Genomic DNA, 72,089 nt, shown 5'->3' with positions numbered 1-72,089 from the left:
TACAACAGAGTGACAGAGAGATGGAGCAGGCTAGGAGGAGGATGACATGGTTACAACAGAGTGACAGAGATGGAGCAGGCTAGGAGGAGGATGACATGGTTACAACAGAGTGACAGAGAGATGGAGCAGGCTAGGAGGAGGATGACATGGTTACAACAGAGTGACAGAGGAGAGATGGAGCAGGCTAGGAGGAGGATGACATGGTTACAACAGAGTGACAGAGGAGAGATGGAGCAGGCTAGGAGGAGGATGACATGGTTACAACAGAGTGACAGAGATGGAGCAGGCTAGGAGGAGGATGACATGGTTACAACAGAGTGACAGAGGAGAGATGGAGCAGGCTAGGAGGAGGATGACATGGTTACAACAGAGTGACAGAGGAGAGATGGAGCAGGCTAGGAGGAGGATGACATGGTTACAACAGAGTGACAGAGGAGAGATGGAGCAGGCTAGGAGGAGGATGACATGGTTACAACAGAGTGACAGAGGAGAGATGGAGCAGGCTAGGAGGAGGATGACATGGTTACAACAGAGTGACAGAGGAGAGATGGAGCAGGCTAGGAGGAGGATGACATGGTTACAACAGAGTGACAGAGGAGAGATGGAGCAGGCTAGGAGGAGGATGACATGGTTACAACAGAGTGACAGAGATGGAGCAGGCTAGGAGGAGGATGACATGGTTACAACAGAGTGACAGAGATGGAGCAGGCTAGGAGGAGGATGACATGGTTACAACAGAGTGACAGAGATGGAGCAGGCTAGGAGGAGGATGACATGGTTACAACAGAGTGACAGAGGAGAGATGGAGCAGGCTAGGAGGAGGATGACATGGTTACAACAGCCTGACAGAGGAGAGATGGAGCAGGCTAGGAGGAGGATGACATGGTTACAACAGAGTGACAGAGGAGAGATGGAGCAGGCTAGGAGGAGGATGACATGGTTACAACAGAGTGACAGAGGAGAGATGGAGCAGGCTAGGAGGAGGATGACATGGTTACAACAGAGTGACAGAGGAGAGATGGAGCAGGCTAGGAGGAGGATGACATGGTTACAACAGAGTGACAGAGGAGAGATGGAGCAGGCTAGGAGGAGGATGACATGGTTACAACAGAGTGACAGAGATGGAGCAGGCTAGGAGGAGGATGACATGGTTACAACAGAGTGACAGAGGAGAGATGGAGCAGGCTAGGAGGAGGATGACATGGTTACAACAGCCTGACAGAGGAGAGATGGAGCAGGCTAGGAGGAGGATGACATGGTTACAACAGAGTGACAGAGATGGAGCAGGCTAGGAGGAGGATGACATGGTTACAACAGAGTGACAGAGATGGAGCAGGCTAGGAGGAGGATGACATGGTTACAACAGCGTGACAGAGGAGAGATGGAGCAGGCTAGGAGGAGGATGACATGGTTACAACAGCGTGACAGAGGAGAGATGGAGCAGGCTAGGAGGAGGATGACATGGTTACAACAGAGTGACAGAGGAGAGATGGAGCAGGCTAGGAGGAGGTTGACATGGTTACAACAGCCTGACAGAGGAGAGATGGAGCAGGCTAGGAGGAGGATGACATGGTTACAACAGCGTGACAGAGGAGAGATGGAGCAGGCTAGGAGGAGGATGACATGGTTACAACAGAGTGACAGAGGAGAGATGGAGCAGGCTAGGAGGAGGATGACATGGTTACAACAGAGTGACAGAGGAGAGATGGAGCAGGCTAGGAGGAGGATGACATGGTTACAACAGAGTGACAGAGGAGAGATGGAAGCAGGCTAGGAGGAGGATGACATGGTTACAACAGAGTGACAGAGATGGAGCAGGCTAGGAGGAGGATGACATGGTTACAACAGAGTGACAGAGGAGAGATGGAGCAGGCTAGGAGGAGGATGACATGGTTACAACAGAGTGACAGAGGAGAGATGGAGCAGGCTATGAGGAGGATGACATGGTTACAACAGAGTGACAGAGGAGAGATGGAGCAGGCTAGGAGGAGGATGACATGGTTACAACAGCCTGACAGAGGAGAGATGGAGCAGGCTAGGAGGAGGATGACATGGTTACAACAGAGTGACAGAGGAGAGATGGAGCAGGCTAGGAGGAGGATGACATGGTTACAACAGAGTGACAGAGGAGAGATGGAGCAGGCTAGGAGGAGGATGACATGGTTACAACAGAGTGACAGAGGAGAGATGGAGCAGGCTAGGAGGAGGATGACATGGTTACAACAGAGTGACAGAGATGGAGCAGGCTAGGAGGAGGATGACATGGTTACAACAGCCTGACAGAGATGGAGCAGGCTAGGAGGAGGATGACATGGTTACAACAGAGTGACAGAGGAGAGATGGAGCAGGCTAGGAGGAGGATGACATGGTTACAACAGAGTGACAGAGGAGAGATGGAGCAGGCTAGGAGGAGGATGACATGGTTACAACAGCCTGACAGAGGAGAGATGGAGCAGGCTAGGAGGAGGATGACATGGTTACAACAGAGTGACAGAGGAGAGATGGAGCAGGCTAGGAGGAGGATGACATGGTTACAACAGAGTGACAGAGGAGAGATGGAGCAGGCTAGGAGGAGGATGACATGGTTACAACAGAGTGACAGAGGAGAGATGGAGCAGGCTAGGAGGAGGATGACATGGTTACAACAGAGTGACAGAGGAGAGATGGAGCAGGCTAGGAGGAGGATGACATGGTTACAACAGAGTGACAGAGGAGAGATGGAGCAGGCTAGGAGGAGGATGACATGGTTACAACAGAGTGACAGAGGAGAGATGGAGCAGGCTAGGAGGAGGATGACATGGTTACAACAGAGTGACAGAGGAGAGATGGAGCAGGCTAGGAGGAGGATGACATGGTTACAACAGAGTGACAGAGGAGAGATGGAGCAGGCTAGGAGGAGGATGACATGGTTACAACAGAGTGACAGAGGAGAGATGGAGCAGGCTAGGAGGAGGATGACATGGTTACAACAGAGTGACAGAGATGGAGCAGGCTAGGAGGAGGATGACATGGTTACAACAGAGTGACAGAGGAGAGATGGAGCAGGCTAGGAGGAGGATGACATGGTTACAACAGCCTGACAGAGGAGAGATGGAGCAGGCTAGGAGGAGGATGACATGGTTACAACAGAGTGACAGAGGAGAGATGGAGCAGGCTAGGAGGAGGATGACATGGTTACAACAGAGTGACAGAGATGGAGCAGGCTAGGAGGAGGATGACATGGTTACAACAGAGTGACAGAGATGGAGCAGGCTAGGAGGGGGATGACATGGTTACAACAGAGTGACAGAGGAGAGATGGAGCAGGCTAGGAGGAGGATGACATGGTTAAGGAAGCGTGACAGAGGAGAGATGGAGCAGGCTAGGAGGAGGATGACATGGTTACAACAGAGTGACAGAGGAGAGATGGAGCAGGCTAGGAGGAGGATGACATGGTTACAACAGAGTGACAGAGGAGAGATGGAGCAGGCTAGGAGGAGGATGACATGGTTACAACAGAGTGACAGAGGAGAGATGGAGCAGGCTAGGAGGAGGATGACATGGTTACAACAGAGTGACAGAGGAGAGATGGAGCAGGCTAGGAGGAGGATGACATGGTTACAACAGAGTGACAGAGGAGAGATGGAGCAGGCTAGGAGGAGGATGACATGGTTACAACAGAGTGACAGAGGAGAGATGGAGCAGGCTAGGAGGAGGATGACATGGTTACAACAGAGTGACAGAGGAGAGATGGAGCAGGCTAGGAGGAGGATGACATGGTTACAACAGAGTGACAGAGGAGAGATGGAGCAGGCTAGGAGGAGGATGACATGGTTACAACAGAGTGACAGAGGAGAGATGGAGCAGGCTAGGAGGAGGATGACATGGTTACAACAGAGTGACAGAGGAGAGATGGAGCAGGCTAGGAGGAGGATGACATGGTTACAACAGAGTGACAGAGGAGAGATGGAGCAGGCTAGGAGGAGGATGACATGGTTACAACAGAGTGACAGAGGAGAGATGGAGCAGGCTAGGAGGAGGATGACATGGTTACAACAGAGTGACAGAGGAGAGATGGAGCAGGCTAGGAGGAGGATGACATGGTTACAACAGAGTGACAGAGGAGAGATGGAGCAGGCTAGGAGGAGGATGACATGGTTACAACAGAGTGACAGAGGAGAGATGGAGCAGGCTAGGAGGAGGATGACATGGTTACAACAGAGTGACAGAGGAGAGATGGAGCAGGCTAGGAGGAGGATGACATGGTTACAACAGAGTGACAGAGGAGAGATGGAGCAGGCTAGGAGGAGGATGACATGGTTACAACAGAGTGACAGAGGAGAGATGGAGCAGGCTAGGAGGAGGATGACATGGTTACAACAGAGTGACAGAGGAGAGATGGAGCAGGCTAGGAGGAGGATGACATGGTTACAACAGAGTGACAGAGGAGAGATGGAGCAGGCTAGGAGGAGGATGACATGGTTACAACAGAGTGACAGAGGAGAGATGGAGCAGGCTAGGAGGAGGATGACATGGTTACAACAGAGTGACAGAGGAGAGATGGAGCAGGCTAGGAGGAGGATGACATGGTTACAACAGAGTGACAGAGGAGAGATGGAGCAGGCTAGGAGGAGGATGACATGGTTACAACAGAGTGACAGAGGAGAGATGGAGCAGGCTAGGAGGAGGATGACACGGTTACAACAGAGTGACAGAGATGGAGCAGGCTAGGAGGGGGATGACATGGTTACAACAGAGTGACAGAGGAGAGATGGAGCAGGCTAGGAGGAGGATGACATGGTTACAACAGAGTGACAGAGATGGAGCAGGCTAGGAGGGGGATGACATGGTTACAACAGAGTGACAGAGATGGAGCAGGCTAGGAGGAGGATTACATGGTTACAACAGAGTGACAGAGGAGAGATGGAGCAGGCTAGGAGGAGGATGACATGGTTACAACAGAGTGACAGAGATGGAGCAGGCTAGGAGGAAGATGACATGGTTACAACAGAGTGACAGAGGAGAGATGGAGCAGGCTAGGAGGAGGATGACATGGTTACAACAGAGTGACAGAGGAGAGATGGAGCAGGCTAGGAGGAGGATGACACGGTTACAACAGAGTGACAGAGATGGAGCAGGCTAGGAGGGGGATGACATGGTTACAACAGAGTGACAGAGATGGAGCAGGCTAGGAGGGGGATGACATGGTTACAACAGAGTGACAGAGATGGAGCAGGCTAGGAGGAGGATGACATGGTTACAACAGAGTGACAGAGATGGAGCAGGCTAGGAGGAGGATGACATGGTTAAGGCAGAGTGACAGAGGAGAGATGGAGCAGGCTAGGAGGAGGATGACATGGTTACAACAGAGTGACAGAGGAGAGATGGAGCAGGCTAGGAGGAGGATGACATGGTTACAACAGAGTGACAGAGATGGAGCAGGCTAGGAGGAGGATGACATGGTTACAACAGAGTGATAGAGGAGAGATGGAGCAGGCTAGGAGGAGGATGACATGGTTACAACAGAGTGACAGAGGAGAGATGGAGCAGGCTAGGAGGAGGATGACATGGTTACAACAGAGTGACAGAGGAGAGATGGAGCAGGCTAGGAGGAGGATGACATGGTTACAACAGCCTGACAGAGGAGAGATGGAGCAGGCTAGGAGGGGGATGACATGGTTACAAGGGAGGGAGGGAGGGAGGGAGGGAGGGAGGGAGGGAGGGAGGGAGAGAGGGTGTGTGAGAGAGAGAGAGAGAGAGGAGAGAGAGAGAGAGGGTGTGTGAGAGAGAGAGAGAGAGAGAGGAGAGAGAGAGAGAGAGAGGGTGTGTGAGAGAGAGAGAGAGAGAGACCAGCGAGACACCCTCCAAGACCTGCAGGACCCCCCCGTGGACCTACACATAGAGGACCCACGCCAAGAGGACTTACATCCAGACCACAGCACCCCCAGACACATCCACACCCCCACCCCAACCAATCAACACCCCCCCACATCAACCATGCCCACACCCCATTTAGGCCCCCTCAGATCAGACCTATGCCACTCCTGCCCACCCCATGCACCCCACCCCCGCAAAGAGGGCATCAACATGGAAGTCACACATACGCCCAGGTAGTGAGCGGGCAAACAGGCCCAACCCTCACTCTTACACTCGCCCAAGCCAACGGCATGTACCAGATGCTCAGCAGGCTCTGCTCACACTTACTGGCCTGAGGCCAAACCACACGGCCAACAACATTGGACACTTTATGGAACAAAAAGCCTTCACTATATCATCCTGGAATATCCAAGGCCTGAGGTCATCTGCCTTTGGCCTAAAGAGCAGGAACCCGGACTTCACCAAAGAAATCGGTAATGCAGACATTGTCATCCTGCAAGAAACATGGTATAGCGGAGACGGACCCACTGGTTGCCCTCTAGGTTACAGAGAGCTGGTAGTCCCATCCACCAAACTACCAGATGTGAAACAGGGAAGGGACTCAGGGGGAATGCTAATTTGGTATAGAGCAGACCTAACTCACTCCATTAAATTAATCAAAACAGGAACATTTTACATTTGGCTAGAAATTCAAAAGGAAATTATCTTAACAGAGAAAAATGTCCTCCTGTGTGCTACCTATATCCCCCCACTAGAATCCCCATACTTTAATAAAGACAGCTTCTCCATCCTGGAGGGGGAAATCAATCATTTCCAGGCCCAGGGACATGTATTAGTCTGTGGCGACCTAAATGCCAGAACTGGACAAGAACCTGACACCCTCAGCACACAGGGGGACAAACACCTGCCTGCAGGTGACAGCATTCCCTCCCCCATATGCCCCCCTAGGCACAACTATGACAACATAACCAACAAAAACGGGTCACAACTCCTGCAGCTCTGTCGCACGCTGGGTATGTACATAGTCAATGGTAGGCTTCGAGGGGACTCCTATGGTAGGTTCACCTATAGCTCATCTCTTGGCAGTAGCACTGTAGACTACTTTATCACTGACCTCAACCCAGAGTCTCTCAGAGCGTTCACAGTCAGCCCACTGACACCCCTATCAGACCACAGCAAAATCACAGTCTACTTGAACAGAGCAATACTCAATCATGAGGCATCAAAGCCAAAGGAACTGAGTAACATTAAGAAATGCTATAGATGGAAAGAATGCAGTTTGGAAACCTACCAAAAAACAATTAGGCAACAGCAAATTCAATCCCTTTTAGACAACTTCCTGGGTAAAATGTTCCACTGCAATAGTGAAGGTGTAAACTTGGCAGTAGAAAATCTTAACAGTATATTTGACCTCTCAGCTTCCCTATCAAATCTAAAAATCTCAAATAGAAAACCGAAGAAAATTAACAACAATGACAAATGGTTTGATAAAGAATGCAAAAATCTAAGAAATAAATTGAGAAACCTGTCCAACCAAAAACATAGAGACCCGGAAAACCTGAGTCTACGCCTTCACTATGGTGAATCACTAAAACAATACAGAAATACACTACGGAAAAAGAAGGAACAGCACGTCAGAAATCAGCTCAATGTAATTGAAGACTCCATAGACTCTAACCAATTCTGGGAAAATTGGAAATGTCATGTTTTGTCTTTTGATTATCATGTCTTGTCCCTGTGCTTCCCTTCCATTTGTCTCCCTCTGCTGGTCTTAGTAGGTTCTTTCCCTCTCTCTTCCCCTCCCTCTCTTCCTCTCTCGCTCTCTCTCTATCGTTCCGTTCCTGCTCCCAGCTGTTCCTCATTCTCCTAACTACCTCATTTAATCTTTCACACCTGTCCCCTATTTTGCCCTCTGATTAGAGTTCCTATTTCTCCCTCTGTTTTCCGCTTCTGTCCTTGTCGGATCTTTGTTTGATGTTTGCTGTTCCGTGTCCTGGTTCCGCCCTGTCGTGTTTTTGCCTTCATCAGATGCTGCGTGTGAGCAGGCGTCCTGGTTCCGCCCCGTCGTGTTTTTGCCTTCATCAGATGCTGCGTGTGAGCAGGTGTCATCTAAGATATATCCAGGAGTACCGTTTTGTTTAAGTTTGGAATAAAGACTCTGTTTTTGTTAAGTCGCTTTTGGGTCCTCATTCATCTGCATAACAGAAAGATCCGAACCTTCTGTTATGCAGATGAATGAGGACCCAAAAGCGACTTAACAAAAACAGAGTCTTTATTCCAAACTTAAACAAAACGGTACTCCTGGATATATCTTAGATGACACCTGCTCACACGCAGCATCTGATGAAGGCAAAAACACGACGGGGCGGAACCAGGACGCCTGCTCACACGCAGCATCTGATGAAGGCAAAAACACGACAGGGCGGAACCAGGACACGGAACAGCAAACATCAAACAAAGATCCGACAAGGACAGAAGCGGAAAACAGAGGGAGAAATAGGAACTCTAATCAGAGGGCAAAATAGGGGACAGGTGTGAAAGATTAAATGAGGTAGTTAGGAGAATGAGGAACAGCTGGGAGCAGGAACGGAACGATAGAGAGAGAGCGAGAGAGGAAGAGAGGGAGGGGAAGAGAGAGGGAAAGAACCTACTAAGACCAGCAGAGGGAGACAAATGGAAGGGAAGCACAGGGACAAGACATGATAATCAAAAGACAAAACATGACAGGAAAACACTAAACAAACAACAACACGAAGAATTATCTATCCAAAATGGAGATGTATGGGTAAACCACTTCTCCAATCTTTTTGGCTCTATAACAAAGAATAAAGAGCAAAAACATATACATGATCAAATACAAATCCTAGAATCAACTATTAAAGACTACCAGAACCCACTGGATTCTCCAATTACCTTGAATGAGTTACAGGACAAAATAAAAACCCTCCAACCCAAAAAGGCCTGTGGTGTTGATGGTATCCTTAATGAAATGATCAAATATACAGACAACAAATTCCAATTGGCTATACTAAAACTCTTTAACATCGTCCTTAGCTCTGGCATCTTCCCCAATATTTGGAACCAAGGACTGATCACCCCAATCCACAAAAGTGGAGACAAATTTGACCCCAATAACTACCGTGGAATATGCGTCAACAGTAACCTTGGTAAAATACTCTGCATTATCATTAACAGCAGACTCGTACATTTCCTCAATGAACACAATGTACTGAGCAAATGTCAAATTGGCTTTTTACCAAATTACCGTACAACAGACCATGTATTCACCCTACACACCCTAATTGAGAACCAAACAAAGCAAAACAAAGGCAAAGTCTTCTCATGCTTTGTTGATTTCAAAAAAGCCTTCGACTCAATTTGGCATGAGGGTCTGCTATACAAATTGATGGAAAGTGGTGTTGGGGGTAAAACATACGACATTATAAAATCCATGTACACAAACAACAAGTGTGCGGTTAAAATTGGCAAAAAACACACACATTTCTTCACACAGGGTCGTGGGGTGAGACAGGGATGCAGCTTAAGCCCCACCCTCTTCAACATATATATCAACGAATTGGCGCGGGCACTAGAACAGTCTGCAGCACCCGGTCTCACCCTACTAGAATCCGAAGTCAAATGTCTACTGTTTGCTGATGATCTGGTGCTTCTGTCACCAACCAAGGAGGGCCTACAGCAGCACCTAGATCTTCTGCACAGATTCTGTCAGACCTGGGCCCTGACAGTAAATCTCAGTAAGACCAAAATAATGGTGTTCCAAAAAAGGTCCAGTCGCCAGGACCACAAATTCCATCTAGACACCGTTGCCCTAGAGCACACAAAAAACTATACATACCTCGGCCTAAACATCAGCACCACAGGTAACTTCCACAAAGCTGTGAACGATCTGAGAGACAAGGCAAGAAGGGCCTTCTATGCCATCAAAAGGAACATAAATTTCAACATACCAATTAGGATCTGGCTAAAAATACTTGAATCAGTCATAGAGCCCATTGCCCTTTATGGTTGTGAGGTCTGGGGTCCGCTCACCAACCAAGATTTCACAAAATGGGACAAACACCAAATTGAGACTCTGCATGCAGAATTCTGCAAAAATATCCTCTGTGTACAACGTAGAACACCAAATAATGCATGCAGAGCAGAATTAGGCCGATACCCACTAATTATCAAAATCCAGAAAAGAGCCGTTAAATTCTACAACCACCTAAAAGGAAGCGATTCCCAAACCTTCCATAACAAAGCCATCACCTACAGAGAGATGAACCTGGAGAAGAGTCCCCTAAGCAAGCTGGTCCTAGGGCTCTGTTCACAAACACACCCCACAGAGCCCCAGGACAACAGCACAATTAGACCCAACCAAATCATGAGAAAACAAAAAGATAATTACTTGACACATTGGAAAGAATTAACAAAAAAACAGAGCAAACTAGAATGCTATTTGGCCCTAAACAGAGAGTACACAGTGGCAGAATACCTGACCACTGTGACTGACCCAAACTTAAGGAAAGCTTTGACTATGTACAGACTCAGTGAGCATAGCCTTGCTATTGAGAAAGGCCGCCGTAGGCAGACATGGCTCTCAAGAGAAGACAGGCTATGTGCACACTGCCCACAAAATGAGGTGGAAACTGAGCTGCACTTCCTAACCTCCTGCCCAATGTATGACCATATTAGAGAGACATATTTCCCTCAGATTACACAGATCCACAAAGAATTTGAAAACAAATCCAATTTTGATAAACTCCCATATCTACTGGGAGAAATTCCACAGTGTGCCATCACAGCAGCAAGATTTGTGACCTGTTGCCACAAGAAAAGGGCAACCAGTGAAGAACAAACAGCATTGTAAATACAACCCATATTTATGCTTATTTATTTTAACTTGTGTGCTTTAACCATTTGTACATTGTTACAACACTGTGTATATATAATATAACATTTGTCTTTATTGTTTTGAAACTTCTGTATGTGTAATGTTTACTGTTAATTTGTATTGTTTATTTCACTTTTGTATAATATCTACCTCACTTGCTTTGGCAATGTTAACACATGTTTCCCATGCCAATAAAGCCCCTTGAATTGAATTGAATTGAATTGAGAGAGAGAGAGAGAGAGAGAGAGAGAGAGAGAGAGAGAGAGAGAGAGAGAGAGAGAGAGAGAGAGAGAGAGAGAGAACAAAGAAGTGAAGAAAATAACAGCCCAGAGAACCAGGGGCAATGAGAGCCTTGGATGACGATGCATGTTGGCCTTCATGCAACTATAAAAAGCAGTATTAGAAGGTAACGTGAACTCATCTGAAATATTTCAGAGGAACACAGATGACACAATGTATGATTGTGTGGGTTTTATAATGAGTAGATACATATTATCCTGATGTTCTGATGCTGTGACAAAGTATGAAGTAGTAACACATTATTTACCTGAATCATCCCCTATACACCCATTATTTACCTGAATCATCCCCTGTACACCCATTATTTACCTGAATCATCCTCTAAACACCCATTATTTACCTGAATCATCCCCTATACACCCATTATTTACCTGAATCATCCCCTATACACCCATTATTTACCTGAATCATCCCCTATACACCCATAATTTACCTGAATCATCCCCTATACACCTATAATTTACCTGAATCATCCCATATACACCCATTATTTACCTGAATCCTCCCCTATACACCCATTATTTACCTGAATCATCCCCAATACACCCATTATTTACCTGAATCATCCCCTATACACCCATTATTTACCTGAATCATCCCCTATACACCCATTATTTACCTGAATCGTCCCCAATACACCCATTATTTACCTGAATCATCCCCTATACACCCATAATTTACCTGAATCATCCCATATACACCCATTATTTACCTGAATCATCCCATATACACCCATTATTTACCTGAATCATCCCCTGTACACCCATTATTTACCTGAATCATCCCCTGTACACCCATTATTTACCTGAATCATCCTCTAAACACCCATTATTTACCTGAATCGTCCCCTATACACCCATTATTTACCTGAATCATCCCCTATACACCCATTATTTACCTGAATCATCCCCTATACACCCATAATTTACCTGAATCATCCCCTATACACCTATAATTTACCTGAATCATCCCATATACACCCATTATTTACCTGAATCATCCCCAATACACCCATTATTTACCTGAATCATCCCATATACACCCATTATTTACCTGAATCATCCCCTGTACACCCATTATTTACCTGAATCATCCTCTAAACACCCATTATTTACCTGAATCATCCCCTATACACCCATTATTTACCTGAATCATCCCCTATACACCCATAATTTACCTGAATCATCCCCTATACACCTATAATTTACCTGAATCATCCCATATACACCCATTATTTACCTGAATCCTCCCCTATACACCCATTATTTACCTGAATCATCCCCAATACACCCATTATTTACCTGAATCATCCCATATACACCCATTATTTACCTGAATCATCCCCTGTACACCCATTATTTACCTGAATCATCCCCTATACACCCATTATTTACCTGAATCATCCCCTATACACCCATTATTTACCTGAATCCTCCCCTATACACCTATAATTTACCTGAATCATCCCCTATACACCCATTATTTACCTGAATCATCCTCTATACACCCATTATTTACCTGAATCCTCCCCTATACACCCATTATTTACCTGAATCATCCCCTATACACCCATTATTTACCTGAATCATCCCCTATATACCCATTATTTACCTGAATCCTCCCCTGTACACCTATTATTTACCTGAATCCTCCCCTATACACCCATTATTTACCTGAATCATCCTCTATACACCCATTATTTACCTGAATCATCCTCTATACACCCATTATTTACCTGAATCATCCCCTATACACCTATAATTTACCTGAATCATCCCCTATACACCCATTATTTACCTGAATCATCCTCTATACACCCATTATTTACCTGAATCCTCCCCTATACACCCATTATTTACCTGAATCATCCCCTATACACCCATTATTTACCTGAATCATCCCCTATATACCCATTATTTACCTGAATCATCCCCTGTACACCTATTATTTACCTGAATCCTCCCCTATACACCCATTATTTACCTGAATCATCCTCTATACACCCATTATTTACCTGAATCATCCCCTATACACCTATAATTTACCTGAATCATCCCCTATACACCCATTATTTACCTGAATCCTCCCCTATACACCCATTATTTACCTGAATCATCCCCTATACACCCATTATTTACCTGAATCCTCCCCTATACACCCATTATTTACCTGAATCATCCCCTATACACCCATTATTTACCTGAATCCTCCCCTATACACCCATTATTTACCTGAATCCTCCCCTATACACCCATTATTTACCTGAATCCTCCCCTATACACCTATAATTTACCTGAATCATCCCCTATACACCCATTATTTACCTGCAGTTACATTGATGAATGGTTTGCACCTGAACACACACTACATATGAATGCATGTAAATCACTCCGTTATAGTGGGGAAGCCTGACAGAAACATATTTTAGCCAAAAGGAACTGTGGGTAACTAAAGGCTTGGAAGTCTCACCTGTAAAGTCAAAACGTTGCATTATTGGGTGCAGGAATAAAGCACTGCGGAACATTCCGTATGCAGGCCTCCGATTCCTACTTAGCAAAAAATAATGTTTAGAACAAGTGTTACAGGTCATGTTGTGTAATTACACCAAATCTGAATAGTTCCCATGCCTGATATTGTTGTACATTCTTTTTTGTTGTTTTCAGTGCCCTTTTCAATGTCGAACACTTCCTTCTCCCTCATAAACATCCCCTACTACTCTAATAGTGTGTAATTGCAATTTGGGGAACCCCCCCCCTCGAGCATCCCTATCAGGAATCAAGGTAAGACCCAAGTGCAGACTGTGTGAAGTAACAATGTTTATTGTAACAACAGGGACAGGCGAACGACAGGTCAAGGCAGGCAGGGGTTGATAATCCAGAGCAGAGGCCAAGGTACAGGACGGCAGGCAGCCTCAGGGTCAGGGACGGGCAGAGTGGTCAGGCGGGCGGGTACAGGGGGCGGGTACAGGATCAGGACGGGCAGAGTGGTCAGGAGGGCGGGTACAGGGGGTGGGTACAGGGTCAGGACGGGCAGAGTGGTCAGGAGGGCGGGTACAGGGGGCGGGTACAGGGTCAGGACGGGCAGAGTGGTCAGGAGGGCGGGTACAGGGTCAGGACGGGCAGAGTGGTCAGGAGGGCGGGTACAGGGGGTGGGTACAGGGTCAGGACAGGTAAGGGTCAAAAACCAGGAGGACGAGAAAAGAGAGGCTGGGAAAAGAAGACAGGAGCTGACAGGACGAACGCTGGTAAGCTTGACAAACAAGACAAACTGGCAACAGTCAAACAGAGAACACAGGTATAAGTACACAGGGGATAATGTGGAAGTTGGGCGACACCTGGAGGGGGTGGAAACAAGCACAAAGACAGGTGAATCAGATCAGGGGGTGACAATCCCACTGGTTCCTGCATGAAGACCCCCCTCAAGCCATGTTAATGCTTGTGACGCTTTTGATATTCTGCAGTTCCCCTGATTGTCCATGCCAGAGGTTTTCAAATGTTTTATAGTCCCGTACCCCGTCAAACAATCAACCTCCAGCTGTACCCCATCTAGCACCAGGGTCAGTGTACTCTCAAATGTTGTTTTTCACCGTCATTATCAGCCTGCCACACGATACGATACATTTATTAAACATAATGAGTGTGAGTTTTTGTCACAACCCGGCTCATGGGAAGTGACAAAGAGCTCTTATAGGACCAGGGCACAAATAATAATTTAATAATAATCACTAATTTTGCTCTTTATTTAGCCATCGTACATATAAAACCTTATTTGTTCATCAAATATTGTGAATATGTTATGCTGGGTGAATGAGGACCCAAAAGCGACGTAATAGAAACAGAGTCTTTATTCCAGTCATAAACAAACAATGATTCTCCTGGAAATTATCAAAGGAAAATCCAACTCAGGAAACTGAAATCCTCTCGTCAGTAGAGAGGAATGACTGGAGACGCGACCACAGACTGCAGGTCGCTTCAGGAAGGCACAGGCCGTAGCTGACATAGACACCTGCACACACGCGGCATCTGACGAAGGCAAAAACACGACAGGGCGGAACAAGAACACAGCACAGCAAACATCAAACAAGAATCCGACAAAGACAGAAGCGGAAAACAGAGGGAGAAATAGGGACTCTAATCAGAGGGCAAAATAGGGGACAGGTGTGAAAGAGTAATGAAGTAGTTAGGAAAATGAGGAACAGCTGGGAGCAGGAACGGAACGATAGAGAGAGAGAGCGAGAGAGGGAGAGAGGGAAAAAACCTAATAAGACCAGCAGAGGGAAACGAATAGAAGGGAAGCACAGGGACAAGACATGATAATAAATGACAAAACATGACAGTACCCCCCCACTCACCGAGCGCCTCCTGGCGCACTCGAGGAGGAACCCTGGCGGCAACGGAGGAAATCATCAATCAACGAACGGTCCAGCACGTCCCGAGATGGAACCCAACTCCTCTCCTCAGGACCGTAACCCTCCCAATCCACTAAGTACTGGTGACCACGTCCCCGAGAACGCATGTCCATGATCTTCCGTACCTTGTAAATAGGTGCGCCCTCGACAAGGACGGGGGGGGGGGAGGAAAGACGAACGGGGGCGCGAAGAAAAGGCTTGATACAGGAGACATGGAAAACAGGGTGGACGCGACGAAGATGTCGCGGAAGAAGCAGTCGCACAGCGACAGGATTGACGACCTGAGAGACACGGAACGGACCAATGAACCGCGGAGTCAACTTGCGAGAAGCTGTCGTAAGGGGAAGGTTACGAGTGGAAAGCCACACTCTCTGACCGCGACAATACCTAGGACTCCTTATCCTACGTTTATTGGCGGCTCTCACAGTCTGCGCCCTGTAACGGCAAAGTGCAGACCTGACCCTCCTCCAGGTGCGCTCACAACGTTGGACAAAAGCCTGAGCGGAGGGAACGCTGGACTCGGCGAGCTGGGACGAGAACAGAGGAGGCTGGTACCCAAGACTACTCTGAAACGGAGATAGCCCGGTAGCAGACGAAGGAAGCGAGTTGTGAGCGTACTCAGCCCAGGGGAGCTGTTCTGCCCAAGACGCAGGGTTTCGAAACGAAAGGCTGCGTAATATGCGACCAATCGACTGATTGGCCCTTTCTGCTTGACCGTTAGATTGGGGATGAAACCCGGAAGAGAGACTGACGGAAGCACCGATCAAACGACAGAACTCCCTCCAAAACTGTGACGTGAATTGCGGACCTCTGTCTGAAACGGCGTCTAACGGGAGGCCATGAATTCTGAACACATTCTCAATGATGATCTGTGCCGTCTCCTTAGCGGAAGGAAGCTTAGCGAGGGGAATGAAATGTGCCGCCTTAGAGAACCTATCGATAACCGTAAGAATCACAGTCTTCCCCGCAGACGAAGGCAGACCGGTAATAAAGTCTAAGGCGATGTGAGACCATGGTCGAGAAGGAATGGGAAGCGGTCTGAGACGACCGGCAGGAGGAGAGTTACCTGACTTAGTCTGCGCGCAGTCCGAACAAGCAGCCACGAAACGGCGCGTGTCACGCTCCTGAGTAGGCCACCAAAACCGCTGGCGAATAGAAGCAAGCGTACCCCGAACGCCGGGGTGGCCAGCTAACTTGGCAGAGTGAGCCCACTGAAGAACAGCCAGACGAGTAGAGACAGGAACGAACAGAAGGTTACTAGGACAAGCGCGCGGCGACGCAGTGTGAGTGAGTGCTTGCTTTACCTGTCTCTCAATTCCCCAGACAGTCAACCCGACAACACGCCCTTCAGGGAGAATCCCCTCGGGGTCGGTAGAAACCACAGAAGAACTAAAGAGACGGGATAAGGCATCAGGCTTGGTGTTCTTATTTCCCGGGCGATAGGAAATCACGAACTCGAAACGAGCGAAAAACAACGCCCAACGAGCTTGACGTGCATTAAGTCGTTTGGCAGAACGGATGTACTCAAGGTTCTTATGGTCAGTCCAAACGACAAAAGGGACGGTCGCCCCCTCCAACCACTGTCGCCATTCGCCTATAGCTAAGCGGATGGCGAGCAGTTCGCGGTTACCCACATCATAGTTGCGTTCCGATGGCGACAGGCGATGAGAAAAGTAAGCGCAAGGATGGACCTTATCGTCAGAATGGAAGCGCTGGGACAGAATGGCTCCCACGCCCACCTCTGAAGCGTCAACCTCGACAATGAATTGTTTAGTGACGTCAGGAGTAACAAGGATAGGGACGGATGTAAAACGCTTCTTGAGGAGATCAAAAGCTCCCTGGGCGGAACCGGACCACTTAAAGCAAGTCTTGACAGAAGTCAGAGCTGTGAGAGGGGCAGCCACTTGACCGAAATTACGAATGAAACGCCGATAGAAATTAGCGAAACCGAGAAAGCGCTGCAACTCGACACGTGACTTAGGAACGGGCCAATCGCTGACAGCCTGGACCTTAGCGGGATCCATCTGAATGCCTTCAGCGGAAATAACAGAACCGAGAAATGTGACAGAGGAGACATGAAAGGCGCACTTCTCAGCCTTCACGTAGAGACAATTCTCTAAAAGGCGCTGGAGTACACGTCGAACGTGCTGAACATGAATCTCGAGTGACGGTGAAAAAATCAGGATATCGTCAAGGTAAACGAAAACAAAGATGTTCAGCATGTCTCTCAGTACATCATTAACTAATGCCTGAAAGACAGCTGGAGCATTAGCGAGACCGAACGGCAGAACCCGGTATTCGAAATGCCCTAACGGAGTGTTAAACGCTGTCTTCCACTCGTCCCCCTCTCTGATGCGTACGAGATGGTAAGCGTTACGAAGGTCCAACTTAGTAAAGAAACTGGCTCCCTGCAAAATCTCGAAGGCTGACGACATAAGGGGAAGCGGATAACGATTCTTAACCGTTATGTCATTCAGCCCTCGATAATCCACGCAGGGGCGCAGAGTACCGTCCTTCTTCTTAACAAAGAAAAACCCCGCTCCGGCGGGAGAGGAAGAAGGCACCACGGTACCGGCGTCGAGAGAAACAGACAGATAATCCTCGAGAGCCTTACGTTCGGGAGCCGACAGAGAGTAAAGTCTACCCCGAGGGGGAGTGGTCCCCGGAAGGAGATCAATACAACAATCATACGACCGGTGAGGAGGAAGGGAGCTGGCTCTGGACCGACTGAAGACCGTGCGCAGATCATGATATTCCTCCGGCACTCCTGTCAAATCACCAGGTTCCTCCTGAGTAGAGGGGACAGAAGAAACAGGAGGGATAGCAGACATTAAACACTTCACATGACAAGAAACGTTCCAGGATAGGATTGAATTACTAGACCAATTAATAGAAGGATTATGACATACTAGCCAGGGATGACCCAAAACAACAGGTGTAAAAGGTGAACGAAAAATCAAAAAGGAAATGGTCTCACTGTGGTTACCAGATACTGTGAGGGTTAAAGGTAGTGTTTCACATCTGATACTGGGGAGAAGACTACCATCTAAGGCGAACATGGGTGTGGGCTTCCCTAACTGTCTGAGAGGAATGTCATGTTTCCGAGCCCATGCTTCGTCCATAAAACAACCCTCAGCCCCAGAGTCTATCAAGGCACTGCAGGAAGCAGCCGAACCGGTCCAGCGTAGATGGACCGACAAGGTAGTACAGGATCTTGATGGAGAGACTTGAGTAGTAGCGCTCACCAGTAGCCCTCCGCTTACTGATGAGCTCTGGCCTTTTACTGGACATGACATGACAAAATGTCCAGCAGAACCGCAATAGAGGCAAAGGCGGTTGGTGATTCTCCGTTCCTTCTCCTTAGTCGAGATGCGAATACCTCCCAGCTGCATGGGCTCAGTCTCTGAGCCGGGGGGAGGAGATGGTTGAGATGCGGAGAGGGGAAACACCGTTAACGCGAGCTCTCTTCCACGAGCTCGGTGACGAAGATCTACCCGTCGTTCTATACGGATGGCGAGTGCAATCAAAGAGTCCACGCTGGAAGGAACCTCCCGGGAGAGAATCTCATCCTTAACCTCAGCGTGGAGTCCCTCCAGAAAACGAGCGAGCAACGCCGGCTCGTTCCAGTCACTGGAGGCAGCAAGAGTGCGAAACTCTATAGAGTAATCCGTTATGGATCGATCACCTTGACATAGGGAAGCCAGGGCCCTGGAAGCCTCCTTCCCAAAAACTGAACGATCAAAAACCCGTATCATCTCCTCTTTAAAGTTCAGATAATCGTTAGAACACTCAGCCCTTGCCTCCCAGATAGCTGTGCCCCACTCCCGAGCCCGACCAGTAAGGAGTGATATGACGTAAGCGATCCGAGCTCTCTCTCTTGAGTACGTGTTGGGCTGGAGAGAGAACACAATATCACACTGGGTGAGAAAGGAGCGACACTCAGTGGGCTGCCCAGAGTAACATGGTGGGTTATTAACCCTAGGTTCCGGAGACTCGGAAGACCAGGAAGTATCTGGTGGCACGAGACGAAGACTCTGAAACTGTCCAGAGAGATCGGAGACCTGAGCGGCCAGGGTTTCAACGGCATGACGAGCAGCAAACAATTCCTGCTCGTGTCTGCCGAGCATTGCTCCCTGGAACTCGACGGCAGTGTTGCGAGAATCCGTAGTCGCTGGGTCCATTCTTGGTCGGATTCTTCTGTTATGCAGAGTGAATGAGGACCCAAAAGCGACGTAATAGAAACAGAGTCTTTATTCCAGTCATAAACAAACAATGATTCTCCTGGAAATTATCAAAGGAAAATCCAACTCAGGAAACTGAAATCCTCTCGTCAGTAGAGAGGAATGACTGGAGACGCGACCACAGACTGCAGGTCGCTTCAGGAAGGCACAGGCCGTAGCTGACATAGACACCTGCACACACGCGGCATCTGACGAAGGCAAAAACACGACAGGGCGGAACAAGAACACAGCACAGCAAACATCAAACAAGAATCCGACAAAGACAGAAGCGGAAAACAGAGGGAGAAATAGGGACTCTAATCAGAGGGCAAAATAGGGGACAGGTGTGAAAGAGTAATGAAGTAGTTAGGAAAATGAGGAACAGCTGGGAGCAGGAACGGAACGATAGAGAGAGAGAGCGAGAGAGGGAGAGAGGGAAAAAACCTAATAAGACCAGCAGAGGGAAACGAATAGAAGGGAAGCACAGGGACAAGACATGATAATAAATGACAAAACATGACAGAATAACTCACCACAGGTTAATGAGAAGGGTGTGTCTGAAAGGATGCACATAACTCTGCAGTGTTGGGTTGTATTGGAGAGAGTTTCAGTCTTAAATCATTTTCCACACACCGTCTGTGCCTGTATTTAGTTTTCATGCTAGTGAGGGCCGAGAATCCACTCTCACATAGGTACGTGGTTGCAAAGGGCATTAGTGTCTTAACAGCACAATTTGCCAAGGCAAGAAACTCTGAGCGCAGTCCTATCCAGAAATCTGGCAGTGGCTTCTGATTAAATTACATTTTCACAGAACCGCTTGTTGCAATTTCGATGAGGCTCTCTTGTTCAGATATCGGTAAGTGGACTGGAGGCAGGGCATGAAAGGGATAACGAATCCAGTTGTTTGTGTCGTCCGTTTCAGGAAAGTACCTGTGTAATTGCGCACCCAACTCACTCAGGTGCTTCGCTATATCACATTTGACATTGTCCGTAAGCTTGAGTTCAATTTGCACAAAAATAAATCATACAATGATGGGAAGACCTGTGTGTTGTCCTTGTTAATGCAGACAGAGAAGAGCTCCAACTTCTTAATCATAGCCTCAATTTTGTCCCACACATTGAATATAGTTGCGGAGAGTCCCTGTAATCCTAGATTCAGATCATTCAGGTGAGAAAAAACGGACATGCTTCTACACCTGCATTGCTTGCTGTTTGGGGTTTCAGGCTGGGTTTCTGTATAGCACTTTGAGATATCAGCTGATGTAAAAAGGGCTTTATAAATACATTTGATTTGATTGATTGACATATACCAGGAGCTGTGCCAGGCCCGCCACGTCTGGTGACTCATCCAGCTGTAACGCATATAATTCACTGGCTTGTATGCAAAGCAGTAATTGTTTCAAAAGATCTCCTGCCATGTCACTGATGCGTCATGAAACAGTGTTGTTTGATGAAGGCATTGTCTGTATAGTTTTTGGGGGCCTTTTCCCCCAGCATTGTCTGCGGCAGCAGGAAGAATTAAGTCCTCCACAATAGTATGGGGCTTGCCTGTCCTAGCCACTCGGTAGCTCACCATATAAGACACTTCTAGCCCCTTCTTATTAATGGTATCTGTTGCTTTTATACATGTCTTACTACTCGAAAGACGTCTTTATTCTCACTCAAAAAACTCCCGTGGCTTATCTTTCAAATTGTCATGTTTCGTTTCTAAATCTCTGCACAAGAGTGAAGGTTTCCCGCGAGAGAGTAACAGTTAATGTGATTGGATGTTAATAATTTGACTAGGCTACCTGTATTTGACATTGTGTTGTTATTTCGCTGAACACTAGATGGTATAATTTTATTTTTGGCAGTGAAACGAGGCTACCCAGGTAAGAACAAAAACTCACCCTAATGTATCGCCCCGTTGGAAAATATAAATGTACTGTTTGAAAATATATTTTTTTATTTAATTTTTTAAAATGTGAATCACATTTTTATTTGATGTACTCCTGACGGAATTACGCGTACCCCAGTTTAAGAATACCTGGAGTGGAGGATCCATGGTCCTGCCCCTCTGACCTCCTCCGCCAATTAGTTTCAAGCAGGAGGCAAAGCATTGAAGAATGAAGGACGTGAGGAATCAAGAATTTGCTGGTAATGTTTCAGACAGAGTCATAGCCAGAGTCATAGCTAGAGTCATAGCCAGAGTCATAGCTAGAGTCATAGCCAGAGCCAGTCAGAGCTAGAGTCAGAGCTAGAGTCAGAGTCATAGCCAGAGCCAGTCAGAGCTAGAGTCAGAGCTAGAGTCAGAGTCATAGCCAGAGTCATAGCCAGAGTCATAGCTAGAGTCAGAGTCATAGCTAGAGTCATAGCTAGAGTCATAGCTAGAGTCAGAGTCATAGCTAGAGTCAGAGCTAGAGTCATAGCCAGAGTCAGAGCTAGAGTCATAGCCAGAGTCAGAGCTAGAGTCATAGCCAGAGTCATAGGCAGAGTCAGAGTCATAGCTAGAGTCAGAGCTAGAGTCATAGCCAGAGTCATAGCCAGAGTCATAGCCAGAGTCAGAGCTAGAGTCATAGCCAGAGTCAGAGCTAGAGTCAGAGTCAGAGCTAGAGTCAGAGTCATAGCCAGAGTCATAGCCAGAGTCATAGCCAGAGTCATAGCCATAGCTAGAGTCAGAGCTAGAGTCATAGCCAGAGTCATAGCCAGAGTCAGAGCCAGAGTCAGAGCTAGAGTCAGAGTCATAGCCAGAGTCATAGCCAGAGTCATAGCCAGAGTCATAGCCATAGCTAGAGTCAGAACTAGAGTCATAGCCAGAGTCATAGCCAGAGTCAGAGCTAGAGTCATAGCCAGAGTCATAGCCAGAGTCATAGCCAGAGTCATAGCCAGAGTCAGAGTCAGAGCCAGAGTCAGAGCTAGAGTCAGAGCTAGAGTCATCACAACTTTTCTTTTCCTTGAGCCCTAATCTGTTTCATCTTTTTTTCGTTTAGTCTGTTGTCTTGTGTTTTCCTTTATACACTTGTAAAGAGACTTTGAGTCCTTGAAAACCGCTATTTAAATATAATGTATTATTATTAGACAACAGTCATGACTCACGGTTGTCATTGAAGTAGCCCTGCAGGTATCCCAGAATCCTCTCTACCTCCTTCTCTGTAGCTTCCTGGTGAGACTCCTCCATCCTCCTCAACTGGAACAGACAATAACATCAAATATTTATTAATTTATTTAAGTTAGACTAACTTTAATTAATTAATTAATATTTGATGTTATTGTCTGTATAAATATAAAAATATTTTTTAAAGAGAAATACACAGTAGAGCTTTCCCCATTGTGACAGAAATATTAAACACATACAGTGTGTCAAGTCAAAAGTTTGGACACACCTACTCAAGGGTTTTTCAATCATTTTACTATTTTCTACATTGTAGAATAATAGTGAAGACATCAAAACAATGAAATAACACATATGGAATCATGTAGTAACCAAAAAAGTGTTAAACAAATCTAAATATATTTTAGATTATAGATTCTTCAAAGTAGCCACCCTTTGCCTTGATGAAAGCTTTGCACACTCTTGGCATTCTCTCAACCAGCTTCACCTGGAATGCTTTTCCAACATTCTTGAAGGACTTCCCACATATACTGAGTACTTGTTGGCTGCTTTTCCTTCATTATGCGGTCCAACTCATCCGAAACCATCTCAATTGGGTTGAGGTCGGGTGATTGTGGATGCCAGGTCATCTGATGCAGCACTCCATCACACTCCTCCTTGGTCAAATAGCCCTTACACAGCCTAGAGGTGTGTTGAGTCATTGTCCTGTTGAAAAACAAGTGATCGTCCCACTAAGCTCAAACCAGATGGGATGGCGTATCACTGCAGAATGCTGTGGTAGCCATGCTGGTTAAGTGTACCTTGAATTCTAAATAAATCACAGACAGTGTCACCAGCAAAGCACCCCCACACTATCACACCTCCTCCTCCATGCTTCACGGTGGGAACTACTCATGCAGAGATCATCCGTTCACCTAATCTGCGTCTCACAAAGGCACGGCGGTTGGAATCAAAAATCTCAAATTTGGACTCATCAGACCAAAGGACAGATTTCCACCGGTCAAATGTCTATTTCTCGTGTTTCTTGGCCCAAACAAGTCTCTTCTTATTATTGGTGTCCTTTAGTAGTGGTTCCTTTGCAGCAATTCAAGCAGTCTCCTCTGAACAGTTGATGTTGAGATGTCTGTTACTTGAATCTGAGGTGCAGTTAACTAATGATTGAACTCTGTTAAGAATTTATTTGGACTGCATTCGATTAAGGCAGCCCCCCGCACCTTTCTGATTCAAAGGGGTTGGGTTAAATGCGGAAGACACATTTCAATTGAATACATTCAGTTGGACAACTACCTAGGTATCCCCCTTTTCCCTCTTTCCCCCCAATCTGAGGTGCAGTTAACTCTAATGACCTTATCCTCTGCAGCAGAGGTAACTCTGGGTCTTCCTTTCCTGTGGGCGGTCCTCATGAGAGCCAGTTTCATCATAGCGCTTGATGGTTTTTGCGACTGCACTTGAAGAAAAATGAAAAGTTCTTGAAATATTCCGGATTGACTGACGTTCATGTCTTAAAGTAATGATGGACTGTCGTTTCTCTTTGCTTATTTGAGCTGTTCTTGCCATAATATGGACTTGGTCTTTTACCAAATAGGGCTATCTTCTGTATCTTCCCCCACCTTGTCACAACACAACTGATTGTCTCAAACGCATTAAAAAGGAAAGAAATTTCACAAATGAATTTTTAACAAGGCACACCTGTTAATTGAAATACATTCCAGGTGACTACCTCATGAAACTGGTTGAGAGAATGCCAAGCGTGTGCAAAGCTGTCATCAAGGCAAAGGGTAGCTACTTTTAAAGAATCTCAAATATAAAATATATTTTAATTTGTTTAACACTTTTATGGTTACTACATGATTCCATATGTGTTATTTCATAGTTTTGATGTCTTCACTATTACTCTACAATGTAGAAAATAGTAAAAATAAAGAAAAACCCTTGAATGAGTAGGTGTATCCTAACTTTTGACTGGTACTCTACATCCAGGCTGATCGCTGATCTCCTTATCAAAGCAGAGCAACTTTATGTAAAACAGAGAAGGGTCGAGCCAAGCCAAGCCAAACTGTACTGGGCTGGCCTGATCATCAACTAGAATTGCTAGAACTTAAGGATTTTGTGCACTGGCCAGCCAGGCTAGTAGACCCCAGGTCTAATATCAGTGCTATGAGACATTTTCTACTAGCTCGGTCTGAACGGTACTAGCCTCAGGCTAGCGGGCTAGCTTAATTTCTATCCCTGGAACCGTGCTTGAAAAGACAATGTGACAGGAGAATACAGGTTGGGGTCAAACAACAGGATGAAAAAGGGGTGACTCCTACAGTACAGTCAGGTTGGGGTCAGTGTTAAAGCGGAGCCCTGAGTGGGTATGATCCTCTTGGCTTCCTTGCTGGGAACTTTCCTCTGTCTCTCTACCCTCTGGCGAGGTGGAGGCAGCTCAGCCAGGAACGATCCCATCCTGGTAGAGAGACACACAGGGACAGTCAGAGACTTTTACACACTAAACTAAATATAAACGCAACATGTAAAGTGTTGGTCCCATGTTTCAAGAGCTGAAATAAAAGATCCCAGGAATTTTCCATCCTGCACAACAAGCTTATTTATCTCAACTTTTGTGCACAAATTTGTTTACATCCCTGTTTGTGAGCATTTCTCCTTTGACAAGATAATCCATCCACCTGACAGGTGTGGCATATCAACAAGCTGATTAAACAGCATGATCATTACACAGGTTCACCTTGTGCTGGGAACAATAAAAGGCCACTCTAAAATGTGCAGTTTTGTCACACAACACAATGCCACAGATGTGTCAAGTTTTGAGGGAGAGTGCAATGGCAAGCTGACTGCAGGAATGTCCACCAGAGCTGTTTCCAGAGAATTGAATGTTCATTTCTCTACCATAAACCACCTCCAAAATCGTTTTAGAGAATTTGCAATTAAGTCCAACTGTATGGCATCGTGTGGGCGAGCGGTTTGCGGATGTCAACGTTGTGAACAGAGTGCCCCATGGTGGGGGTGGGGTTATGGTATGGGCAGGCACAACGAACACAATTGCATTTTATAGATGTCAATTTGAATGCACAAAAAATACAGTGAAGAAATACTGAGGCCCATTTTTTTAAGGTATCTGTGACCAACAGATGCATATCTGTATTCCCAATCGTGAAATCCATAGATCAGGGCCTAGTGAATTTCTTTCAATTCACAGATTTCCTGTAACTGAACTGTAAGTAAAATCAAGGAAATTGTTGCATATGTTGCATTCATATTTTTGTTCAGTACACATTTTCATGTGCGTATATTTGGTGACCTTTGCCCCAAGCGTCCCAAAGACTTGGAGGATGAAGTGAGGTGGAGGATGATGTCTGTGTTCGACTACATTGCAAACAGACTGTACAGAATCCCTGATCTAATGTTACAAATCTCCCTGCATCTCAAATAACAACTCCTTATTTAATATTCTGGGCCTCGCCTTGCTCCAACTGATCCCCTCAAACACGCCGACTCACATGAAGTGGAAGGAAGGAGCAGTCCTGAAGCAGCGTTGAGCTCTATTAGCCACGCGTCCTGGGGGAGGTAGCCACCACCATCCTCCTCCTCCTCATCTTCATCCTCCAGGCGATTCAAACCCATGAACGACAACTGGGTGGACCAATAAGAACACAAAGGATAAAGAGTTAGCAATCTGACAAACGTTAGCCTTCACCACCTCCCACAATCCTCTCCTTCCCCTCCTCCTTCTCCTTCCCCACCTCCCTACCTCCTTCTCCTTCCCCACCTCCTTCTCCTTCCCTACCTTCCTCTCCTTCCCCACCTCCCTCTCCTTCCCCACCTCCCTCTCCTTCCCTACCTTCCTCTCCTTCTCCTTCCCCACCTCCCCATTCTCCTTCCCCTCTTCCCTACCTCCCTCTCCTCCTCTACCTCCACTTCCTCCCAGTCCCATCCTCCTCAACATACTTACCAGGTGTTCAGCGAAGGCTGAGGGATCGAAGGCTGAGCCATGGGGTTGAAGGAAATGTCCGTAGAGCTCCAAAACAGCATTGTGTCGAAGGTACAGATCTGGGGAAGGGTACCAAAACATTTCTGCAGCATTGAAGGTTCCCAAGAACACAGTGGCCTCCATCATCATTAAATGGAAGAAGTTTGGAACTGCCAAACTGTGCAATCGTGGGAGAAGGGCCTTGGTCAGGGAGGTGACTCACAAATATTAGTGTCATACCCAAGAAGACTCTAGGCTGTAATTGCTGACAATGGTGCTTCAACGAAGTACTGAGTAAAGGGTCTGAATACTTATATAAATGCGATATATCAGTTGTATTTTTAATACATTAGCAAAAATTTCTAAACCTGTTTCTACTTTGTCATTATTGATGACGTTGGTAACAATTAACTCCATTTTTAATACGGCTGTAATGTAACAAAATGTTGATAAGTCAAGGGGTCCAAATACTTTTGAATGCACTGAAGATCATGTATTTTCAGGTAGAGATGCCTTGTGAAGCAACAGCTGCTCTTTATATCCCATTATGATCGCGGTTTCTTCCGTATTTTATTTAACTAGGCAAGTCAGTTAATAAGAACAAATTCTTATTTACAACGACGGGCTACACCGGCCAAACCGTAACCAGGACAACGCTGGGCCAATAGTGCGCGTAAAAGAAAGAATGGACAAGTAGATGCGCAATGCATTGTGGTCATTGACGTTAATTACCACGTTTTACGCGCTAAACTATGTACACTATTGGCCTGTTGGAAACTGCAACTCCCTAATACATCGCACAGTACAAGCTGGATCAGATTTATCTCTATAGAACTGTGCGCATTGAGTTTACACAACAAACTATTTTTGTTGTCGGTCAAATAGTTGTTTTAAAAAACGAAAAATATCCGACATTTCGGTTAATCGATCAGCACTAGGAAATCCTGGTATCCATAAAATCCAGCTGAAGCAACATCAGTTTACTTCCTGGTATTGGGGAAAAATAGCTGGAACGGGACACCGATCCACCTCTTTGGGTGGCAAACACGACAAATGGTTGTATGTATGCACAATTATTCTAATGCAAACAGTGAACTTAGTCTTGCTGTTTTCCAATTGTCCAATTTTTTCTTTAGCTACACATTCCAGCTAACTTGATGTCAACGTCACTGAGCTAGCTAACGCACAGACAAAAGTTATGGCAATGACAAGTCCCTTCAAATAATTTATTTTCTGGCTACACAATTCATATATTCGATTTCTGTTCAACTTCATATTAAAATGCACATCGCTAACTCCTCACAGGAGAGCCTTGTTGACAGTCCTCAAATCAAACAGAAACGAACGTAACTAGGTGAAGAAACCTGTGTGAAGCTTGACACAATAGTGGAATTTGCTGCTCGCCTTCAAAATAAAAGTATCCGATTTGAAACTGATACAAATAGTGGAATAGTGCCATATTTGGACTAGATAATACTAAACATGGTTGGAATGTTACATAAAATAAATACAGTAATTCATTAATTTGACAAACTGTACAATAAAAAAACGTTGAAATCCCAGTGTGGATATACAAGACTGCATAATTGCGTTGGTGGCATACATACAGTATGCACTGTACAGCCTTAACTATGGAGTGAATACCCATGAAAGGACCTTTCGATTACTGGACCAACACTCTAACCACTAGGCTACCTGTCTCTAACCACTAGGCTACCTGTCTCTAACCACTAGGCTACCTGCTCTAACCACTAGGCTACCTGTCTCTAACCACTAGGCTACCTGCTCTAACCACTAGGCTACCTGCTCTAACCACTAGGCTACCTGTCTCTAACCACTAGGCTACCTGTCTCTAACCACTAGGCTACCTGTCTCTAACCACTAGGCTACCTGTCTCTAACCACTAGGCTACCTGTCTCTAACCACTAGGCTAACTGTCTCTAACCATGAGGCTACCTGCTCTAACCACTAGGCTACCTGTCTCTAACCACTAGGCTACCTGCTCTAACCACTAGGCTAACTGTCTCTAACCACAAGGCTACCTGCTCTAACCACTAGGCTACCTGTCTCTAACCACTAGGCTACCTGTCTCTAACCACTAGGCTACCTGCTCTAACCACTAGGCTACCTGCTCTAACCACTAGGCTACCTGTCTCTAACCACTAGGCTACCTGTCTCTAACCACTAGGCTACCTGTCTCTAACCACTAGGCTACCTGTCTCTAACCACTAGGCTACCTGTCTCTAACCACTAGGCTACCTGTCTCTAACCACTAGGCTACCTGCCTCTAACCACTAGGCTACCTGTCTCTAACCACTAGGCTACCTGTCTCTAACCACTAGGCTACCTGTCTCTAACCACTAGGCTACCTGTCTCTAATCACTAGGCTACCTGTCTCTAACCACTAGGCTACCTGTCTCTAACCACTAGGCTACCTGCCTCTAACCACTAGGCTACCTGCCTCTAACCACTAGGCTACCTGCCTCTAACCACTAGGCTACCTGCCTCTAACCACGAGGCTACCTGCTCTAACCACTAGGCTACCTGTCTCTAACCACTAGGCTACCTGTCTCTAACCACTAGGCTACCTGTCTCTAACCACTAGGCTACCTGTCTCTAACCACTAGGATACCTGCTCTAACCACTAGGCTACCTCCTCTAACCACTAGGCTACCTGTCTCTAACCACTAGGCTACCTGTCTCTAACCACTAGGCTACCTGTCTCTAACCACTAGGCTACCTGCTCTAACCACTAGGCTACCTGCTCTAACCACTAGGCTACCTGTCTCTAACCACTAGGCTACCTGTCTCTAACCACTAGGCTACCTGTCTCTAACCACTAGGCTACCTGTCTCTAACCACTAGGCTGGAGTGTGCACACATGACATGTGATCTCGGCCTACTCAGTGACACCCACAGAACACGACTATGTAGAGTTTACACCAATATATTAGCATCATAGCTCTTATTACAGGAGACCACTGTGATAACCCCATTTGTATGGGTGCACACTCTATAGGTAAGGCTGTACACAGTCCCATATGAATGTTCAAAATGCATACGAGACTAACTGGGGGGGGGGGGGTGATTTACCACATTCAAAAGTAATAATAAATGAAGGCTAACAGGTAATTTTACCTGATCTAACTAAGAATATCTTCAAATAGCCTTTATAAGTGTATTTAGACCACATTGATAAAAGGACAGGATATCTTGTGGTTCACTGAGCAGTGTCATGTACAGTATGTTAGATAACTGTAGAGAGAGTGAGGAGAGGTATGGCCATTCACTTCTTGTGAATGTCGCTTTGGGTTCATTTACCTACAAAAGGGATTGAACCCACATGGAGGCATGCTGGGTATTTTAATAACAATCATTAGATACACATTTCACATGGAATGTCAAGTCAACATAACGTAGTAATATTTTGCCCAAATAATATACTTTTAACCCAATAAGTGCTGTGATAAATGTGATTTTCTTTCCATGTGAAATGACTTTCTTTTGTAGTTGTTTATACTACAATGTTCTATCTGTTCATGTTACTTAGTTAATTGTTCATTATTACTTAGGCATTGTTCATGATTAACAGTGTCTTTGAAGTCAAAATGTGACCATTTTTGGTCATGTAGAAAGAAACAGAGAGGTGTAATGGGTTTCGCTTACTTCATACTTCAACGTTTTAAATGTTTTTACTGCGTCAGGAACAGCGTACACAGATGTTTCGGGTTTACGGCCTTCTTCACGGTGTAGGTACAATTTACTTTAATTCAAAACAGCATTTATAAACAACTACAGATGAGCAGCAGGTGCTTCTAATCAGGGTTGTCACTGACAACACGTGTGTGTGAACTGTTCATATACTGTATGGAAAAAAGTACCTGATTTAAATAAAAACTATTTTATGAAACCATTGACTAAGACTGTTGAATCCCTGATAGTCAAAACAGCAAATGTCTTGTTTCTTCATAGACTGGCTGCTTTGTGATGTTCAACATGTCTCCATGTTCTCAGAAAAGGGGGACATTGGCGATTCTGAATAGATAAGACCTGACAAAATACTAACTCTACATCCTGGGGTTTACCCAATCTGGGGTTTACTGTCATCACCACAGCAGCTAGATAACTGTGTTCTACATCCTGGGTATTACTGTCATCACCACAGCAGTTAGATAACTGTGTTCTACATCCTGGGTATTACTGTCATCACCACAGCAGTTAGATAACTGTGTTCTACATCCTGGGTATTACTGTCATCACCACAGCAGTTAGATAACTGTGTTCTACATCCTGGGTATTACTGTCATCACCACAGCAGCTAGATAACTGTGTTCTACATCCTGGGTATTACTGTCATCACCACAGCAGTTAGATAACTGTGTTCTACATCCTGGGGTTTACCCAGCACCTCCTCCAGTATTACTGTCATCACCACAGCAGCTAGATAACTGTGTTCTACATCCTGGGTATTACTGTCATCACCACAGCAGCTAGATAACTGTGTTCTACATCCTGGGGTTTACCCAGCACCTCCTCCAGTATTACTGTCATCCCCACAGCAGCTAGATAACTGTGTTCTACATCCTGGGTATTACTGTCATCACCACAGCAGCTAGATAACTGTGTTCTACATCCTGGGTATTACTGTCATCACCACAGCAGTTAGATAACTGTGTTCTACATCCTGGGTATTACTGTCATCACCACAGCAGCTAGATAACTGTGTTCTACATCCTGGGTATTACTGTCATCACCACAGCAGCTAGATAACTGTGTTCTACATCCTGGGTATTACTGTCATCCCCACAGCAGCTAGATAACTGTGTTCTACATCCTGGGTATTACTGTCATCACCACAGCAGTTAGATAACTGTGTTCTACATCCTGGGTATTACTGTCATCACCACAGCAGTTAGATAACTGTGTTCTACATCCTGGGTATTACTGTCATCACCACAGCAGTTAGATAACTGTGTTCTACATCCTGGGTATTACTGTCATCACCACAGCAGCTAGATAACTGTGTTCTACATCCTGGGTATTACTGTCATCACCACAGCAGCTAGATAACTGTGTTCTACATCCTGGGTATTACTGTCATCACCACAGCAGCTAGATAACTGTGTTCTACATCCTGGGTATTACTATCATCACCACAGCAGTTAGATAACTGTGTTCTACATCCTGGGTATTACTGTCATCACCACAGCAGTTAGATAACTGTGTTCTACATCCTGGGGTTTACCCAGCACCTCCTCCAGTATTACTGTCATCCCCACAGCAGCTAGATAACTGTGTTCTACATCCTGGGGTTTACCCAGCACCTCCTCCAGTATTACTGTCATCACCACAGCAGCTAGATAACTGTGTTCTACATCCTGGGGTTTACCCAGCACCTCCTCCAGTATTACTGTCATCACCACAGCAGTTAGATAACTGTGTTCTACATCCTGGGTATTACTGTCATCACCACAGCAGCTAGATAACTGTGTTCTACATCCTGGGGTTTACCCAGCACCTCCCCCAGTATTACTGTCATCACCACAGCAGTTAGATAACTGTGTTCTACATCCTGGGTATTACTGTCATCACCACAGCAGCTAGATAACTGTGTTCTACATCCTGGGTATTACTGTCATCACCACAGCAGCTAGATAACTGTGTTCTACATCCTGGGTATTACTGACATCACCACAGCAGTTAGATAACTGTGTTCTACATCCTGGGGTTTACCCAGCACCTCCTCCAGTATTACTGTCATCACCACAGCAGCTAGATAACTGTGTTCTACATCCTGGGGTTTACCCAGCACCTCCTCCAGTATTACTGTCATCACCACAGCAGCTAGATAACTGTGTTCTACATCCTGGGTATTACTGTCATCACCACAGCAGTTAGATAACTGTGTTCTACATCCTGGGGTTTACCCAGCACCTCCTCCAGTATTACTGTCATCACCACAGCAGCTAGATAACTGTGTTCTACATCCTGGGTATTACTGTCATCACCACAGCAGCTAGATAACTGTGTTCTACATCCTGGGTATTACTGTCATCACCACAGCAGTTAGATAACTGTGTTCTACATCCTGGGGTTTACCCAGCACCTCCTCCAGTATTACTGTCATCACCACAGCAGCTAGATAACTGTGTTCTACATCCTGGGTATTACTGTCATCACCACAGCAGTTAGATAACTGTGTTCTACATCCTGGGGTTTACCCAGCACCTCCTCCAGTATTACTGTCATCACCACAGCAGCTAGATAACTGTGTTCTACATCCTGGGGTTTACCCAGCACCTCCCCCAGTATTACTGTCATCACCACAGCAGTTAGATAACTGTGTTCTACATCCTGGGTATTACTGTCATCACCACAGCAGCTAGATAACTGTGTTCTACATCCTGGGTATTACTGTCATCACCACAGCAGCTAGATAACTGTGTTCTACATCCTGGGTATTACTGACATCACCACAGCAGTTAGATAACTGTGTTCTACATCCTGGGGTTTACCCAGCACCTCCTCCAGTATTACTGTCATCACCACAGCAGCTAGATAACTGTGTTCTACATCCTGGGGTTTACCCAGCACCTCCTCCAGTATTACTGTCATCACCACAGCAGCTAGATAACTGTGTTCTACATCCTGGGGTTTACCCAGCACCTCCTCCAGTATTACTGTCATCACCACAGCAGATAGATAACTGTGTTCTACATCCTGGGGTTTACCCAGCACCTCCTCCAGTATTACTGTCATCACCACAGCAGCTAGATAACTGTGTTCTACATCCTGGGTATTACTGTCATCACCACAGCAGCTAGATAACTGTGTTCTACATCCTGGGGTTTACCCAGCACCTCCCCCAGTATTACTGTCATCACCACAGCAGTTAGATAACTGTGTTCTACATCCTGGGTATTACTGTCATCACCACAGCAGCTAGATAACTGTGTTCTACATCCTGGGTATTACTGTCATCACCACAGCAGTTAGATAACTGTGTTCTACATCCTGGGGTTTACCCAGCACCTCCTCCAGTATTACTGTCATCACCACAGCAGCTAGATAACTGTGTTCTACATCCTGGGTATTACTGTCATCACCACAGCAGTTAGATAACTGTGTTCTACATCCTGGGGTTTACCCAGCACCTCCTCCAGTATTACTGTCATCCCCACAGCAGCTAGATAACTGTGTTCTACATCCTGGGGTTTACCCAGCACCTCCTCCAGTATTACTGTCATCACCACAGCAGCTAGATAACTGTGTTCTACATCCTGGGTATTACTGTCATCACCACAGCAGTTAGATAACTGTGTTCTACATCCTGGGTATTACTGTCATCACCACAGCAGCTAGATAACTGTGTTCTACATCCTGGGTATTACTGACATCACCACAGCAGCTAGATAACTGTGTTCTACATCCTGGGTATTACTGTCATCACCACAGCAGCTAGATAACTGTGTTCAACATCCTGGGGTTTACCCAGCACCTCCTCCAGTATTACTATCATCACCACAGCAGTTAGATAACTGTGTTCTACATCCTGGGTATTACTGTCATCACCACAGCAGCTAGATAACTGTGTTCTACATCCTGGGTATTACTGTCATCACCACAGCAGCTAGATAACTGTGTTCTACATCCTGGGGTTTACCCAGCACCCCCTCCAGTATTACTGTCATCACCACAGCAGTTAGATAACTGTGTTCTACATCCTGGGGTTTACCCAGCACCTCCTCCAGTATTACTGTCATCACCACAGCAGCTAGATAACTGTGTTCTACATCCTGGGGTTTACCCAGCACCTCCTCCAGTATTACTGTCATCACCACAGCAGTTAGATAACTGTGTTCTACATCCTGGGTATTACTGTCATCACCACAGCAGCTAGATAACTGTGTTCTACATCCTGGGTATTACTATCATCACCACAGCAGTTAGATAACTGTGTTCTACATCCTGGGTATTACTGTCATCACCACAGCAGTTAGATAACTGTGTTCAACATCCTGGGTATTACTGTCATCACCACAGCAGCTAGATAACTGTGTTCTACATCCTGGGTATTACTATCATCACCACAGCAGTTAGATAACTGTGTTCTACATCCTGGGTATTACTGTCATCACCACAGCAGTTAGATAACTGTGTTCTACATCCTGGGTATTACTGTCATCACCACAGCAGCTAGATAACTGTGTTCTACATCCTGGGGTTTACCCAGCACCTCCTCCAGTATTACTGTCATCACCACAGCAGCTAGATAACTGTTCTACATCCTGGGTATTACTGTCATCACCACAGCAGCTAGATAACTGTGTTCTACATCCTGGGTATTACTGTCATCACCACAGCAGCTAGATAACTGTGTTCTACATCCTGGGTATTACTGTCATCACCACAGCAGCTAGATAACTGTGTTCTACATCCTGGGTATTACTGTCATCACCACAGCAGTTAGATAACTGTGTTCTACATCCTGGGTATTACTGTCATCACCACAGCAGTTAGATAACTGTGTTCTACATCCTGGGTATTACTGTCATCACCACAGCAGCTAGATAACTGTGTTCTACATCCTGGGGTTTACCCAGCACCTCCTCCAGTATTACTGTCATCACCACAGCAGATAGATAACTGTGTTCTACATCCTGGGGTTTACCCAGCACCTCCTCCAGTATTACTGTCATCACCACAGCAGCTAGATAACTGTGTTCTACATCCTGGGGTTTACCCAGCACCTCCTCCAGTATTACTGTCATCGCCACAGCAGATAGATAACTGTGTTCTACATCCTGGGTATTACTGTCATCACCACAGCAGCTAGATAACTGTGTTCAACATCCTGGGGTTTACCCAGCACCTCCTCCAGTATTACTGTCATCACCACAGCAGCTAGATAACTGTGTTCAACATCCTGGGTATTACTGTCATCACCACAGCAGCTAGATAACTGTGTTCAACATCCTGGGTATTACTGTCATCACCACAGCAGCTAGATAACTGTGTTCTACATCCTGGGTATTACTGTCATCACCACAGCAGCTAGATAACTGTGTTCTACATCCTGGGGTTTACCCAGCACCTCCTCCAGTATTACTGTCATCACCACAGCAGTTAGATAACTGTGTTCTACATCCTGGGTATTACTGTCATCACCACAGCAGTTAGATAACTGTGTTCTACATCCTGGGGTTTACCCAGCACCTCCTCCAGTATTACTGTCATCACCACAGCAGTTAGATAACTGTGTTCTACATCCTGGGGTTTACCCAGCACCTCCTCCAGTATTACTGTCATCACCACAGCAGCTAGATGTCACGTTCCTGACCTGTTTTCTGTTGTTTGGTATGTGTTTATTGGTCAGGGCGTGAGTTTTGGGTGGGCAGTCTATGTTTTCTGTTTCTATGTTGGTTTTGGGTTGCCTGGTATGGCTCTCAATTAGAGGCAGGTGTTTGACGTTTCCTCTGATTGAGAGTCATATTAAGGTAGGTTGTTCTCACTGTTTGTTTGTGGGTGATTGTCGTCCGTGTCAGTGTTTGTCGCGCCACACGGGACTGTCTCGGTTTATGTAGTCTGTTCCTGTTCGTGAGTTCTGCGTGTATTTATGTAAGTTCCATGTCCAGGTCTGTCTACTCCGTTTTGTTATTTTGTAAAATCCTTCCAAGTGTTTGTTTTCGTGTTTCATCGTTTGATTTAATAAATCATTATGTATTCACAACCCGCTGCACTTTGGTCAAATCACTACTCCTCCTCTTCGTATGAAGAGGAGGAGGAATGCCGTTACACTAGATAACTGTGTTCTACATCCTGGGTATTACTGTCATCACCACAGCAGATAGATAACTGTGTTCTACATCCTGGGGTTTACCCAGCACCTCCTCCAGTATTACTGTCATCACCACAGCAGCTAGATAACTGTGTTCTACATCCTGGGTATTACTGTCATCACCACAGCAGCTAGATAACTGTGTTCTACATCCTGGGTATTACTGTCATCACCACAGCAGCTAGATAACTGTGTTCTACATCCTGGGTATTACTGTCATCACCACAGCAGCTAGATAACTGTGTTCTACATCCTGGGTATTACTGTCATCACCACAGCAGTTACATAACTGTGTTCTACATCCTGGGTATTACTGTCATCACCACAGCAGCTAGATAACTGTGTTCTACATCCTGGGTATTACTGTCATCACCACAGCAGCTAGATAACTGTGTTCTACATCCTGGGTATTACTGACATCACCACAGCAGTTAGATAACTGTGTTCTACATCCTGGGGTTTACCCAGCACCTCCTCCAGTATTACTGTCATCACCACAGCAGCTAGATAACTGTGTTCTACATCCTGGGGTTTACCCAGCACCTCCTCCAGTATTACTGTCATCACCACAGCAGCTAGATAACTGTGTTCTACATCCTGGGTATTACTGTCATCACCACAGCAGTTAGATAACTGTGTTCTACATCCTGGGTATTACTGTCATCACCACAGCAGTTAGATAACTGTGTTCTACATCCTGGGTATTACTGTCATCACCACAGCAGTTAGATAACTGTGTTCTACATCCTGGGTATTACTGTCATCACCACAGCAGCTAGATAACTGTGTTCTACATCCTGGGGTTTACCCAGCACCTCCTCCAGTATTACTGTCATCACCACAGCAGCTAGATAACTGTGTTCAACATCCTGGGGTTTACCCAGCACCTCCTCCAGTATTACTGTCATCACCACAGCAGCTAGATAACTGTGTTCTACATCCTGGGGTTTACCCAGCACCTCCTCCAGTATTACTGTCATCACCACAGCAGCTAGATAACTGTGTTCAACATCCTGGGGTTTACCCAGCACCTCCTCCAGTATTACTGTCATCACCACAGCAGCTAGATAACTGTGTTCTACATCCTGGGGTTTACCCAGCACCTCCTCCAGTATTACTGTCATCACCACAGCAGTTAGATAACTGTGTTCTACATCCTGGGTATTACTGTCATCACCACAGCAGTTAGATAACTGTGTTCTACATCCTGGGGTTTACCCAGCACCTCCTCCAGTATTACTGTCATCACCACAGCAGTTAGATAACTGTGTTCTACATCCTGGGGTTTACCCAGCACCTCCTCCAGTATTACTGTCATCACCACAGCAGCTAGATGTCACGTTCCTGACCTGTTTTCTGTTGTTTGGTATGTGTTTATTGGTCAGGGCGTGAGTTTTGGGTGGGCAGTCTATGTTTTCTGTTTCTATGTTGGTTTTGGGTTGCCTGGTATGGCTCTCAATTAGAGGCAGGTGTTTGACGTTTCCTCTGATTGAGAGTCATATTAAGGTAGGTTGTTCTCACTGTTTGTTTGTGGGTGATTGTCGTCCGTGTCAGTGTTTGTCGCGCCACACGGGACTGTCTCGGTTTATGTAGTCTGTTCCTGTTCGTGAGTTCTGCGTGTATTTATGTAAGTTCCATGTCCAGGTCTGTCTACTCCGTTTTGTTATTTTGTAAAATCCTTCCAAGTGTTTGTTTTCGTGTTTCATCGTTTGATTTAATAAATCATTATGTATTCACAACCCGCTGCACTTTGGTCAAATCACTACTCCTCCTCTTCGTATGAAGAGGAGGAGGAATGCCGTTACACTAGATAACTGTGTTCTACATCCTGGGTATTACTGTCATCACCACAGCAGATAGATAACTGTGTTCTACATCCTGGGGTTTACCCAGCACCTCCTCCAGTATTACTGTCATCACCACAGCAGCTAGATAACTGTGTTCTACATCCTGGGTATTACTGTCATCACCACAGCAGCTAGATAACTGTGTTCTACATCCTGGGTATTACTGTCATCACCACAGCAGCTAGATAACTGTGTTCTACATCCTGGGTATTACTGTCATCACCACAGCAGCTAGATAACTGTGTTCTACATCCTGGGTATTACTGTCATCACCACAGCAGTTACATAACTGTGTTCTACATCCTGGGTATTACTGTCATCACCACAGCAGCTAGATAACTGTGTTCTACATCCTGGGTATTACTGTCATCACCACAGCAGCTAGATAACTGTGTTCTACATCCTGGGTATTACTGACATCACCACAGCAGTTAGATAACTGTGTTCTACATCCTGGGGTTTACCCAGCACCTCCTCCAGTATTACTGTCATCACCACAGCAGCTAGATAACTGTGTTCTACATCCTGGGGTTTACCCAGCACCTCCTCCAGTATTACTGTCATCACCACAGCAGCTAGATAACTGTGTTCTACATCCTGGGTATTACTGTCATCACCACAGCAGTTAGATAACTGTGTTCTACATCCTGGGTATTACTGTCATCACCACAGCAGTTAGATAACTGTGTTCTACATCCTGGGTATTACTGTCATCACCACAGCAGTTAGATAACTGTGTTCTACATCCTGGGTATTACTGTCATCACCACAGCAGCTAGATAACTGTGTTCTACATCCTGGGGTTTACCCAGCACCTCCTCCAGTATTACTGTCATCACCACAGCAGCTAGATAACTGTGTTCAACATCCTGGGGTTTACCCAGCACCTCCTCCAGTATTACTGTCATCACCACAGCAGCTAGATAACTGTGTTCTACATCCTGGGGTTTACCCAGCACCTCCTCCAGTATTACTGTCATCACCACAGCAGCTAGATAACTGTGTTCTACATCCTGGGTATTACTGTCATCACCACAGCAGTTAGATAACTGTGTTCTACATCCTGGGTATTACTGTCATCACCACAGCAGTTAGATAACTGTGTTCTACATCCTGGGTATTACTGTCATCACCACAGCAGCTAGATAACTGTGTTCAACATCCTGGGGTTTACCCAGCACCTCCTCCAGTATTACTGTCATCACCACAGCAGCTAGATAACTGTGTTCAACATCCTGGGTATTACTGTCATCACCACAGCAGCTAGATAACTGTGTTCTACATCCTGGGTATTACTGTCATCACCACAGCAGCTAGATAACTGTGTTCTACATCCTGGGTATTACTGTCATCACCACAGCAGCTAGATAACTGTGTTCTACATCCTGGGTATTACTGTCATCACCACAGCAGTTAGATAACTGTGTTCTACATCCTGGGTATTACTGTCATCACCACAGCAGTTAGATAACTGTGTTCTACATCCTGGGTATTACTGTCATCACCACAGCAGCTAGATAACTGTGTTCAACATCCTGGGGTTTACCCAGCACCTCCTCCAGTATTACTGTCATCACCACAGCAGCTAGATAACTGTGTTCAACATCCTGGGTATTACTGTCATCACCACAGCAGCTAGATAACTGTGTTCTACATCCTGGGTATTACTGTCATCACCACAGCAGCTAGATAACTGTGTTCTACATCCTGGGTATTACTGTCATCACCACAGCAGCTAGATAACTGTGTTCTACATCCTGGGTATTACTGTCATCACCACAGCAGTTAGATAACTGTGTTCTACATCCTGGGGTTTACCCAGCACCTCCTCCAGTATTACTGTCATCACCACAGCAGTTAGATAACTGTGTTCTACATCCTGGGGTTTACCCAGCACCTCCTCCAGTATTACTGTCATCACCACAGCAGCTAGATGTCACGTTCCTGACCTGTTTTCTGTTGTTTGGTATGTGTTTATTGGTCAGGGCGTGAGTTTTGGGTGGGCAGTCTATGTTTTCTGTTTCTATGTTGGTTTTGGGTTGCCTGGTATGGCTCTCAATTAGAGGCAGGTGTTTGACGTTTCCTCTGATTGAGAGTCATATTAAGGTAGGTTGTTCTCACTGTTTGTTTGTGGGTGATTGTCGTCCGTGTCAGTGTTTGTCGCGCCACACGGGACTGTCTCGGTTTATGTAGTCTGTTCCTGTTCGTGAGTTCTGCGTGTATTTATGTAAGTTCCATGTCCAGGTCTGTCTACTCCGTTTTGTTATTTTGTAAAATCCTTCCAAGTGTTTGTTTTCGTGTTTCATCGTTTGATTTAATAAATCATTATGTATTCACAACCCGCTGCACTTTGGTCAAATCACTACTCCTCCTCTTCGTATGAAGAGGAGGAGGAATGCCGTTACACTAGATAACTGTGTTCTACATCCTGGGTATTACTGTCATCACCACAGCAGATAGATAACTGTGTTCTACATCCTGGGGTTTACCCAGCACCTCCTCCAGTATTACTGTCATCACCACAGCAGCTAGATAACTGTGTTCTACATCCTGGGTATTACTGTCATCACCACAGCAGCTAGATAACTGTGTTCTACATCCTGGGTATTACTGTCATCACCACAGCAGCTAGATAACTGTGTTCAACATCCTGGGTATTACTGTCATCACCACAGCAGCTAGATAACTGTGTTCTACATCCTGGGTATTACTGTCATCACCACAGCAGCTAGATAACTGTGTTCTACATCCTGGGTATTACTGTCATCACCACAGCAGCTAGATAACTGTGTTCTACATCCTGGGTATTACTGTCATCACCACAGCAGCTAGATAACTGTGTTCTACATCCTGGGTATTACTGTCATCACCACAGCAGCTAGATAACTGTGTTCTACATCCTGGGTATTACTGTCATCACCACAGCAGCTAGATAACTGTGTTCTACATCCTGGGTATTACTGTCATCACCACAGCAGTTACATAACTGTGTTCTACATCCTGGGTATTACTGTCATCACCACAGCAGCTAGATAACTGTGTTCTACATCCTGGGTATTACTGTCATCACCACAGCAGCTAGATAACTGTGTTCTACATCCTGGGTATTACTGACATCACCACAGCAGCTAGATAACTGTGTTCTACATCCTGGGTATTACTGTCATCACCACAGCAGCTAGATAACTGTGTTCTACATCCTGGGGTTTACCCAGCACCTCCTCCAGTATTACTGTCATCACCACAGCAGTTAGATAACTGTGTTCTACATCCTGGGGTTTACCCAGCACCTCCTCCAGTATTACTGTCATCACCACAGCAGCTAGATAACTGTGTTCTACATCCTGGGGTTTACCCAGCACCTCCTCCAGTATTACTGTCATCACCACAGCAGCTAGATAACTGTGTTCTACATCCTGGGTATTACTGTCATCACCACAGCAGCTAGATAACTGTGTTCTACATCCTGGGTATTACTGTCATCACCACAGCAGCTAGATAACTGTGTTCTACATCCTGGGTATTACTGTCATCACCACAGCAGTTAGATAACTGTGTTCTACATCCTGGGTATTACTGTCATCACCACAGCAGTTAGATAACTGTGTTCTACATCCTGGGTATTACTGTCATCACCACAGCAGTTAGATAACTGTGTTCTACATCCTGGGTATTACTGTCATCACCACAGCAGCTAGATAACTGTGTTCTACATCCTGGGGTTTACCCAGCACCTCCTCCAGTATTACTGTCATCACCACAGCAGTTAGATAACTGTGTTCTACATCCTGGGGTTTACCCAGCACCTCCTCCAGTATTACTGTCATCACCACAGCAGCTAGATAACTGTGTTCTACATCCTGGGGTTTACCCAGCACCTCCTCCAGTATTACTGTCATCACCACAGCAGCTAGATAACTGTGTTCAACATCCTGGGGTTTACCCAGCACCTCCTCCAGTATTACTGTCATCACCACAGCAGCTAGATAACTGTGTTCTACATCCTGGGGTTTACCCAGCACCTCCTCCAGTATTACTGTCATCACCACAGCAGCTAGATAACTGTGTTCTACATCCTGGGTATTACTGTCATCACCACAGCAGCTAGATAACTGTGTTCAACATCCTGGGTATTACTGTCATCACCACAGCAGCTAGATAACTGTGTTCTACATCCTGGGTATTACTGTCATCACCACAGCAGCTAGATGTCACGTTCCTGACCTGTTTTCTGTTGTTTGGTATGTGTTTATTGGTCAGGGCGTGAGTTTTGGGTGGGCAGTCTATGTTTTCTGTTTCTATGTTGGTTTTGGGTTGCCTGGTATGGCTCTCAATTAGAGGCAGGTGTTTGACGTTTCCTCTGATTGAGAGTCATATTAAGGTAGGTTGTTCTCACTGTTTGTTTGTGGGTGATTGTCGTCCGTGTCAGTGTTTGTCGCGCCACACGGGACTGTCTCGGTTTATGTAGTCTGTTCCTGTTCGTGAGTTCTGCGTGTATTTATGTAAGTTCCATGTCCAGGTCTGTCTACTCCGTTTTGTTATTTTGTAAAATCCTTCCAAGTGTTTGTTTTCGTGTTTCATCGTTTGATTTAATAAATCATTATGTATTCACAACCCGCTGCACTTTGGTCAAATCACTACTCCTCCTCTTCGTATGAAGAGGAGGAGGAATGCCGTTACAGAATCACCCACCAAACCCAGATCAAGCAGCGGGTTAACGGACAGCAACGACAGCAGCAGTGGGTCAAGGAGGATTGGACATGGGAAGAGATTCTGGACGGAGAAGGACCCTGGGCAGAGCCAGAGGAGTGTCGCCGTCCCAAGGCGGAGCTGGAGGCATCTAAAGCGGAGAGGCGACGATATGAGGAGGCAGCACGGAAGCAAGGCTGGAAGCCCGCAAGTACAACCCAAAAATTTCTTGGGGGGGGGGCTAAAGGGTAGTGTGGCGAAGTCAGGTAGGAGACCTGCGCCAACTTCCCGGGCTTACCGTGGAGAGCGAGAGTACGGGCAGACACCGTGTTACGCAGTAGAGCGCATGGTGTCTCCTGTACGTGTTCATAGCCCGGTGCGGGTTATTCCACCTCCCCGCACTGGTAGGGCTAGATTGAGCGTTGAGCCAAGTGCCATGAAGCCGGCTCTACATATCTGGCCACCAGTACGTCTCCTTGGGCCGGCTTACATGGCACCAGCCTTACGCATGGTGTCCCCGGTTCGCCTACATAGCCCGGTGCGGGTTATTCCACCTCCCCGCACTGGTCAGGCGACGGGGAGCATACAACCAGGTAAGGTTGGGCAGGTTCAGTGCTCAAGGGAGCCAGTACGCCTACACGGTCCGGTATATCCGGCGCCACCTTCCCGCCCCAGCTCAGTACCACCAGTGCCTACACCACGCACCAGGCTTCCAGTGCGTCTCCAGAGCCCTGTTCCTCCTCCACGCACTCTCCCTGTGGTGCGTGTCTCAAGCTCAGTGCCTCCAGTTTCGGCACCACGCATCAAGCCTCCTGTGCGTCTCCAGAGCCCTGTACGCACTGTTCCTTCTCCCGGCACTCGCCCTGAGGTGCGTGCCCTCAGCCCGGTACCTCCAGTTCCGGTACCACGCACCAGGCCTATAGTGCGCATCGAGAGTCCAGTGTGCCCTGTTCCTGCTCCCCGCACTAGCCTTGAGGTACGTGTCTCCAGTCCGGTACCACCAGTTCCGGCACCACGCACCAGGCCTACTGTGGGCCTCAGCAGGTCAGAGTCAGCTGTCTGCCCAACGCCGTCTGAGCCATCTGTCTGCCCAGCGCCGTCTGAGCCATCCGTCTGCCCAGCGCCGTCTGAGCCATCCGTCTGTCCAGCGCCGTCTGAGCCATCCGTCTGCCCAGCGCCTTCTGAGCCATCCGTCTGCCCAGCGCCTTCTGAGCCATCCGTCTGCCACGAGCCATTAGAGCCGCCCGTCTGTCCCGAGCCATTAGAGCCGTCCGTCAGTCAGGAGCCGCTAGAGCCGTCCGTCAGTCAGGAGCTGCCAGAGCCGCCAGCCAGTCAGGAGCTGCCAGAGCCGCCAGCCAGTCAGGAGCTGCCAGAGCCGCCAGCCAGTCAGGAGCTGCCAGAGCCGCCAGCCAGTCAGGAGCTGCCAGAGCCGCCAGCCAGTCAGGAGCTGCCAGAACCGCCAGCCAGTCAGGAGCTGCGGGAGCTGCCCTACAGTCATGAGCTGCCCTCCAGTCATGAGCTGCCCTCCAGTCATGAGCTGCCCTCCAGTCATGAGCTGCCCTCCAGTCATGAGCTGCCCTACAGTCATGAGCTGCCCTACAGTCATGAGCTGCCACTCAGTCCGGAGCTGCCACTCAGTCCGGAGCTGCCACTCAGTCCGGAGCTGCCACCCAGTCCGGAGCTGCCACCCAGTCCGGAGCTGCCACCCAGTCCGGAGCTGCCACCCAGTCCGGAGCTGCCATTAGTACAGAGTTGTCCCTCTGTCCGGAGCTACCTCTCTGTCCGGAGCTACCTCTCTGTCCTGAGCTACCTCTCTGTCCTGAGCTACCTCTCTGTCCTGAGCTGTCTCCTCTATGTAGGAGGGGCCTTAGTGAAGGTTCCTGGACCATGGTCGGGGGCGAGGGTCGCCACTCAAAGGACGCTAAGGAGGGGGACAAAGACAGTGGTGGAGTGGTGTCCTCGTCCACCGCCGGAGCCGCCACCGCGGACAGATGCCCACCCAGACCCTCCCCTTGAGTTGTAGGGGTGCGCCCGGAGTTCGCACCTTGAGGGGGGGGTTCTGTCACGTTCCTGACCTGTTTTCTGTTGTTTGGTATGTGTTTATTGGTCAGGGCGTGAGTTTTGGGTGGGCAGTCTATGTTTTCTGTTTCTATGTTGGTTTTGGGTTGCCTGGTATGGCTCTCAATTAGAGGCAGGTGTTTGACGTTTCCTCTGATTGAGAGTCATATTAAGGTAGGTTGTTCTCACTGTTTGTTTGTGGGTGATTGTCGTCCGTGTCAGTGTTTGTCGCGCCACACGGGACTGTCTCGGTTTATGTAGTCTGTTCCTGTTCGTGAGTTCTGCGTGTATTTATGTAAGTTCCATGTCCAGGTCTGTCTACTCCGTTTTGTTATTTTGTAAAATCCTTCCAAGTGTTTGTTTTCGTGTTTCATCGTTTGATTTAATAAATCATTATGTATTCACAACCCGCTGCACTTTGGTCAAATCACTACTCCTCCTCTTCGTATGAAGAGGAGGAGGAATGCCGTTACACTAGATAACTGTGTTCTACATCCTGGGTATTACTGTCATCACCACAGCAGCTAGATAACTGTGTTCTACATCCTGGGTATTACTGTCATCACCACAGCAGCTAGATAACTGTGTTCTACATCCTGGGTATTACTGTCATCACCACAGCAGCTAGATAACTGTGTTCTACATCCTGGGTATTACTGACATCACCACAGCAGCTAGATAACTGTGTTCTACATCCTGGGGTTTACCCAGCACCTCCTCCAGTATTACTGTCATCACCTGTAACGGCAGCCTTCCTCCTCTTCATCTGAAGAGGAGGTGTAGCAGGGATCGGACCAAGACGCAGCGTAGTTCGTGTTCAACATGTTTAATAAAAAGACGATAAAACGTGAACACTATACAAACTACAAAATAACAAACGTGGCAAAACCGAAACAGTCCTAGCTGGTGCAGAGAAACACAAAGACAGAAGACAACCACCCACAAAACCCCAACACAAAACAAGCTACCTAAATATGGTTCCCAATCAGAGACAATGACTAACACCTGCCTCTGATTGAGAACCATATCAGGCCATACATAGAATACACGACATGTACTTAAAAAAAAAAATGTAACCTATAATTGTTATGATAAAGTATTCATAAAAAATACATCCTATTGTCCTTAGCCTGGGTACCAGACTGGATAATATTCCACGTAGGGTACTCTGTGTTATGAAGATGTTTAGCATTTGACACAGATTGCCAAGGACTGTTACGATATCTAAACAGACTGGTAACCAGGCAACATCGTCCTGGCTATAGTACACAATGTAGAAATGTATTTAAAAATATATTTCCTTGTCTAAAAAAAAAAGACATATCTTGATCACATCCAACATAAAATCAAAAAAATAAATAAATATAAATGAATCATCACTATATTGTGGTTCATTTAGGCCACGTCAGTGTTATGATGTAAAAATGCTTATAAAGTAACCAACTGTTTTTTTTAGATGACTAAATATGGCTTTTCACAACCTGCCCTGAATATTTCAGTTCCTTACGCAACCCCAGCCAAAACCTTTCTTATAAAATTACAAAAGACGAAATGTTATCCATTTGATTAAAATCTGGTTTGGGATTTTGGCTAACCTAAATAAATAAACAAACGTTTTTGTTTGTTCAGTAGAGGGACAAAGGACAACTATCACGAAACCGGGTTATTTTGAAACCGGGTGCAATGTTCTTGTTCTTTCAGACAACTTCAATAGTTTAGCTCAAAAGAATGTCCCACTGAGATCAGACAAGACCAACAATTACAAAAGCTCTATACATAGGAGTCGGAAGCACACGCTGCTCTCTCTCTCTCTCTCTCTCTCTCTCTGATCCCACTCTTTTGCATGACACACACACACACACACACACACACACACACACACACACACACACACACACACTATTCCTACCTTTGTTGGCTTGCTCAAAGCCCATGTCCTTATGACCTCTCAGAGAAAGACACTGACACACACTGCATCACACACAGAAACACCCCCAATGATCTCTATCTATGTAAGAGTTGAGGTGTATTCCAGTGTAAATGAATGTTTGGTAACATGTTGTGGGTGTCTTCTTTGCGTTATATAACTAGTCGGTCTTAGTTATAGACTTGATTTCCAGGCTTCCTTCACATTCATTCTCAATGTTCATTATCAATAGCTGAGTTATGAACAAGACTTGGTAGGATAGCGTCGATTCACAAGACTAATCATCACGTAGTCCCAGGGCCAGTAACACAGGTAGTCCTGCTCCTAGTATCAACGTGAGGCTCTCCAGGACCCCCAGGACCCCCTGCTGCCCGGTCCCAGTCCCGTGGAGGTGGGGAGAGCTCTGGCTCCCCCTGGAGCTGATCTCTGGTAGTACATGGACCGTAGCTACGTAGAGGAACGTCCCGGCGGAGAAGAGCATCCCGACACCTGTAGCGCTCAGACGGCGCTGGGGCGAACCGCCGCTCTGCAGTAGGAGGGAGAAACACACAGCACACTGACGTCATATCAACCTTATCAAATCACTGTTGGAAGTAGTTCCCTCTAGCCTGGTCCCAGAGATGTTATTGCATCTCACCAACTACTATGGGCAGCAGTTGGCAAAACAGCAGACACACATTCCCAGAACCAGGCTTAGTTCCCGCCTCTAGCAATCTCCAATCATTTACTAGTTTAATAGAAAAGGTTCCCCCATTAGATAAACAACCTTTCTTGTCATTATGAAAGCACGTTGTTCTACGTGCTGCTTCTTCTCACCGCGTTCAGGATAAAGTATGTACTGATGGAGAGAACAGGTGCTGCAGCAGAGAACACCAATAGATGCTTCTGAATCTGCTTCTTCTCTAAACCTGCGTGCATCAGAAAGGTGACCAGGCCAAACGCCGCAGGAGCCTGAGAGACAGAGAGAGACGGAGAGAGAGAGAGGGGGGGGAGAGGGAGAGAGGGAGAGGGAGAGAAGGAGATGGAGAGAGAGAGAGACGGAGAGAGAGAGAGGGGGGAGAGGGAGAGAGGGAGAGGGAGAGAAGGAGATGGAGAGAGGGGGGGGGAGAGGGGGGAGAGGGAGGGAGATGGAGAGAGAGAGAGGGGGAGGGGGGAGGGAGAGAGGGAGGGAGATGGAGAGAGAGAGAGACGGAGAGAGAGAGAGGGAGGGAGAGGGAGAGAGAGGGAGGGAGGGAGATGGAGAGAGAGAGAGGGAGGGAGATGGAGAGAGAGAGAGGGAGGGAGATGGAGAGAGAGAGAGGGAGGGAGATGGAGAGAGAGAGAGGGAGGGAGAGGGAGAGAGAGAGAGGGAGGGAGATGGAGGGAGATGGAGAGAGAGAGAGACGGAGAGAGAGAGAGGGAGGGAGAGGGAGAGAGAGGGAGGGAGGGAGATGGAGAGAGAGAGAGGGAGGGAGATGGAGAGAGAGAGGGAGGGAGATGGAGAGAGAGAGAGGGAGGGAGATGGAGAGAGAGAGAGGGAGGGAGATGGAGAGAGAGAGAGGGAGGGAGATGGAGAGGGAGGGAGGGAGGGAGGGAGGGAGGGAGGGAGGGAGGGAGGGAGGGAGGGAGGGAGGGAGGGAGGGAGGGAGGGAGGGAGGGAGGGAGGGAGGGAGGGAGGGAGGGAGGGAGAATCAAATCAATTCAAGTACATTGAGAGAGGGCTTAAGGAGTTTGCAAGAACAATCAACCATTGATTGGTTTGTCCTGATGTCCTGTATTGCCTGTGATATTACCTCCATAGTAGATGTGGTTAATGCAGAGGACTCTCACCTTGTGCAAAATCACAGCCAGGAACACCACGACTTGAACTGTGACCTGGGAGGAAGCCACGGCTGTACCTAACGCTACACCGTCAGCTGGGGAGAGAGGAACAACATTATTACAACACACACACACACACACACACAGACAGACCGACACACCGTCTCTACATTAGGTAGGGTCAACATAATCAGACTCTCTCCTGTCTCTACATTAGGTAGGGTCAACATAATCAGACTCTCTCCTGTCTCTACATTAGGTAGGGTCAACATAATCAGACTCTCTCCTGTCTCTACATTAGGTAGGGTCAACATAATCAGACTCTCCTGTCTCTACATTAGGTAGGGTCAACATAATCAGACTCTCTCCTGTCTCTACATTAGGTAGGGTCAACATAATCAGACTCCCCTGTCTCTACATTAGGTAGGGTCAACATAATCAGACTCTCCTGTCTCTACATTAGGTAGGGTCAACATAATCAGACTCTCCTGTCTCTACATTAGGTAGGGTCAACATAATCAGACTCTCTCCTGTCTCTACATTAGGTAGGGTCAACATAATCAGACTCTCTCCTGTCTCTACATTAGGTAGGGTCAACATAATCAGACTCTCCCCCTGTCTCTACATTAGGTAGGGTCAACATAATCAGACTCTCTCCTGTCTCTACATTAGGTAGGGTCAACCTAATCAGACTCTCCTGTCTCTACATTAGGTAGGGTCAACATAATCAGACTCTCCCCTGTCTCTACATTAGGTAGGGTCAACATAATCAGACTCTCCTGTCTCTACATTAGGTAGGGTCAACATAATCAGACTCTCCCCCTGTCTCTACATTAGGTAGGGTCAACATAATCAGACTCTCTCCTGTCTCTACATTAGGTAGGGTCAACATAATCAGACTCTCTCCTGTCTCTACATTAGGTAGGGTCAACATAATCAGACTCTCTCCTGTCTCTACATTAGGTAGGGTCAACATAATCAGACTCTCTCCTGTCTCTACATTAGGTAGGGTCAACATAATCAGACTCTCCTGTCTCTACATTAGGTAGGGTCAACATAATCAGACTCTCCTGTCTCTACATTAGGTAGGGTCAACATAATCAGACTCTCTCCTGTCTCTACATTAGGTAGGGTCAACATAATCAGACTCTCTCCTGTCTCTACATTAGGTAGGGTCAACATAATCAGACTCTCCTGTCTCTACATTAGGTAGGGTCAACATAATCAGACTCTCTCCTGTCTCTACATTAGGTAGGGTCAACATAATCAGACTCTCCTGTCTCTACATTAGGTAGGGTCAACATAATCAGACTCTCCTGTCTCTACATTAGGTAGGGTCAACATAATCAGACTCTCTCCTGTCTCTACATTAGGTAGGGTCAACATAATCAGACTCTCTCCTGTCTCTACATTAGGTAGGGTCAACATAATCAGACTCTCTCCTGTCTCTACATTAGGTAGGGTCAACATAATCAGACTCTCCCCCTGTCTCTACATTAGGTAGGGTCAACATAATCAGACTCTCTCCTGTCTCTACATTAGGTAGGGTCAACATAATCAGACTCTCCTGTCTCTACATTAGGTAGGGTCAACATAATCAGACTCTCTCCTGTCTCTACATTAGGTAGGGTCAACATAATCAGACTCTCTCCTGTCTCTACATTAGGTAGGGTCAACATAATCAGACTCTCCTGTCTCTACATTAGGTAGGGTCAACATAATCAGACTCTCTCCTGTCTCTACATTAGGTAGGGTCAACATAATCAGACTCTCCTGTCTCTACATTAGGTAGGGTCAACGTAATCTAAATGAATATATGACCAAGGTTGATGTATTCATTACCAGTTCCACTTCCCCTATAAAGCTGACTGTTTTCTACTTCCCCTATAAAGCTGACTGTTTTCTACTTCCCCTATAAAGCTGTTTTCCACTTCCCCTATAAAGCTGACTGTTTTCTACTTCCCCTATAAAGCTGACTGTTTTCTACTTCCCCTATAAAGCTGTTTTCCACTTCCCCTATAAAGCTGACTGTTTTCCACTTCCCCTATAAAGCTGACTGTTTTCCACTTCCCCTATAAAGCTGTTTTCTACTTCCCCTATAAAGCTGACTGTTTTCTACTTCCCCTATAAAGCTGTTTTCCACTTCCCCTATAAAGCTGACTGTTTTCCACTTCCCCTATAAAGCTGTTTTCTACTTCCCCTATAAAGCTGACTGTTTTCTACTTCCCCTATAAAGCTGACTGTTTTCTACTTCCCCTATAAAGCTGACTGTTTTCTACTTCCCCTATAAAGCTGACTGTTTTCCACTTCCCCTATAAAGCTGACTGTTTTCCACTTCCCCTATAAAGCTGACTGTTTTCCACTTCCCCTATAAAGCTGACTGTTTTCCACTTCCCCTATAAAGCTGACTGTTTTCCACTTCCCCTATAAAGCTGACTGTTTTCCACTTCCCCTATAAAGCTGACTGTTTTCCACTTCCCCTATAAAGCTGACTGTTTTCCACTTCCCCTATAAAGCTGACTGTTTTCCACTTCCCCTATAAAGCTGACTGTTTTCCACTTCCCCTATAAAGCTGACTGTTTTCCACTTCCCCTATAAAGCTGGAGGTCTTGAACTACCTCGTATGACTGGGTGGAGATGTATGACTGGGTGGAGATGTATGACTGGGTGGTGGAGATGTATGACTGGGTGGTGGAGATGTATGACTGGGTGGTGGAGATGTATGACTGGGTGGTGGAGATGTATGACTGGGTGGTGGAGATGTATGACTGGGTGGTGGAGATGTATGACTGGGTGGTGGAGATGTATGACTGGGTGGTGGAGATGTATGACTGGGTGGTGGAGATGTATGACTGGGTTGCTTTCACTTAAACAACGGACAGCAGACTATCTTTGTGCATGGAGGAGTATTGAAGCCTTAAAAGTAATACGTTATTATCTAAAATACACTATATATACAAAAATATGTGGACACCCCTTCAAATTAGTGGATTCGGCTATTTGCTGACAGGTGTATAATATCAAGCACACAGCCATGCATTCTCCATAGACAAACATTGGCAGTAGAATGGCCTTATTGAAGAGCTCAGTGACTTTCAACGTGGCACCGTCACAGGACGCCACCTTTCCAACAAGTCTGTTTGTCAAATGTCTGCTCTGCTAGAGCTGCCCCAGTCAACTGTAAGTGCTGTTACCGTGGAGACGTGTAGGAGCAGTCCTGAAGTGGTAGGACACACAAACTCACAGAACGGGACCGGCGAGTGTTGAAGCTCGTTCAACACTACATAATGATACCGAGTAGTCAACAGCCCAGAGGCAATGAAGCATGACATCTCATTTGGATCCAACAACCTCAAAATGATCACATATGATCACATATGTTAACTTATTGTGTGTGTGTGTATGGTGTGTGTGTGTGTATGGTGTGTGTGTGTGTATGGTGTGTGTGTGTGTAATGTGTGTGTGTGTGTGTGTGTAATGTGTGTGTGTGTAATGTGTGTGTGTGTGTATGGTGTGTGTGTGTGTGTAATGTGTGTGTGTGTAATATGTGTGTGTGTGTAATGTGTGTGTGTGTGTGTGTAGTGTAGTGTAATGTGTGTGTAGTGTAATGTGTGTGTGTGTGTGTGTGTGTAGTGTAGTGTAGTGTAATGTGTGTGTGTAGTGTAGTGTGTGTGTGTGTAATGTGTGTGTGTGTAATGTGTGTGTGTGTGTATGGTGTGTGTGTGTGTGTGTATGGTGTGTGTGTGTGTAATGTGTGTGTGTGTAATGTGTGTGTGTGTGTGTGTGTAATGTGTGTGTGTGTAATGTGTGTGTGTGTGTAATGTGTGTGTGTGTGTGTGTAATGTGTGTGTGTGTAATGTGTGTGTGTGTGTAATGTGTGTGTGTGTGTGTGTGTAAGTGTGTGTGTGTGTGTGTGTGTGTGTGTGTGTGTGTGTGTGTGTGTGTGTGTGTGTGTGTGTGTGTGTGTGTGTGTGTGGTGTGTGTGTGTGTCTGTAGTGTGTGTGTGTGTAGTGTGTGTAGTGTGTGTGTGTGTAGTGTGTGTAGTGTGTGTGTGTGTGTAGTGTGTGTGTAGTGTGTGTGTGTGTGTGTGTGTGTGTGTGTAGTGTGTGTGTAGTGTGTGTGTAGTGTGTAGTGTGTGTGTAGTGTGTGTGTAGTGTGTGTGTAGTGTGTGTAGTGTGTGTGGTGTGTGTGTGTGTGTGTAGTGTGTGTGTGTGTGTGTGTAGTGTGTGTGTGTAGTGTGTGTGTGTAGTGTGTGTGTGTAGTGGGTGTGTGTAGTGTGTGTGTAGTGGGTGTGTGTAGTGTGTGTGTAGTGTGTGTGTGTGTGTGTGTGTGTGTGTGTGTGTGTGTGTGTGTGTGTGTGTGTGTGTGTGTGTGTGTGTGTAGTGTGTAGTGTGTAGTGTGTGTGTAGTGTGTGTAGTGTGTGTGTAGTGTGTGTGTGTAGTGTGTGGTGTGTGTGTAGTGTGTGTGTGTGTGTGTGTGTGTGTGTGTGTGTGTGTGTGTAGTGTGTAGTGTGTGTGTAGTGTGTGTGTGTGTGTAGTGTGTGTGTAGTGTGTGTGTAGTGTGTGTGTGTGTGTGTGTGTGTGTGTGTGTAGTGTGTGTGTAGTGTGTGTGTTACCTACCAGCAGCATGGATGACCAGTCCCAGTGTAGCTGTGATACTGGTCCTGTTGGACATCCCAGTCCGTGGATCTAGAACAACAACACAATCAACTAACTGATAGCAACATAATGAACGGTACCATAATGACTAAGGTTGGAGAGAAGGTTTGGAGAGGGGGTTTGGAGAGGGGGTTTAGAGAGGGGGTTTAGAGAGGGGGGTTTAGAGAGGGGGGGTTGGAGAGGGGGTTTAGAGAGGGGGTTTGGAGAGGGGGTTTAGAGAGGAGGTTTGGAGAGGGGGTTTGGAGAGGGGGTTTAGAGAGGAGGTTTGGAGAGGGGGTTTGGAGAGGAGGTTTGGAGAGGGGGTTTGGAGAGGAGGTTTGGAGAGGAGGTTTGGAGAGGGGGTTTGGAGAGGAGGTTTGGAGAGGGGGTTTGGAGAGGGGGTTTGGAGAGGAGGTTTGGAGAGGAGGTTTGGAGAGGGGGTTTGGAGAGGGGGTTTGGAGAGGAGGTTTGGAGAGGAGGTTTGGAGAGGAGGTTTGGAGAGGAGGTTTGGAGAGAAGGTTTGGAGAGGGGGTTTGGAGAGGAGGTTTGGAGAGGGGGTTTGGAGAGGGGGTTTGGAGAGGGGGTTTGGAGAGGAGGTTTGGAGAGGGGGTTTGGAGAGGAGGTTTGGAGAGGAGGTTTGGAGAGGGGGTTTGGAGAGGAGGTTTGGAGAGGAGTTTGGAGGTTTATCTCTGTAGACAAACATTGGCAGTAGAATGTGACTTTCAATGTGGCACCGTCTTAGGATGCCAACAAGTCAGTTAGTCACATTTCTGCCCTGCTAGAGCTGCCCCCCGGTCAACTGGAAGTGCTAGGCGCAACACAACAACGGCTCAGCCCTGAAGTGGTGGGCCACACAAGCTCAGACCGGGACCGCCGAGTGCTGAAGTGGTGGGCCACACAAGCTCAGACCGGGACCGCCGAGTGCTGAAGTGGTGGGCCACACAAGCTCAGACCGGGACCGCCGAGTGCTGAAGTGGTGGGCCACACAAGCTCAGAACGGGACCGCCGAGTGCTGAAGTGGTGGGCCACACAAGCTCAGACCGGGACCGCCGAGTGCTGAAGTGGTGGGCCACACAAGCTCAGAACGGGACCGCCGAGTGCTGAAGTGGTGGGCCACACAAGCTCAGACCGGGACCGCCGAGTGCTGAAGTGGTGGGCCACACAAGCTCAGACCGGGACCGCCGAGTGCTGAAGTGCGTAAAAATCGTCCTCGGTTGCAACACTGACCACCGAGTTCCAAACTGCCTTTGGAATCAATGTCAGCAACAAGAACTGTTCGGGAGCTTCATGAAATGTGTTTCCGTGGCCGAGAAGCCGCGCACAAGCCTAAGATCACCGTGCACAATGCCAAGCGTCGGCTGGAGTGGTGTAAAGCTTGCCACTATTGGACTCTGGAGCAAGCTTCACCATCTGGGAGTCGGACGGACAAATCTTGGTTTGGCAGATACCAGTAGAACGCTACCTGCCCAAATGCATAGTGCCAACTGTAAAGTTTGGTGGAGGATGGAATAATGGTCTGGGGCTGTTTTTCATGGTTCAGGCTCGGCCTCTTAGTTCCAGTGAAGGGAAATCTTAACGCTACAGCATACAATGACATTCTAGATGATTCTGTGCTTCCAGCTTTGTGGCAACAGTTTGGGGAAGGCCCTTTCCTGTTTCAGTATGACAATGCCCCCGTGCACAAAACGAGGTCCAAAAAGGGGACCAGCTCCATATTAACGCACATGATTTTGGAATGAGATGTTCGACCATACTTTTGGTAATGTTGCGTATGATGCTATATGAAGTAGTACCTCATCGGACAAGGGTGAAGTTGACCCCAGACACTGATTTTTATGATCAGTTTAGCATTTCCCCCACTAATGGTGAAGGTTATGATTGGGGGAGAGAGAGGAAGCTGATCCTTGAGCGTGTTTTCAATGGGTCGGGATAATGCTTACGATACTAGCCCAAATGAACGCTAGGTTAGTTAGCGTCCTCACAGTGTGTTTTCAATAGGACAGGCTAATGCTAATAGAGTGAGGAGCTAGGTCTTCACCTCGGAGCATCACTGACCGTGTATGGAGCAGTAGCTACTGATCTGATCCACCAGGAACATGAGGATGAACCCTACGACCAGGGAGACCCCGATGAAGAACCGTGCTGGAAGACCTTTAGAGGAGGGGCCCATCTCCTGGAGCTGACCTCCGACCCCACCGTCACTGGCATTCTGATTGGCTGCTGCTGGGGCCACAGAGCAGGAGGAGACTGCGGAGAGAATACAGAGAGGTGTGTTTTCTTAACAAACACAGACTTTTTTAGCAACAGGCATACTCAACATCCTCAAATACAAATATCTTACGTTGTGTATCCAGATTCTACAGTACCAATTCATAGATTCAGTGTGTGAAAGCTTAGAAATGTTGTTGATGATTTCCATGTAAATAGACCCATGAGAACCAACATGTGAATTACAGTACAGTACAGTATAGTATAGTACAGTAGAGGAGGGTTTCCCCAAACGTTTTCACTCGGTTCCCATCTTCCAGCAAAAAAAAAACTGTTCACACCCCTCTTCTCGATGGAGAGAAATGTGCAGGTTTAAAGCTTATTTACTGCAATTCTACACATTTTGTCATGCGGTGCAAAGAACATTTTACAGTTTTATAGCCACTTTTAAATGTGTATTCATGTGATATTTGAGTGAGAGAAAAAAAAATGACAATATCTATGGGCTATAAAAAACAGAAAAAACTAAACGTTAGTTGATCTGGACATTTCTCACAAGTTATAAATATCTCTCTAAGGTCTGCAATGAGTGACATGAACAACTGATGATGTACGACCTAACATTACACCTTATGCATTCTACTTTTGCATTCTACTTTTGAAGTTTACTTACACTTAGGGTGGAGTCATTAAAACTCGTTTTTTCAACCACTCCACAAATGTCTTGTTAACAAACTATAGTTTTGGCAAATCGGTTAGGACATCTACTTTGTGCAGGACACAAGTCATTTTTACAACAATTGTTTACAGACAGATTATTTCACTGTATCACAATTCCAGTGGGTCAGACGTTTACATACAATACACTAAGTTGACTGTGCTTTTAAACAGCTTGGAAAATTCCAGAAATTGATGTCATGGCTTTAGAAGTTTCTGATAGGCTAATTGACATCATTTGAGTCAATTGGAGGTGTACCTGTGGATGTATTTCAAGGCCTACCTTCAAACTCAGTGCCTCTTTGCTTGACATCATGGGAAAATCTAAAGAAATCAGCCAGGACCTCAGAAAAAAAATTGTAGACCTTCACAAATCTGGTTCATCCTTGGGAGCATTTCCAAACACCTGAAGGTACCATGTTCATCTGTACAAACAATAGTACGCAAGTATAAACACCATGGGACCACGCAGCCATCATACCACTCAGGAAGGAGATGCGTTCTGTCTCCTAGAGATGAACGTACTTTGCAAATCAATCCCAGAACAACAGCAAAGGACCTTGTGAAGATGCTGGAGGAAACAGGTACAAAAGTATCTATATCCACAGTAAAACAAGTCCTATATCGACATAACCTGAAAGGCAGCTCAGCAAGGAAGAAGCCACTGCTCCAAAACCGCCATAAAAAAAGCCAGACTACTTTGTCCCCAACTGCACATGGGGACAAAGAGTGTACTTTTTGGAGAAATGTCCTCTGGTCTGATGAAACAAAAATAGAACTGTTTGGCCATAATGACCATCGTTATGTTTGGAGGAAAAAGGGGGAGGCTTGCAAGCCGAAGAACACCATCCCAACCGTGAAGCACGGGGGTGGCAGCATCATGTTGTGGGGGTGCTTTGCTGCAGGAGGGACTGGTGCACTTCACAAAATAGAAGGCATCACGAGGAAGGGAAATTATGTTGCTATATTGAAGCAACATCTCAAGACATCAGTCAGGAAGTTAAAGCTTGGTCGCAAATGGGTCTTCCAAATGGACAATGACCCCAAGCATACTTCCAAAGTTGTGGCAAAATGGCTTAAGGACAACAAAGTCAAGGTATTGGAGTGGCCATCACAAAGCCCTGACCTCAATGTTATAGAAAATTTGTGAGCAGAAATTAAAAAGCGTGTGCGAGCAAGAAGGCCTACAAACCTGACTCAGGTACACCAGCTCTGTCAGGAGGAATGGGGCAAAATTCACCCAACTTACTGTGGGAAGCTTGTGGAAGGCTACCCAAACTCTGCTACCAAATACTACTTGAGTGTATGTAAACGTCTGACCCACTGGGAATGTGATGAAAATAAATCATTCTCTCTACTATTATTCTGACATTTCACATTCTTAAAATAAAGTGGTGATCCTAACTGACCTAAGACAGGGCATTTTTACTAGGATGAAATGTCAGGAATTGTGAAAAACTGAGTTTAAATGTATTTGGCTAATGTGAATGTAAAATTCCGACTTCAACTGTATCACTTCACTGTACTCTAATCAGCTCTACTGTACTGGGCTGTCCAAACTTGTGAAATATAGACATCTATGATTGGTTCAGATTTGGTCCGGTCTGGACCAACCAAATGTGATCTTGTTTGCAGCTCATTAGAATAACAGCCGGTGTGTAGAATAGCCAAACGTGGAAAGCAGGATATGACATATTTCTACCTGTGGTGTGTATCTATTTAGGATCCATCACCATGAAGAGAATGATGTTATTAATGATTCATTTCTGTCTAGTACAGATCAGAGACCCACGATGTCATTCTGTTACCATCATTCTGTTACTGAGTGTTCATCCACTTCACTTACTTGTAGGTCATTAACCAAAAGAAATGTTTTCAAACTGAAGGCGTCATATCACAGCTGACACCCTGGGCTTTCTGCAGACATCTTTTGAATCTTCATTCGGAGCAGATGTTTAACAAAGGTTTTGGAAAACGTGGTCGCATAAAAAAAAACTGAAGGAGATTTAAAATGCCATTCTGAACTGCACAGCTCTTACAGTAACTGTTTTTGATTAAATGTTTAGTGTAAATTGTTCAAAGTAGTTATTGTGCATAGAGTTGTATGGTTTGTTAAACATTGAAATCAATGTGGTTTTTTTTTTGTACATTTGAAAGTGAAAAACCTGAGTCAAAGCGTAATTCCGTTACCATGGCATCGCCCTGATGTAACAGTACAGCTTCTGTCTGCCCAAGCCGAGCTATAACCAAGGACCCTTAAACTAGCTCACCAAGTTGATTTTCATTTAAATGAGGTAATTTGATTGCCCATGTATCCTGAAGTACCCCCGGGCCCTTTGGCTTGGTCTGGTCGGTGAGGTGGGTGCAAACAGACACCAATTAAAGGGCTGGGCATTTGGCTTGAAGGTCCATTATAGATAAAGTTGTATACACACATCACTGAAATAATAAACATTTGGCAAGATAACCCTTAGAGGATTACAGACTACTTATTGCATCAATATAGCTGCAATCGAGGAACTATTTTTTCCCAATACAAACTCAACAACAGGGATTTAGCCTACAGTTGCTCCATCTGTCGTTGATGTCCTGATAAGTTAGTACCCTGGGCTGTTACTCCCGTTACATTATATGTCTGGTACCCCTCACCTCTCCATGACTCTTCCAGTAGTTCCACCCCCTCTGGGAGAACAATAGCTAGAGCAGTACCACAGAGCAGGCCTGCCCCGAATATACTGACAAACTGCAGCCTTTTCTATTGGGAGAGAAAGGGACACACACACACACATAGACATAGACACACACACACACACACACACACACATAACACACACACATAGACACACACATTATTATACCTACACACCAACGGTTGTTTGTTCTAGGAAGGAGAGAGGGGTAAAACATGAGTCACGGTATAATAACAGTGTTAAATTATGCCATATCAATATTCGTTTTTTTTTTTATAAAGTCAAGAATTCAAACTGGTTACAGAGAATAAACTTGGCTGTCTAGTTACAAAAAGGTCATTTCCTCTACTCTACTATGGTAACAACAAAAGCTCAGAATGTACCAATCACACCCTTGACAAATATCGAACCTTGCTCAGTGCCCCATTGTAACTTCTGATGGTGATACATTAAAATTGTATTTTTATAAATTGAATGAAGGAGGGGGGGGGATACAGTAGCTATCTATGGAATGGAGGAGGGGGGGGGGGGGTTACAGTAGCTATCTATGGAATGGAGGAGGGGGGGGGGGGGTTACAGTAGCTATCTATGGAATGAAGGAGGGGGGGGGGGGGGGGGGGGTTACAGTAGCTATCTATGGAATGGAGGAGGGGGGGGGGGGGGTTACAGTAGCTATCTATGGAATGAAGGAGGGGGGGGGGGGGGGTTACAGTAGCTATCTATGGAATGGAGGAGGGGGGGGGGGGGTTACAGTAGCTATCTATGGAATGAAGGAGGGGGGGGGGGGGGGGGGGGGGGGGTTACAGTAGCTATCTATGGAATGAAGGAGGGGGGGGGGGGGGTTACAGTAGCTATCTATGGAATGAAGGAGGGGGGGGTTACAGTAGCTATCTATGGAATGGAGGGGGGGGGGTTACAGTAGCTATCTATGGAATGGAGGGGGGGGGTTACAGTAGCTATCTATGGAATGGAGGGGGGGGGTTACAGTAGCTATCTATGGAATGGAGGGGGGGGGGTTACAGTAGCTATCTATGGAATGGGGGGGGGGGGGGTTACAGTAGCTATCTATGGAATGGAGGGGGGGGGGGTTACAGTAGCTATCTATGGAATGGAGGGGGGGGGGGGGTTACAGTAGCTATCTATGGAATGGAGGGGGGGGGGGGGTTACAGTAGCTATCTATGGAATGGAGGGGGGGGGGGTTACAGTAGCTATCTATGGAATGGAGGGGGGGGGTTACAGTAGCTATCTATGGAATGGAGGGGGGGGGGTTACAGTAGCTATCTATGGAATGGAGGGGGGGGGGGGTTACAGTAGCTATCTATGGAATGGAGGGGGGGGGGGGTTACAGTAGCTATCTATGGAATGGAGGGGGGGGGGGGATACAGTAGCTATCTATGGAATGGAGGGGGGGGGGGGTTACAGTAGCTATCTATGGAATGGAGGGGGGGGGGGGGTTACAGTAGCTATCTATGGAATGGAGGGGGGGGGGGGGGGGTTACAGTAGCTATCTATGGAATGGAGGGGGGGGGGGGGTTACAGTAGCTATCTATGGAATGGAGGGGGGGGGTTACAGTAGCTATCTATGGAATGGAGGGGGGGGGGGGTTACAGTAGCTATCTATGGAATGGAGGGGGGGGGGGTTACAGTAGCTATCTATGGAATGGAGGGGGGGGGGGTTACAGTAGCTATCTATGGAATGGAGGGGGGGGGTTACAGTAGCTATCTATGGAATGGAGGGGGGGGGGGGTTACAGTAGCTATCTATGGAATGGAGGGGGGGGGTTACAGTAGCTATCTATGGAATGGAGGGGGGGGGGGGGGTTACAGTAGCTATCTATGGAGTGGAGGGGGGGGGGGGTTACAGTAGCTATCTATGGAATGGAGGGGGGGGGGGGGGTTACAGTAGCTATCTATGGAATGGAGGGGGGGGGGGTTACAGGAGCTATCTATGGAATGGAGGGGGGGGGGGGGGGTTACAGTAGCTATCTATGGAATGGAGGGGGGGGTTACAGTAGCTATCTATGGAATGGAGGGGGGGGGGGGGGGTTACAGTAGCTATCTATGGAATGGAGGGGGGGGGGTTACAGTAGCTATCTATGGAATGGAGGGGGGGGGGGGTTACAGTAGCTATCTATGGAATGGAGGGGGGGGGGGGGTTACAGTAGCTATCTATGGAATGGAGGGGGGGGGTTACAGTAGCTATCTATGGAATGGAGGGGGGGGGGGGGGTTACAGTAGCTATCTATGGAATGGAGGGGGGGGGGGGGGGTTACAGTAGCTATCTATGGAATGGAGGGGGGGGGGGGGGGGGAGTTACAGTAGCTATCTATGGAATGGAGGGGGGGGGGGGGGGGGGTTACAGTAGCTATCTATGGAATGGAGGGGGGGGGGGGGTTACAGTAGCTATCTATGGAATGGAGGGGGGGGGGTTACAGTAGCTATCTATGGAATGGAGGGGGGGGGGGGGGGGTTACAGTAGCTATCTATGGAATGGAGGGGGGGGGGGGTTACAGGAGCTATCTATTGAATGTTCACAAAATATTGTGTGGAGTGGATCCCATAGCAGGGACCACTATGAGACAGGTCTGAAAAAACATTGACAGCTTTGAGCCAGCTTTGGCATCGGGAGAAGAGACCGTAGAGGGAGGGACGGTGCAAGTTACAGAAGGGAGGGGAACGGAGGGAATACAATGTTAAGAATTAAATGACTTACCTCAGAAAGTTTGATCAAAAGTGGAATTAAACCTAATAGAAAACATCCCAAAAACATCGCAACGGATATTAAAATAATCGCTATTGCCTCATCCATGGCTATAGATCTGAATTTATGCACGATATTAAGAATGTCAGTTGTTCTTATCCTCTCTATTTAAAATACACCTTTATCTGTACTGAAAAGCCGTTTAAAAACTATTGAAAAAGCCCTGTTGATCACAAGCGAGACGCGCGTACATGACATTCTCCACGCTTCCACGTCGCGGTGTTTCTGTTGTAACCGCCCTGCTAAAAACAACGCCTGGCGGTACGAAACACAAAGTGCATCACAAGTAGAAAACCACCGTCGACTCCCTGAACTTGTGACCGTGGCGGGGTGGTTTGTGTACACTAGTTTCCTCTCCTCACCTTCATCTGTACTGATGTGAATATCCTGGATAAATGACATAAGTATAATGCGTTGGGAGTATATGCTACTTGTTTGGGAGTTTTTTCCTTCACTTCAGTGCGAAAGGCGACAAGACGGCACTAAAACTATTTAAATTGACTCTTCCCAACATGTCCGGGGACGGCCTTCTGGGACGGTCATGTGGTACCTTTGATGCATCACGTCGTAGGCTTGTAAAGGATAGCAATATGAACATTGACCTGAATAAAACACAATGACCAATCCTCATAAAACCTCTGGAATATCAAAGTTAAAAAGGTTTTTATGAATGAATTTCTGCTCGTTGTGAAACTCGGCGGAATGTACATTTAGAAATCACTCACAGGGACAAAACAACTGTAACCAACAACTCAACAATAAGACAGATTAAATACGGACGTTATTGTTCAAAGAACTGGAGGAAATATACAGACCAATCTGTTCTACAGACAGCCCTTTGAGGAATAGGGGAGAAAGAGACATAATACTTCCCAAATGCTATTCCATTAAGTGCACTACTTTTGACCAAAACCCCTATGGCCCATAGGGCTCTGGTCAAAAGTAGTGCACTATATAGGGAATAGGGCTCCATTTAGAATGTATGGCCCATAGGGCTCTGGTCAAAAGTAGTGCACTATATAGGGAATAGGGCTCCATTTAGAACGTATGGCCCATAGGGCTCTGGTCAAAAGTAGTGCATTATATAGGGAATAGGGCTCCATTTAGAACGTATGGCCCATAGGGCTCTGGTCAAAAGTAGTGCACTATATAGGGAATAGGGCTCCATTTAGAACGTATGGCCCATAGGGCTCTGGTCAAAAGTAGTGCACTATATAGGGAATAGGGCTCCATTTAGAACGTAAACATTGTCAATATGAGATGTGCTGCTATGGTTGTACCTACACTAACAAAGCACACAAAACAGACATTCAAATGTGAGACTAAGGAGCATCATGTTAATGTCCCCTGTCGAGTGAACTGTAATAATATATATAATAATGAAGTTGAGAAACCCCCAAGCAGCACTTTACCCTCTGTCAACATTATTTACTTGCATACTGGCTTATCCCAGGTCAGTTTTGTCCCATGGGCAATAATTACAGCTCAAACAGATTTGGGAGCAGGATACCACTGGACATGGACAACAAAGATTAAATCATGATGGAAAAGGTCTAAACTTGATTTGTGACACTGGACGATATACAATACGCCAAGATATTGGTGAAATCTTGTCGCCTCACTACATTTCACAACAGTCTAGTGTTCCAAACATTCTAGAACATGTTAACCTGTTAAAGGAATAGTCTCCAGATTGTCAATTAAGCTTTTTTCCCTTTTTCCCTCTCTCTCTTACCCAGAGTCAAATGAACCATTTTTTATGTCTATGCGTGCAGTTTCTCATAGACTTCCAGTCATTGCGCTAACGCTAGTTAGCAATGGCTCCCAAAACGACCGTCAACTTTCTTCAAAACAGCACGCAGATACGTACAAATGGTATCCATGAGTTCATCTGACTCCAGAGAAGTAAAAGGGGCTTTATTGCCAAACTCTGGCAGTAACCCTGTAACGGTTATCATGGGGGGGAGGAATCCACTTCTCAGTGTGTTTTTGATAGAAATTAAATATCATCAGTGGATAAATGGCTGACTTTATTCAGGAAAGGACATACAGCATGAAATGCAATGTTACTACTCTTACCTAGAAACATTCAGAGTTTAAGACATAATTTATTTCAGAGGCATTAGGCTATACACTCAATGAGAGGAAAGAAGAAAGCCTGTCATGACTTACAGAACACAGGCTCAACTGGAGTCAAACTGTTAGGGTGTGTGTGTGTGTGTGTGTGTGTGTGTGTGTGTGTGTGTGTGTGTGTCAAACCGTTTCAAATCAATGCCTTGCTTGGACAGTATAGACGAGTGTAGAATCTAACAATGACATTGTTGCGATGGCCACAGTTCAGTATCACCAGGGTCGTATTCATTAGTGTCCACCGTAGAAAAATGTTTTTTTGAAATAGAAACAGTTTACTCCAAACGGAAAACGTTTCGCAAACAAAACGAGAGTTTCTATTGGATAAGTTTAGGTAGGTCCCTCCCAGTTTCATTCAGTTTGCTCTGTTTGCTTCCGGTTTGGTTCTTACAAGACATAATGAATACACCCATCCTTTACCGTTTCTGTCCGACATCTTACGTTTGGTGCCTAATGAATATGACCCAAGTTTCTTTCACAGCAATTATGTACAGTGCGTTCGTAAAGTATTCCTTCCCCTGGACTTTATCAACATTTTGTTACGTTACAGCCTTATTATAAAATTGACAAAATACATTTTTTTCAACCCATTAATCTACATTTTGCTAATTTATATATAAAAAAAATGTATATATTACATTTACATAAGTATTCAGACCCTTTACTCAGTACTTTGTTGAAGCACCTGGCAGCGATTACAGCCTCGAGTCTTCTTGGGTATGACGCTACAAGCTTGGCACACCTGTATTTGGGGAGTTTCTCCCATTCTTCTCTGCAGATCCTCTCAAGCTCTGTCAGGTTGGATGGGGAGCGTTGCTGCACAGCTATTTTCAGGTCTCTCCTGCATTGTCTTGGCTGTGTGCTTAGACGTGTTATCCTGTTGGAAGTTCAACCTTCGCTCCTGTCTAAGGTCCTGAGCGCTCTGGAGCAGGTTTTCATCAAGGATCTCTCTGTACTTTACTCCGTTCATCTTTCCCTCGATCCTGACTAGTCTCCCAGTCCCTGCCGCTGAAAAACATCCCCACAGCATGATGCTGCCACCACCATGCTTCACCGTAGGGATGGTGCCAGGTTTCCTCCAGACGTGATGCTTGGCATTCAGGCCAAAGAGTTCAATCTTGGTTTCATCAGACCAGAGAATCTTGTTTCTCATGGTCTGAGAGTCTTTAGGTGCCTTTTGGCAAACTGCAAGCGGGCTGTCATGCCTTTTACTGAGGAGAGGCTTCCGTCTGGACACTCTACCATAAAGGCCTGATTGGTGGAGTTCTGCAGAGATGGTTGTCCTTCTGGAAGGTTCTCCCATCACAGAGGAACTCTGGAGCTCTGTCAGAGTGACCATCTGGTTCTTGGTCACCTCCCTGACCAAGGCCCTTCTCCCCTGATTTCTCAGCTTGGCCAGGAGGCCAGCACTAGGAAGAGTCTTGGTGTTTCCAAACTTCTTCAATTTAAGAAAGATTGAGGACACTGTGTTCTCGGGGAACTTCAATGCTGTAGAAATGTTTTGGTACCCTTCCCCAGATCTGTGACTCAACACAATCCTGTCTCGGAGCTCTACGGACAATTCCTTCGACCTCATGGCTTGGTTTTTGCTCTGACATGCACTGTCAACTGTGGGACCTTATATAGACAGGTGTGTGCCTTTGCAAATCATGTCCAATCAATTGAATTTACCACAGGTGGACTCCAATCAAGTTGTAGAAACATTTCAAGAATGATCAATGGAAACAGGATGCACCTGAGATCAATTTAGAGTCTCATAGCAAAGGGTCTGAATACGTATGTAAATAAGGTATTATTTCTGTTTTATATTTTTATAAATTTGCAAAAATGTTTAAAAACCTGTTTTCGCTTTGTCATTATGGGTTATTGTGTGTAGATTTCAGATTTTTTTAAAAATGTATTTAATACATTTTAGGCGAAGGCTGTAACTAAAAGGCTGAAATTATAATAACCCCAAAAAGATTAGTGCATATACAGGTAACTGGCAAAACAAGTAAATGAGGGATACAAAGCATACTGAAAACAGGTGCAGTTCCTGAGTTAATTAAGCAATTAACATTCCATCATGCAGGTCGTTATTTTGTCCATTATCTTGGTTACCGTGGTTATACGACTGTTATAATTGGAACTGCCATTGAAAATGTCACTACGGGAAAGTCGCGCTGGGTAAGAACGGCTGCTAAATTACTAAAATGTAAATTCTTGTACTTGACGCAGTTGCAATATGGATGTCTGTGATTGTGTTCCTCATGGGCCCTAGTCACAGGGCTGTGTGTGATTGTGTTCCTCATGGGCCCTAGTCACAGGGCTGTCTGTGATTGTGTTCCTCATGGGCCCTAGTCACAGGGCTGTCTGTGATTGTGTTCCTCATGGGCCCTAGTCACAGGGCTGTCTGTGATTGTGTTCACATGGGCCCTAGTCACAGGGCTGTCTGTGATTGTGTTCCTCATGGGCCCTAGTCACAGGGCTGTCTGATTGTGTTCCTCATGGGCCCTAGTCACAGGGCTGTCTGTGATTGTGTTCCTCATGGGCCCTAGTCACAGGGCTGTCTGTGATTGTGTTCCTCATGGGCCCTAGTCACAGGGCTGTCTGTGATTGTGTTCCTCATGGGCCCTAGTCACAGGGCTGTCTGTGATTGTGTTCCTCATGGGCCCTAGTCACAGGGCTGTCTGATTGTGTTCCTCATGGGCCCTAGTCACAGGGCTGTCTGTGATTGTGTTCCTCATGGGCCCTAGTCACAGGGCTGTCTGTGATTGTGTTCCTCATGGGCCCTAGTCACAGGGCTGTCTGTGATTGTGTTCCTCATGGGCCCTAGTCACAGGGCTGTCTGTGATTGTGTTCACATGGGCCCTAGTCACAGGGCTGTCTGTGATTGTTTTCACATGGGCCCTAGTCACAGGGCTGTCTGTGATTGTGTTCCTCATGGGCCCTAGTCACAAGACTGTCTGTGATTGTGTTCCTCATGGGCCCTAGTCACAGGGCTGTCTGTGATTGTGTTCCTCATGGGCCCTAGTCACAGGGCTGTCTGTGATTGTGTTCACATGGGCCCTAGTCACAAGACTGTCTGTGATTGTGTTCACATGGGCCCTAGTCACAAGACTGTCTGTGATTGTGTTCCTCATGGGCCCTAGTCACAGGGCTGTCTGTGATTGTGTTCCTCATGGGCCCTAGTCACAAGACTGTCTGTGATTGTGTTCACATGGGCCCTAGTCACAGGGCTGTGTGTGATTGTGTTCACATGGGCCCTAGTCACAAGACTGTCTGTGATTGTGTTCACATGGGCCCTAGTCACAGGGCTGTGTGCCAAAAAGATAATATATTCCATTTAGCATTTATAAACTCAGCAAAGAAGAAACGTCCTCTCACTGTCAACTGCGTTTATTTTCAGCAAACTTAACATGTGTAAATATTTGTATGAACATAACAAGATTCAACAACTGAGACATAAACGGAACAAGTTCCACAGACATGTGACTAACAGAAATTGAATAATGTGTCCCTGAACAAAGAGGGGGTCAAAATCAAAAGTAACAGTCAGTATCTGGTGTGGCCACCAGCTGAATTAAGTACTGCAGTGCATCTCCTCCTCATGGACTGCACCAGATCTGCCAGTTCTTGCTGTGAGATGTTACCCCACTCTTCCACCAAGGCACCTGCAAGTTCCCGGACATTTCTGGGGGGGAATGGCCCTAGCCCTCACCCTCCGGGACCAGGTCCCAGACGTGCTCAATGGGATTGAGAGCCGGGCTCGTCGCTGGCCATGGCAGAACACTGACATTCCTGTCTTGCAGGAAATCACGCACAGAACGAGCAGTACGGCTGGTGGCATTGTCATGCTGGAGGGTCATGTCAGGATGAGCCTGCAGGAAGGGTACCAAATGAGGGAGGAGGATGTCTTCCCTGTAACGCACAACGTTGAGATTGCCTGCAATGACAACAAGCTCAGTCCAATGATGCTGTGACCCACCGCCCCAGACCGTGACGGACGCTCATTCCGACCATCACCCCTGGTGAGACAAAACCGCGACGTGTCAGTGAAGAGCACTTTTTGCCAGTCCTGTCTGGTCCAGCGACGGTGGGTTTGTGCCCATAAGCGACGTTGTTGCCGGTGATGTCTGGTGAGGACCTGCCTTACAACAGGCCTACAAGCCCTCAGTCCAGCCTCTCTCAGCCTATTGCGGACAGTCTGAGCGCTGATGGAGGGATTGTGCGTTCCTGGTGTAACTCGGGCAGTTGTTGTTGCCATCCTGTACCTGTCCCGCAGGTGTGATGTTCGGATGTACCGATCCTGTGCAGGTGTTGTTACACGTGGTCTGCCACTGCGAGGACGATCAGCTCTCCGTCCTGTCTCCCTGTAGCGCTGTCTTAGGCGTCTCACAGTACGGACATTGCAATTTATTGCCCTGGCCACATCTGCAGTCCTCATGCCTCCTTGCAGCATGCCTAAGGCACGTTCACGCAGATGAGCTGGGACCCTGGGCATCTTTCTTGTGGTGTTTTTCAAAGTCAGTAGAAAGGCCTCTTTAGTGTCCTAAGTTTTCATAACTGTGACCTTAATTGCCTTCCGTCTGTAAGCTGTTAGTGTCTTAACGACCGTTCCACAGGTGCATGTTCATTAATTGTTTATGGTTCATTGAACAAGCATGGGAAAAAGTGTTTAAAATAACACAATGAAGATCTGTGATTTGGATTTTTATGAATTATCTTTGAAAGACAGGGTCCTGAAAAAGGGAAGTTTATTTATTTTTTTGTTGCTGAGTTTATATGATACTATTCCCAGACACCGACTGATACAAACGTTACACCTTCAAAAAATAACACGTTTGATAAATCCTGAGTGCATCATTTTACTGTACAGAATCAGACACTACATTGGACTAGTTATATAGAAGTACTACAGAGTACATTAAATGTGTACGAGACACTAGATTTGTTACTTGGTTTATGCATATAATAGGAACGCTGCTCACCATGTATGGTTCAGCCCACTGACTGACTGACTGACTGACTGACGACTGACTGCACAAATTAGTGCTACGAAAACATTTTAAATGACATTTGTTTCATATTTATTGATGCGTTTCCACAATGTGGAACCAAGACTTTGAACAGGACAAGTGAAATGTTTCTAAAAGGACAGTTATATAGGAGATATGCACATAGCTAAACCAGACAATGCTCAGAAGGGAATACCACAAAACAAGATCAATGAGTTAGCCAGCAAACTTGCCTAAATATTCTGAAATAAGACTTTATTGTTTTAGAAAGATGAGCTTGAAAATGGGAACGGTCTAGTTGATTCCACAACCAAAACACACGTCTGAGTTTAGCTTTCTTAAAATCACCCAGAAAAATCTATAATTATTATATCTAATAGTTGGCTCAAGTCATTGATTCTGTTTTGTAATAGACCCCCTGAGGTTAAACCAGGCTAGATCTGTTCTGCCATAAGGCATCACTTTGGAAGGAAAACTAAGCTGCTCATTGGTTCTGGTCAGTGGAATATTGTAACGACTTGAGAGCACATTGACATCATGATTATGGAGGAAGAAGTAATCGAAATAAAAAAAGTCAGATTACAGAGAAGGAAAAAATATATAAAAACAATAAAGTTGGTGTCATCCATTTTGTTTTTCCCGCTGATAAATCGGATAGTATGCTAGTATGTTCAAGTGAAACAACATAAACAAAATACCAGCATCTAAAAACATGCTGATCGCGTCTTCCTGCATTAAGACTCATTGTCTGCGTCCCACATAGCGCCTGTCTGTTCTGTCCTGAGAGCCGTGATGTTTTCTATAAAACGGCACATGTCAACGGATTAACAACACCACGTACAATACAGCGATGTAGCTGTGTAATTGCAGTTGGGACATTGTCATTTCTATCAACGCTCAATGATCATTTTAACTTTTATTTTACAATATAGACCACTACATGATAAGAGTATCTCGCTGATGTCACAATTCATGTTGTCATTGGATGACGCTAGGCATCCTTAAACCAATCAGAGCCCACCTAGAGTCGTCAGAACTCGGTAACTCGTAGACTATCCTCTAAAAGCTCATTATTTCTTATCCAGTTTCCCCCCCCCACAAAAAAACAAAATGTTCAAACCAACAGACAGTGAAATAAATCTTTAGTACAGTGACGTAAACACCAAAATAAAGAGGCTTGTCTTGTATAGGAACTAGTATGATATGAGAGCAGTTCGATGAGATAGATAGAACTAGTGAACACCGAGACAGGCAGTCAAGAGCAAGGGCCAGGGTCACATTCATGTAGGCAAACGTTGTGAAACGTTGTGGAACGTTGCACATAGAAATGTCATGAATAGAGTTCAGAGGCATATTTTGTTCTACATAACATGTATCTCAACGTTCAACAACGTTGTGCCCCGGGCCCCTGCTGAACGCGACCCCTATTAACAGGGAGTCCTGGTGGAACTACATGTACAGGTCACAGACCAAGAGTTCAAGGGTCGAGTTCTCCCTCTACAGAGGAACATTGTCCCACAGAGTCCTGGCTGGGAGAGGAGGACTGGCTGAGGTAGCAAAATTACGGAAACTTTCGCAAAGTTCCTCGGTTTTTCCAGAAATCTCTTATTCCAAGAAACTTCGAACCAAGATGTGAAAACCCTAGGAACTCTGGGAAAATGTTGTGAATTTTGCAACCATAGTTGTGGGACACAAAACAAGGTACAGGGTGGGCTGTCATATCCACTTCATATGTGCTTCCCCGGGGGCATCCGCCTATCCTCTAGGGGCTCTAGACTGTCTTCTACCTTCAGTTATGTTCGGGCTCCATTAGGGCTCAGTCTGGAGCCGCAGTCCCACTTCTCTGGGCAGAACAGGCCAGAAGACGGAGCAACTGTGTTGTTTACGAGGTACAGTATCCATGTTACATGATCCATTCATCCAGTTAAGTCATTTTAATGTCGATAAACAGTAGTTAAGTAATTAAAGTTCTCAGACCAACTTAAAATAACCATGCCTAAAAAATAAATACAATAAAAATTAAAAAAAGAAAGGCTATTTTACAAATCCCGAGTTTTTGTTGCTGAGCAACATGGAAAAAGCGAAACATAAAAAGTAAACAGCAGTGAGGGAGTGTTAGTTCAGTTTGTTACAGAGCGGTCATCGTCATAGCGACCACCTTCCTTTTTTTTTTACACAGGGCTGGAACCACCCAGAGACTCCCGGAGACGGTCGGGACAGAGTAGGGGGAGACCAGAGCAGGCGAACAGTGTGACGCTGACAGACATTTCATCTCCGTCTTCTCATATAAAGTTGCTTGTTGTGAAGCGGCCTCTCGTGCAGAGACTATTAAGGATGCAGGCAGAACAGGCAAAAAGATTAGGGGAAATAAAGATCCCTCCAACCCCTCTGAAGTCCGAGGCATGCCCGAGTGGCTATTCTAGACCTCTAGCAAACCACACTCAAGGTTCTGTGAGGAGGAAAACACATGCGAGACACAGCCACATCACCCCACTAAGCCAAGCCAGTGTAGGGCACAGACACACACCTATCCATCTCTTTCAAGTGCAATAGTCATAGTTTTAAGGAAATCTAGACAGAAAGCTAGTCCCCCCCCCCCCCAAAAAAAAGGAATCTTCCTCCCATCTCAGTTGTGAGTGTGTCTGCGGGGGCTCTCGGTACAATGTTAGAGAGTGGCTGTTCTCACGTCACAGTCACGAACCTCAGTTCAGAGGCAGCTCTAGAACAACAGTTGGAAGAGGGAGTTAACTACTGCTAAGTGTCCCTGCTTTACTTTGCCATCAGAATAGATAGATTCGTCATGAAGGAAGATATCAGAGAGAGTTGAGTCCTAGAGCCAGAGTAGAGTCCTACAGTAGAGTCCTAGCGCCAGACTAGAGTCCTACAGTAGAGTCCTAGCGCCAGACTAGAGTCCTACAGTAGAGTCCTAGCGCCAGACTAGAGTCCTACAGTAGAGTCCTACAGTAGAGTCCTAGCGCCGGACTAGAGTCCTACAGTAGAGTCCTACAGTAGAGTCCTAGCGCCGGACTAGAGTCCTACAGTAGAGTCCTAG

The 72,089-nt window shown here is 46.3% G+C and overlaps 1 protein-coding gene across 1 annotated transcript; it reads right to left on the bottom strand.

Moving 5' to 3' along the window:
- Window positions 1-47,374: 47,374 nt before the first annotated feature.
- Window positions 47,375-61,958, bottom strand: LOC120039587 (zinc transporter ZIP9). Its single transcript, XM_038985003.1, has 7 exons — window positions 61,863-61,958; window positions 59,109-59,214; window positions 55,590-55,781; window positions 53,517-53,585; window positions 48,907-48,992; window positions 47,914-48,048; window positions 47,375-47,623 (listed from the first exon to the last, which is right to left on the bottom strand). The coding sequence occupies exons 1-7, from the start codon at window positions 61,956-61,958 to the stop codon at window positions 47,375-47,377; spliced, it is 933 nt and encodes a 310-aa protein (XP_038840931.1).
- Between the last annotated feature and the right edge of the window lie 10,131 nt (window positions 61,959-72,089).

The sequence above is a fragment of the Salvelinus namaycush genome, unplaced genomic scaffold (genome assembly GCF_016432855.1).
Source record: "Salvelinus namaycush isolate Seneca unplaced genomic scaffold, SaNama_1.0 Scaffold282, whole genome shotgun sequence".
In the NCBI taxonomy this organism is placed as follows: Eukaryota; Metazoa; Chordata; class Actinopteri; order Salmoniformes; family Salmonidae; genus Salvelinus; species Salvelinus namaycush.
This window is presented reverse-complemented; position numbering and strand designations above follow the sequence as displayed.

Excerpts from the sequence above, each read along its gene's own strand:
- LOC120039587 (XM_038985003.1), bottom strand. The coding sequence starts at position 61,958 with ATGGATGAGGCAATAGCGATTATTTTAATATCCGTTGCGATGTTTTTG. Across the intron at positions 59,215-61,862 it reads TTTTGATCAAACTTTCTGAG|AAAAGGCTGCAGTTTGTCAG; the intron begins GTAAGTCATTTA and ends CTCTCCCAATAG. Across the intron at positions 47,624-47,913 it reads CATACTTTATCCTGAACGCG|AGCGGCGGTTCGCCCCAGCG; the intron begins GTGAGAAGAAGC and ends CTCCTACTGCAG.